The sequence below is a fragment of the Scyliorhinus torazame genome, chromosome 3 (genome assembly GCF_047496885.1).
Source record: "Scyliorhinus torazame isolate Kashiwa2021f chromosome 3, sScyTor2.1, whole genome shotgun sequence".
Classification (NCBI taxonomy): Eukaryota; Metazoa; Chordata; class Chondrichthyes; order Carcharhiniformes; family Scyliorhinidae; genus Scyliorhinus; species Scyliorhinus torazame.
The window spans coordinates 220,410,481-220,482,569 of record NC_092709.1 but is presented as its reverse complement, the minus strand read 5'-3'; positions in this window follow the sequence as shown (position 1 = coordinate 220,482,569).

The window sequence follows — 72,089 nt, the reverse complement described above, 5'->3', positions numbered from 1 at the left end:
GGTGGCACATTGTCGGTAGTGTCCAATTAAGTGGCTGCCTTTAAGCCACCATCCAGTTCAGGACAATGCTCTAGCCCCAAGAGCTGCCAGTCAGTCGGAGGGCTGGCAGCTCAGCATCCTCAGCAAATCCATTGCTTAGGCTGCAAAACTAGGGAGAGGGTGCCTCATTGGCTGGGCACCCTTGAAGATTGGTCATTGTGGTTCAGAGAAGCTCAGCGTCAGGCAGGCAGGGCCTCTCAAGTAGGGCTGGGTGGAGGTGAATGTGATTCATTGAGCATCAGCAGCACCGTTGCTGTGAGGGCGGCCATTACTGGTTGGGGACCTTCTCTCAGCCAAGGAGTGCCCATAGTGACACAACATGCAGGTAAACTGCCCAATGTAACTAGAAGTGGCCCTTAAATGGTCACTTTTAAATGGTTCAATCGCACGAAGGGTGACCAAACTGCCAACATCCCCCTGTTGGCAAGACGTCATGCCCCCCTCCTAATGCCTCCTGCCACCATTTTTCTAGTCCTCTCACCTCCCAGACGTCATCATTGGGTTGAAAAAGTTCAGTCCTATGAAGCTGATAATGAACGAGGATAATTTAAAATTCTATTAACATTGGAAAAGCATGTGTCACGTCATGTCACGTAATTTCAGAAATAACATAGCATCAATATTCCATTCACGCTCATGGTAAAATGAAACATCTTTCCCTTCACTGCTGGTAATGACATTGAGTAGTCCCCAGACAGCTATAATGGGCAAGTGGCAAATGAGTATTAACAGCCATGAGAAAAATATAATTTTATTGGAGTCTTCTCTATGAATGGAATTGATACCCAAGTCTCCAGAGATGCAGGGAGCAAACATGATTTCTTTACACAAATATGTTTGTATTTAATTATTTTTAGAATGAGCATCACATTTTGAACCTTTGTTGGAAATCCATCCTCAATGTTAATAGACTTCTAAATTATGAATTGCACTCATACATTCCTCACGTGCTTGACTTATTATTCATTGGAGTAACTTACACTTCACACACAAAACCTCAACAGTGGCCTTTTAAAAGCTCTTAGAAGTAGTTCACATATATATATATCCATATGTAAAGTCCAACATAATTTACTTCTCTGTGGTGCAATCATAATTAACATTTTGGAAAGAATATGATAGGGGCAGGAGTAAGCAATTCATTATGTCAGGCATGTTCTACCATTCATAAGATCATGGTTGACCTGTTTGTGGCCTTAATCTTAATTCCACCTTCCAGCCTGTCCCCCAAAGCCCTTGACACCTTTGTCAATCTCAAATCTGTCTAATTCAGCCTTGGATATGTTCAGTGTTCCAGCTACCACTGCTCACTGGGGAAGAGAATTCCAAACACAAATTACCTTCTGAGAGAAGCAATCTCCATCAGAAATGGGAGATTCCAGACTTTGAAACTGTGCCCCTTAGTTCTAGACTCTCCCACGAGGGGTAACATCCCCTCAGCATCTATCCTTAAGGCCCCTCAGAATCTTATCTGTTTCAGTAAGACCACCTCTCATACGGGTGGCACATTGGATAGCACTGCTGCCATACGGCGCCAAGAATCCGGCTTCGATTGAGACCCTGGGTCACTGTCCGTGTGGAGTATGCACATTCTCCCCGTGTCTGCATGGGTCTCACCCCCACAACCCAAAGATAAGCAGGGTCGGTGCTTTGGCCATGCTAAATTGTCCCTTAATTGGGAAAAAAATGTGGGTGCTCTAAATTTTTTAAAAAATCACCAGTGGGATTCTCCGTTGCGCCGGCAGCGCACCCACACCCGGGGATTTCCCGATGGTGTGGGGCTGCCCGCAATTGGAAATCCCATTGGCCGGCTGGCAAGATGGAACATCCCACCGCCAGCGGGGGCGTGCCACACCAGAAAACTGGTGCAGTGGGAGGGAGAATCCCTCCAGTGGAGAATCCAGCCCCACCTCTCATTCTTCTAAACTCCATAAGGCCAACCTGCTCAACCTTTCCTCAAAAAGCAAACCCCTTATCTCAGGAATCAGCCTTGTGAACCCTCTCTGAAATGCTTCCAATGCAAGGATGTCCCTCCTTAAGAAAGATAGCCAAAACTGCCAGCAGTACTCTAGGTGTGCACTTACTATTGCCCTGTACAGTTGCAGCAAGACTTCCTTACTTTTATGCTCCCTCGCCCTTGCGCAAAAGGCTAATATCCTATTTGCCTTGCTAATTACTTGCTGTGCCGGTATGCTGACTTTTTGAGATTGATGTACAAGAACACCCAGGTCTCTCTGTATTGCAGTATTCTGCAGTTTCCCGCTCCATTTAAGTGATATTCCTATTTTCTATTCTTCTTGCCAAAGTGGATAATCTCACACTTTCCCACATTATACTCCGTCTGCCAAATGTTGCTACTTAACCTATCCATGTTCCTTTGCAGGCTCTTTGCAATCTCCCCACACCTACCTTTGTAATATCAACAAATTTGGTTGCAATACAGTTGGTCCCTTCATCCAAGTCATTAATATGGATGGTAAATAGTCATGTAATTTCCATCACCTCACAAAAGGGCCAGAAAACCTCATCAATACTTCACTATAAACAGAAATTATGAATATTTATTCCCTACTTTGCTTCTTTCACGAGATTCCTCACTTTTTGATTTAAAAACACAAAGAGGAAATCAACTATTTAAAAACACAAACAATCGTAAGTGTTCAGAGTTTGTGCACTTTTATTTTACAGGGACAGTTTCTCTGTTGAAATGTCATAAAAATCCGCCTTTGTTATAATAATCTTTATTGTCACAAGTAGGCTTACATAACACTGCAATGAAGTTACTGTGAACATCCCTTAGTTGCCATATTCTGGTGCCTGTTCGGGTACACGGAAGGAGAATTCAGAATGTCCAAATTACCTAATGGCACGTCTTTCGGGACTTATGGGAGGAAACCAGAGCACCCGGAGGAAACCCAAGCAGAGACGGGGGCGAACTCGCAGACTCCGCACAGACAGTGACCCAAGCGGGAGTCAAACCTGGGACCCTTGCACTGTGAATCAACAGTGCTAACCACTGTGCTACCGTGCCGCCTACTCTGAGTCAAGTGTATTTCAAAATATTTAGACAAAACGTTCTGGCATTGTTAACTGCCACCTCAATAGATAAATAATAGAATACCCAGTGTCCTTTGCATCCCAACATCTACTTAACTGCTAATGATCTCCAATCTTAGTTTCTTACGTTTCCTGAAAGGAGTGAAGGTGTTAATAAACTTGGTGGCAAAACTTTCTTGTATTTGTGGCAGTAATAAGATGAAGGCATTTCATGCTACGATTGAGTGTAATGCTGTGACAGTAAGGCTTGCGGAGTTGCAATAGCCTCAGAATTCTGCTCGCCAAATACAGTAAGTTTCATCCTGTGTGAGGATTAGTTTAACTGATACCTTGGCAATGCTCTGAAGATAATGCTGCATATGATTGGTGTGATATTTGGGATGGCATTGGTCCAAATGTGCACACTGATGTTTAAAGCTTATTTTGCCAAAAAATAAACATGAGTAAGATTGAAAATGACAGCTGTAAATACGTGACTGATGTTGGAACATTAGTGACAGCTGTGAAGATGCAATTTTCATAACTATTTCTGAACCGCTGGAAACCATGCAATCGCCAAAGCTGTTCAAAACTACTCTTGTTATGAAAGTGATGATGGAATCCATGACCACTGGGACATTGGATAGTGCCCGAATCTTCCACTATTAACAGCTGGCAGTTTCAATCTTGAAAGATCTTTTGGCAAGACAATACAGCCTTTTTAAGGGATACCAGGGCTGTTGATCTATTTCATGCGATCACAACAAGTGAGGTTTTTTTAACAGCTGTCTGTGTTGCAGGTAACAGGTTGCCAATGAATAACAATACTAAAACGATTTATAAAACAAATTGACTTTAATTCGTGGTTTTCCAGAATTTGAACATCTGCAGAAAATGCAAAATAGATTTAATAGAATAATATCCAAATTGAGAGGTTAAACCTAGTCAGGATAATAGAACAGATTGGGATTATTTTCTTTAGAAAGAGAAGACTGAGGGCTGACCTTATAGAAGTCAAATTTATCAAAGTATTTGCTCGGGTAGATACAAAGATTTTTCACTTGCAGGTGAAATCAGGGTTGGGGGTGTAACTGCAGGTAATCATTTATAAATCCAACAGATACTTCAGCTCTTTACCCAGAGTGAGGTTGGAATGTGAAACTTGTTGCCACGAGAAGTAGTTAAGGCAAATCACATTGTGCAGTCACTGGCATGACGGCTGGGGGGGTGGGAGGGGGGGTGCGCCCAAACGGCCGGCGCCCCCTTGTAGAAGCAGAGACCGGGGTGGGCGGTCAGTGGGAGTGCAGCAAGATGGCGGTCAGTGCCTGTGCACCGCCCCAGTCCTGTGGGGGGGGGGGAACCCCGGCTGCTTGGCCCACCCTCCCCATCCACCCCGTTCGCCCATCCGTCCCCTGGCCCTGGCCGTCGGGAAATTGGCCCATTGGAAGCGGTGAATCGCGGGGGCACTGGATCACATGGTGTCAAACCCACTAATTAGTTACTGGGAACGACGCATTTACACCATTTTCGGGGTGCTGGAGCATCCCGATTTGCTGTCAAACCGCCGCCTTCCCTGATTTTGACGTCGGAAGCTATTCTCCGCCCAAGCGCGTTTCACGATGTCGGCGTCGGCAAACGGAGAGTCCCGCCCCAGGGCTCTACCACCAGTCCTACCTGAACCCCTGGATTTCAGTCTTGATAAGAAGGTTCCCAATCACAAGGCCTCGAGCATGTCAATCATAATTGTTTGTGAGTGACAACACACCAGAGAAAATTTGAATGAAATCAGCAGTTAAAGACTGCAGGGCATTCAGAAAACCTGGGGCCGGATTCTCTGGTCACCGACGCGATCATCCGGAGAATCCCTGTTCACGACCAAATCGGACCAAGTTCACCTGACCCGCAACTTTTAATAGATTTTGGTAAGAGGAGCACACGGCCCACTCTACAGGTGTGGTAGAGCAGAAATGGAAAAGCATTTTTAAAAACAAAATAATGTTTATTCTATGAACTCAAGTTAACCTTTTTAAAATATACAGTGACCATCTTAGCAACCATTAATTCAAATACAACCCCCAAAGTCTACAACACAAAGTAATCCTTTAAGCTTTCCTTTTGACATCTCTGACCCTTAAAGATTGACTAGCTCCCGTATCTCTTAAAATTGTGACTTCTTTACCTGCTCCTCCTGATACACATAAGTAAACTTTACCCACACAAGTAAATTCTTAAAAGAGATCTGGCACCTTCTTATCAATCACCTCTTGATCAGGCTGTACAGTCTTTTGCACTTCACTTGGGCTTTCCTTTACCACTTTAACAAACCCCACTGTCTTATCCTGTTTTTCCACATCAGCCTTCCCAGTGCATTTTTTTTAACCACCAACACTGTGACTTTACATGGCCTAGTTTATTACAGTGAAAACATTTGAAATTTTTCATTTATTTTCCACCCTTCTTGATTTCTTTTTTAATCTGAGGTACACTCTCCTTATTATCGCCCATCAGATCACCTTTACCTTTACCACTTGAGTATTTCTAATGTCCCCAGTTTCTATCCCTCACAGGCTGAAACTGATGTCGGAAACCAAGCTTTGACTTATGAACTAATTCATACTCATCTGCCATTTCTGCTGCGAATCTCGCAGTTTTAACCCTCTGCTCTTCCACATGAGTTCTCACTACATCAGGAATTGAATTTTTAAACTTCGCCAAAAGCATAATTTCTCTGAGAGCTTTTCCGTTTGGCCTATTTTCAAAGCCCTTATCCACCTATCAAATTACTCTGTTTGAGCCTTTTAAATTCCATGTATGTTTGACCAAATTCTTTCCTAAATTTCTAAACCTTTGTCTGTCGGCTTCAGGCACTAGTTCATATGGACCTAAGATGGATTTTTTTCACCTCCTCATACGTCCCACATACCTCCTCCAGTAGTAATGCAAACTCTTCACTAGCCCTACCTACCAACTTTGTTTGAATCAGTAATACCCACATAGCCTGTGGCCATTTCATTTGTTTAGCTACCTCCTCAAATGAAATGAAAAAGGCTTCCACCTCCTTTATTCAACCTTGGCAATGCTTGGACATATTTAAATAGATCCCCACTAAGCCTTCGACTATGACGCTCTTTCTCACTATCCTCATCACTATCCTCCAACTGTATGTTTCCCTTTACGTCTGCCAATTTCAACTGACTGTTATGTTTCATAGCCATTTTCTGAAGTTCAAACTCTCTCTCTTTTTCCCATTCCTCTCTATCTCTTTCCTTTTCCTCTCTATCTCTTTCTCTGTTTCTTTCTTCTCTCTCCTTTTCTTTTTTCCTGATCTGTATCTCCCTTTCTCTTTCTTTTTCTCTCATTGCATATTCAAGCTGCTTTAATTCTTTTTCATGTTCAAGTTGCTTAATCTGCAACTGGATCTTTGCTATTTTTAATGAGTCAAACTGTATCTCAGGCAACTTTAAATGCTTAGCCACCGCCATAATTACCTCATCTTTTCATATTTTGTCAGGTAATGTTAACTGCAATGTTTTTGCCAAATCTAACAGTCTGCTTTTAGTCTCTGTCCGTAAGGTACTGCGTGTGACCGTCTCCACCCCCATAAACTTCAGAGCCTCTGAAAAAGCCATTGTCCACAACACACACCCCACTTAAACTAGAATACCACACCTGATAAGCAACAACAATATGCTCACCCCTCACTGTCTTTAAGTTCACTAAGCCAATCCAATAGATAGACTTTTATCCCCCTCGAGCCCCCAATTTGTTATGGGCCAGGGTTTAGAGAACCCCAAAGTCTATCATGGAGTTCACCTGACCCACAACTTTTAATAGATTGTGGTATGGGGAGCACACGGCCCATTCTACAGGTGTGGTACAGCAGAAATGGAAAAGTATTTTTTAAAACAAAACAATGTCCATTCTATGAACTCAAGTTAACCTTTTTAAAATATACAGTGGACATCTTAGCAACCATTAATTCAAATACAACCCCCAAAGACTACAACACAAAGTAATCCTTTAAGCTTTCCTTTTGACATCCATACGACTTAAAAACAAAACCGTTAACAGAAGCACATCAGGTTAACGTCACCACTGAAAACATTTATAATTTTGAATTCACCAAATGATCAAGAGATAGTCTTTTCATGGCAGAGACAACAGCAGTACAGCTGCTCTGTCTGGCTTCAGCTCCAACACTGAAAACAAAACTAAAATACACCCTGCAGCAAACAGCCTAAAACGAAAGTAAAAAGCTGACAGACAGCCCAGCTCCACCCACTCTCTGACATCACTGCAGTAGTAAACACCCATTTCTTAAAGGTACTCTCACTACAGATATTTATATACACAACCATTTATAAATACCCATTTCTTAAAGGCAGACATAGACATAGACATAGAACATACAGTGCAGAAGGAGGCCATTCGGCCCATCAAGTCTGCACCGACCCACTTAAGCCCTCACTTCCACCCTATCCCCGTAACCCAATAACCCCTCCTAACCTTTTTGGACACTAAGGGCAATTTAGTATGGCCAATCCACCTAATCTGCACGTCTTTGGACTGTGGGAGGAAACCGGAGCACCCGAAGGAAACCCACGCACACACGGGGAGAACGTGCAAACTCCACACAGACAGTGACCCAGCGGGGAATCGAACCTGGAACCCTGGCGCTGTGAAGCAACTGTGCTAACCACTGTGCTACTGTACTCTCACATGTCAAGGGTCCCGTTGGCTGCTTGGGTGTGGGCGGAGTCCTAGGGTGATACAGCTGGCCCTGGAGGTGTGTAGAGTACCAGGGACCGCCGCTTCTATGTTGAACATCGCGGTTGTACAATAACTGAAAAGTGCCAACTGCATTTCCCATGACCCAGGTTGGCAGCAACAGTGGGTCTGTTCAATTGAGCAGAGGATGATGATGACATGCTCCGTGATGCACTCTGGTGCTCCGCAGCGTCTGACAATGTCTGACTCCCGCCCCGGTGTCACATTCCACTGCCCACCTGGATGATCCCTGTATGCATGGTAGCCATTCCATCACACAGTCTTCTGGAGTGGGGGTTGGTGAGTGGTGATCGGTCATGCACAGGCCTGTCCTACCACACGGCACCCCGCATCTCTGGCCCAGGTCCCTTTCACCTTCGAGGACAGCCACTGGGGGTAGCCCGACCACGTGGGATAATGGCCCAGGCCATCCTCCAACACCCACCATCACCGGCCTCCCACCCCCCATCACACAACCAACTCCCCCTCCCACCTCAAACCCACACCCAGCCCATCGTTCACACCTTGCGGACAGATAGGTGAAGCAGGTTGGAACGTTGGTGAACAGGTGTTTATTTGTGACAGTGCCATGTACAATAACTGTGCCCTAATCCTTAACGCTAACCTACAGGTTGCATACATGCCAACTTAACTGGTTTCTAACCTCAGGTGTTCTAAAGCTCCTTCTGGGGTGTCTCCCAGGCTTTACATCAGAAGGGGATGCAGCCTGCTGCGTAACCCGTCCTGTGACCTGGTTCCCCTTTGGCAGCTGTCCTCTGGAGCGACCAGGCCCGAATGGGCCTGGCAGTCTTTCGGGTGTCACAGGTGGCACCTGATCAACACCACGCCTCCTCTTGTAGGCGCTTAAGCTTTTACAACAGCATCTGAAGGTACTGGGTGGTTGCTGACAACCCTTCATGTAGTCCCAGGCTCTGCGCCTGCATCTCCAACATCGATGGGACTGCCCTTTTCATAAGCGCAAGACTTCTCTGAATGGCAGCTAGTCCCTGGAGTCGGGCTACCCTCTGACCGACCCCTCGGGGGATCTTTCCTCCATATGATATACCACGACATGTTTGTGGTGCGCATCAGATAGTGCCCCAGCAGCCTCTTCATTAAAATGCCCAGAGTGAGTCTGGGATGGTGGAGAGTGTCCCCCCAGGAGAAGGCCGGTGACAGCAGGAGCGCAAAGTCGGTGTCGTCCCAGGACATGTGCTCCAGGGTGTTGTGGGATTGTGACAGGGGACCCCGGACGGTTCCACATCATTACCAGGTGAACCGTTTGTTGCGGCTGGGGGTGGGGGACACCAGCCAGTTCCCTATCGTCTGGTAATGACCCTGCAAGACACAAGCCAAGACATTTGGTTAGGTTGCAGGTGGAAGTGATGTGGTGGGTAGGGGTGACATGTGCCACAGGGACATCATAACACATTGGGGGTTCACTTGGTTGTCCCAAGCCGACCTCCACCTCTGTAACTGACCGTTCTCCCAACCCGCCACCCAGGTAGAACGCCTCTGCCCCGCGATGAGGGGCCGCAGGTCCGATGGGCATCCTCTGGTCTTCTTTCTCCCTGCAGTTGTGGGCCTTCTCCTGGGGGGACAGATAATGCAGCGTGAGGCACTCGGACACAGGCAGCACAGAGGGTCCGCAGCTCGTGGCCTGTGTGTGCAGGGCACCCGGCAATGGCTGATGGTAAGGGTGCCGGGAGGGGTGCGAGGGGGCTACCAGTGAGTGGGATTCAGTCGCCCTCTTGGGGGGTGGGGGTGCGGGGGGCTGAGGGGTGTAGCGTTGAGGTGTGTGGGATGGGGGCGTTGCCAGCAGCAGGTAGTGAGTCACCTTGTCTGACCAGGGGCGTTGCCCATCCTAACCCAGCACTACCTACCAGTCCGCCTGGTGGGGGCCACATGAGGGTGGGGTGGCGTGGGGTGAGGATTGTGGTTGTATGAAATGGGGGACTCACCATGTCTGGCAAGGAGGGGTTGCCCATCCTCACCCCACGCTGCCTAAAGCTCCATCTTCTGGGGTTTACATGATGGTGGACGGGGGTGAGGGGTGAGGGATGCTGGATTGGGGTGTGTGGAACGGGGTTGGTGCCAGGGCACGGAGGTAGTGCCGCTCCATGTCTGGCCAAGGTGTTCCACACGGAAACACCGCTCCCCAATTCAGAATATGCCGCCGGTCGGCCCACGATGGCCGTTCCTGGGCTAAGTTGACGAGGGGTTCCTGCAATCGGCCCGTTGACATGAATGTACCTCTGGAATTGCCGGGGGTTGGGTGTTACCACCCATGTGAAGGTCACTGCATCAGGACTATCAGATTCCCCCGTGATCTCCACTGAATACCAGCTTCCCCAGTCACAAGGAGGTGAGCTTCCCCTTAACAGGTGATCACTATACTCTGTGAATGTGCACACATTCAATTTAACCCTGCCCTTATCTCTTTCTTGCCCTTTGGGAGGCGACCATTTCTTTGTTCACTGTCAAAACTTGAGCCAACCCCCCCATTTTCTTTCCCCTATTTCCCATCTTCTCTCTTTTGCCCTCACTGGTACTTCTAAGACTCAGCCCATTAGTCAACCCTCACTCCTGCCTTACAGGTTGCACTACCCTCAATAACGACGCAAGAGAGTAGAACGGTAAAGAAGGCTTTAATCAGCTGAGGACTAGCCTGATGCCGAGACAGGTGCTTACTGGGTGCTGCCTACAGGGCGGCCCCATATATACGACTCCCTGGTGGGCGGATCGGAGGCGGAGTCCCCCAGGGTTCCAAGCCTGGTCTTAAAGGGGACATGACCTTACATGATGATAAGGGTACAGTAACACAGTAACCATTCATCACATTCACCTCCTGTTTAAAAAAAACGGAATGTCCGGCGGGGGTGAAGTGGAATCACAAGTCTATTCGTTTCAGCGGCCTGATCGTCCTCGTTGACTTTCTCAGCTCGGGCGCTGGTGCGGCGGGCACTGACATCTCAGGTGAGGGTACATCCGGGAGCACGGTGGTCGGAGCTTTGGTCCGGGTCGGGGTAGGGGGTGGGGGCGCAGGGGAGATAACTGGGGCTGGGGGTAGCGGTGCCAGCACTGGCAGGGAGTGTGGACGGGGGGGGGCTAGGGGACACGCGCGGTCGGTGCCCACTGACGGAGAGGGGATCCGGGGGGGGGGGGCATCAGTGGGTGCCAGATCCCGCAGGGAAACCGTGAGAGGGGGGGTGTCTGTAGTGGGGGAACCAGCGGGTGCCAGATCCCGGAGGGAATCTGTGTCTTGCCTGCCATCGGGGTGCTCGACGTAGGCGTATCGGGGGTTGGCATGTAGCAGTCGGACCCTCTCGACCAGGGGGTCCGTTTTATGGCTCCTCGCGTGCCTCCGGAGAAGAACAGGTCCCGGAGTCGTCAGCCAAGGTGGAAGCGAGACCCCGGAGGTGGACTTCCTGGGGAAGACAAACAAGCAGTTGTGAGGGGTTTCATTCGTGGCCGTGCAGAGGAGCAACCTAATGGAGTGTAGGGCATCGGGTAGGACCTCCTGCCAGCGGGTGGTTGGGAGATTTCTCGACCGCAGGGCCAGAAGGACAGCCTTCCACATGGTCGCGTTCTCCCTCTCCACCTGCCCGTTTCCCCGCGGGTTATAACTGGTCGTTCTGCTTGAGGCGATGCCCTTGCTGAGCAGATACAGACGCAGCTCATCGTTCATGAACGATGTACCCCGGTTGCTGTGGATATAAGCGGGGAAACCAAACAGGGTGAAGATGCTGTGCAGTGCCTTAATCACAGTGGCCGAGTTCATGTCGGGACAGGGGGCGGCGAATGGGAAGCGGATGAACTCATCGATGATAGTTAGGAAGTAGGTATTGCGGTTGGTGGACGGGAGGGGACCTTGGAGGTACACGCTTAGTCGCTCAAAGGGCCCCGAGGCCTTTACGAGGTGAGCCTTGTCTGGCCAGTAGCAGTGCGGTTTGCACTCCGCGCAGATCTGGCAAGCCCTATGTCATAATATACATCTATGTACACAATGGAGTGCAGACAGGCAGTGATTGACACACAGGATGACCAGTAAGCACACAGAACAGAGCAGCCAATCACCAGACAGGACACGACCAGTATAAAGTTAGAGGGCACAAGTTTTCCTGCTCTCTCAGGACCCAGCCTCTGAGACAGTCAGAGCTCGTGAGCTAGCCAGTGCCTACACCATGTGGTAGCTAGGTTAGTCTGGTCAGGCTAGTGTCAGGTCTCCAGTCAAGTCAGCATAGTGTCAATCCACAGTTGAACATATATAATAGTTTGGATGTTGAATAAAATCGTGTTGCATTTTATCAAGTGTTGGAGGTCTGTCTCTCGCTACATTGCATCAAGTGCAGACCACATCGACCCAGCCTACCCAACACATCATGGTACCAGTGAGTGATACTGAAAATTGACGGACCTACCTTGAGTGAATCAGCGTTGACCAGCAAACAGACGGACCTACCTTGAGTGAATCAGCGTTGACCAGCAAACAGACGGACCTACCTTGAGTGAATCAGCGCTGACCAGCAAACAGCCATCCGGTGACATGGAAAACGTCCGTCCTCCTCCGCAGCTCCGCATCGCCGGCAACCTCGGTGCAAATTGGATCTTCAAACAAAAGTTCCAACTCTATCTCTAAGCCACCGATCTTGAGGCCGCATCAGACACCAGGAAAATCGCACTATTCCTCTCCACAGCCGGGGACCACGCCATCCACATCCACAACTCCCTTACATTCGCTGAAGGCGAAGACAAGACAAAATTTAAACAGTCCTACTGAAGGTCGACAGCCACTGCGACATTGAGGTGGATGAGAGCTTTGAACGGTACGTTTTCCAGCAGAGGCTTCAGGGTAAGGATGAATCTTTTCAATCCTTTCTGACCCATCTCCGCATCCTCGCGCAGTCATGTAACTATGATTCGACCACTGATTCCATGATCCGGGATCAGATCGTTTTCGGGGTCCACTCCCATTCCCTTCGCCATAATATACATCTATATATACAATGGAGTGCAGACAGGCAGTGTTTGACACACAGGATGACCAGTAAGCACACAGAACAGAGCAGCCAATCACCAGACAGGACACGACCACTATAAAGCCAGAGGGCACCAGTTTTCCCGCTCTCTCGGGACCCAGCCTCTGAGATTGTCAGAGCTTGTGAGTTAGCCAGTGCCTGCACCATGTGGTAGCTAGGTTAGTCTGGTCAGGCTAGTGTCAGGTCTCCAGTCAAGTCAGCATAGTGTCGACCCACAGTTGAACATGTATAATAGTTTGGATGTTGAATAAAATCGTGTTGCATTTTATCAAGTGTTGAAGGTCTGTCTCTCGCTACACTGCATCAAGTGCAGTTCACCTCGACCTAGCCTACCCAACACATCACCCCGGTCATGGCTTGACCTCCTTGGTGGAGTAAGGTAGGTTGCGGGACTTGATAAAGTGGGCGAGCCGGGAAACCCCCGGGTGACAGAGGTCATTGTGGATGGCCTGCAGGCGATCCCCCTGCGCATTGGCGCACGTGCCACGGGACAGGGCATCTGGGGGCTAGTTGAGCTCCCCTGGGCGATATTTGGTATCGTACGTGTAGGTGCAGAGTTCGATCCTCCACCTCAAGATTTTACGATTTTTAATTTTGCCCCGTTGTGCGTTATCAAACATGAAGACTACCGACCGTTGGTCGGTAACGAGGGTGAACCTCCTACCGGCTAGGTAGTGTCTCCAGTACCGCACGGCCTCAACAATGGCTTGTGCCTCCTTTTTGACTGCAGAGTGCCGAATCTCGGAGGCAGTGAGGGTCCGGGAGAAGAAAGCTACTGGTCTGCCTGCCTGGTTGAGGGTAGCAGCCAGGGCGATGTCTAACGCATCGCTCTCTACCTGGAAAGGGATGGTTTCGCCCACCGCGTGCATAGTGGCCTTGATGATGTTGGCCTTGATATGGCTGAAGGCCGACCTGGCCTCAGCTGTCAGGGGAAATGCCGTGGTCTTTATGAGTGGGCGGGCTTTGTCCGCATATCTGGGATCCACTGGGCGTAATAGGAGAAAAGCCCCAAGCACCGTTTGAGGGCCTTGAGGCTACGGGGGAGGGGAGGTTCCTTAAGGGGACGCATGCAGTCGGGGTCGGGACCTAGGACCAAGGATGGCTAGTCGGGTTGTGTGGAAAACGCATTATTCCTTGTTATAGGTTGGGTTGAGGGCTCGGGTGGTCTGGAGGAACTTTTCAAGGTTCGCGTCATGGTCCTGCTGATCATGGCTGCAGATGGTGACATTGTCCAAGTACGGGTATATAGCCCGCAAGCCGTACTGGTCCACCATTTGGTCCATCGCCCTCTGGAAGACTGAGACCCCATTTGTGACGCCGAAGGGGACCCTGAGGAAGTGAAAGAGCCGGCCGGCTGCTTCAAAAGCAGTATAGTGGCTGTCTTTCGGTCGGAGAGGGAGCTGGTGGTAGGCGGATTTGAGATCGGCAGTGGAAAATACCCGGTATTGAGCGATCCGATTGACCATTTCTGTTATGTGAGGAATGTGTGAAGCGGTTTATGGTCTGGCTATAGTCTACGACCATCCGTTTCTTTTCCCCGGACAGTACTACCACCACTTGTGCTCTCCAGGGGCTGTTGCTAGCCTCGATGACCCCCTCTCCCAGTAAACGCTGGACATCTGACTTGATAAAAGTCATGTCTTGGGCACTGTATCGCCGACTCCTGGTGGCGATGGGCTTACAGTCGGGAGTGAGGTTCGTGAATATTGAGGGGGGTGCAACTTTCAGTGTCGCAAGGTTACATACCCTGAGGGGGGCAAGGGCCCACCAAACTTCAGTGTCAGGCTTCGGTGGCTGCATTGGATATCCAGCTCGAGCAGCAGTGGGGTGCAGAGGTGAGGGAGGATATAAAGTTTGAAACAAGCGTATTCGCCGCCCTGGATGGAGAGGTCCGCACAACAATACCCCTTGATTTGGACCGAGTGGGACCCGGAGGTGAGGGCTATGGTTTGGGATGCGGGATGGGTGCGCAAGGAGCAGCGCCTTACCGTGTCTGGGTGGATAAAGCTCTCCGTGCTCCCAGAGTCGAAGAGGCAGGGAGTGTCGCGCCTGTTGACCTGGACCTGCATCATGGAATTCCGCAGGTGCTTTGGTTGCATTTGGTCGAGGGTGATCGCTCCCAGTTGCGGGTAGTCCGAGTCCTCAGCCGAGTCGGATTCACAAAATGGCCGCCGCCGTCGGTCGCACGTGTCGGGTCGAGAAGATGGCCGCCGCCAAGGTGGCCGCCCCCATGATTCGCATGAGGCAGATGACGCGTCAGAAGGGGACGTGTCCGGTCAGTGCGCAGCCGCGTTGCGAGAGCTACGGGCCTGTGAGCCTGATTTTCGGGCCTGATGACCTTTTTGTTGCTGGACCTTGGGCCTGGCGGGCAGACCCTCGTGAAATGCCCCTTCTTCCCGCAGTCGCTGCAGATGGCGGAGCCGGCTGGGCAGGGTGGACGTGGGTGCTGGCCCTGCCCACAGAAATAGCACGGTATGCCCCCGATCTGGGCGGCGCACGGCGCAGGCTCGTAGCGTGGCCGAGTCTGGGGAAGTCCGAGGGGGGCTAGCAGAGTCCGCAGGGTACGTGCCTAGATTGTGGCAGGCCACTTCCAGTGAGGAGGCGAGCGTTACCGTGTCCTGGAGGTCTTTTGCTCCATTTTCGAGGAATTGCTGCCGGATATAGGTCGAATGGATGCCGGACACGAAAGCGTCTCGGATGTGCAGGTTCATGTGGACTTCCCCCGTCACACCCTGATGATTGCAGTTCCTGGCGAGCGCGGTGAGTTTTTCCCCAAATTCGTCTAGTGTTTCCCCTGAGCGCTGCCGGCAGGTAGAGAGCAGAGGCCGGGCTTGTACCTCGTTTATGGGTTTGACGAACCGCTTGCGTAGGATCTCGACCGCCACGTCGTAAGTAGTCGCCTTCTCAATCGTGGCGGAGATTCTGTGGCTCACCCGGGCATGGAGTAGGCGCAGCTTGCGTGGCCCTAGGACGGGAGTCTCTGAGGAGTCTAGGTAGGCTCGAAGCAGCGGAGCCAGTACTTAAACATTTATTTTGCCTCCGGTGTCCGTGCTTCCAGGTTGAGCTTCTCTGGCTTGAGACCTGCGTCCATCCTAACATAGTTGAGCTTATTAAATTGTAATACCCTCAATAACGACGCAAGAGAGTAGAACAGTGAAGAAGTCTTTAATAAGCTGAGAACTAGCCTGATGCCGAGACGGGTGCTTACTGGGTGCCACCTACAGGGCGGTCCCTTATATACGATCCCTGGTGGGCGGAGCCGGAGTCAGAGTCCCGCAGGGTTCCAAGCCCGGTCTTAAAGGGGACATCACCTTACATGATGATAAGGGTACAGTAACACAGTAACCATTCATCACACAAGTTTAAATCCACCTCCACGACACTATTTACTCTCTCAGCCAGGAGATTAGTCCCATTTCGGTTCAGGTGAAGCCCATCTCTTCTGAACAGCTTTCTCCTTTCCCAAAAGTGACCCCAATGCCCCCAAATTTTAAACCCCTCCCTTCTACACCATCCCTCAAGCCACGCAGTAACCTCCCTGATCTGCCTTTGCCTAAATGGTGACGCTCAGGGCACAGGAAGTATTTCTGAGATTACTTCCCTGGAGACCCTGCATTTCAATCAACGCCCTAACTCCTGAACTGGTCCTGCAAGACCTCCAAGATGTCCCACCCTATGTTGTTGGTTCCCACATGGACCACACCTCTGGTTGTTCACCCTCCCTTTCCAGAAGTTTGAACAAAAAATTAATAATACATCCGTTGATTTAATACCCAGGTTTTTTTTTAAATCCCATTTCTGCTGTTACCACTATGTCAGGAGGGTGAAATGATTCCCGTATTGCACTGCTCCAGACTTGATTGTAATAAGGGGCGGGATTCTCCGAACCCCCGCCAGGTCGGAGAATTGCCAGGGGGCGGCGTGAATCCCGCCCCGCCGCCTCAACGCTGGCTGCCGAATTCTCCGACGCCGGAGTTCTGGCGGGGACGGGAATCGTGCCGCGCTGGTCGGCGGTCGCTGGCAGCGGCCCTCCCAGCGATTCTCCGGCCCGCGATGGGCCGAGCGGCTGCCGTTTTCGGCCGGTCCCGCCAGCGTAAATCAAACAAGGTTCGGACCGGTACCTGGCTCTATGGGTGGCCTGCGGAGTCCTCGGGGGGGGGGGGGGCACGGGGGGTTCTGGCCCCGTGGGGTGCCCCACGGTGGTCTGGCCCGGGATTGGGGCCCACCGATCCGCGGGCGGGCCTGTGCCATGGGGGCACTCTTTCCCAAATGATCTCGGTTTACAGTGGAGTTTTCTTCTTCGGATTTGCAAATCCAGTCACAATACTTCAGGGAGGGAGAGAGAGAAAGAGAGAGCAAACAACTTCAGTCGTCTCTTTCAGTACAGCAGGATCTTTATTTCTCTCTTGCTTGGTAAACTGTCCCTGAAAGTACTCAGCTGGCTGCATACACCAGAGAAATGCTAGTGGTTCATGTCTGCTGCTGTCATTATTTTCGAAGAACTGATTGCATTTTGTTGTCTCATTTCAGAGACATTTGAAATGTTTCATGGTAGTGTGAAGCCAGCAGGAGGTGGTGGCGGGCTTCTCCGTTTCTGAGATAAGTGTTGACGTCAACGCAAAATCCGTGCACTTTCACGACAGCAAGACCGCCGCCACACCTGGACCGATTCTGCTACTGTTGAGGTGTTAGCACCGGCGCCATGTGGAACACAATTGATTCCAATGAGAAACGGTGCTGGATTCACTGGTTTCGCGATTGACACTCAGGAGGCTGATAAGCTGCAGCCGCAGATACGCACTGCACTCCCCACACACACCATCCCAGCCACCAAGATGGCAGCGAGGAGGGCGGCTCCATGCTTCGCAGACGCCGAGCTGGAGACCCTCCTGGATGCCGTGGAGGAGAGGAGGGTGACCCTGTACCCTAGCCCAGGAAGGATGTTGCCAGCCACTGCCGTTCGTCATGCCTGGGCCCAGGTGGCAGAGGTGGTCAGCGCCGTGAGCAACATCGCCCGGACCGCCCAGCAGTGCAGAAAAAAAACGTGTAACCTCCTCAAGGTGGCCAGCGTGAGTAGGCAGCACTGTGCCCCTGGCACCAACTTCCGTCCCACACACCCATAACCCTACACCCCCCAATCCAGAGGGCAGCCGAACCCCCACCCTGCCCACATGCCTGCACCCATACCGGCCACCATGGCCAAGTGCCCTGGCCACTGAGGCCACCAGCTACCCACCCCCTGTGTCTTCTATCCACGCAGCAGCCCCCCCCCCTCCCCGCAAGGAGACTGGGAACGGGGGAAGAGTGGAAGGAGACCACTGAACTTGCGACCCCTGCCCATGGAAGAGCAGAGGGCCCTGGATGTGTATGCTGGCTCAGAGGGAAGGATGGTCGCTGGGCTGGAGTATGGTCATGGGCGAGGAAGTGAGACCCTGCTGAATTGCGGTTCCTCATGACACGTGTTCCAATTTCTCCCAACACCAGCCCCACGCCCACACCACCCTCACCCTACACAACCCTCACATACCCACACACCCAAGCCCCCCCCCCCAACCCATACCCACACACCACTCCCATTGCCCCACAGTCCACGGTCTAATCATATGTCTTGTCTTGTGTCTTGCAGGACCTGCTGGGTATGGGGCGGGTCCATCTGGTGTCCCCCACCCCCAGCCAGAGCCACAGCCGGAGCCCCCCATGAGCCGAGCAGTGATGGGAGCAGCTCGGACACCAGCCCTCCGCCCGAGACTCAGGAGACCCCGGAGCCCAGTTGGAGGATTACAATGATCTTCACTCACAGCGGTCTCCAACACCCTCCACCATCCCAGAGACCCTCACCTCGAGTGGACATGCTAGTGAAGAGGCTCCTGTGACACCAACTGCTGTTCATCACACAGCCGCTCCAGTGCAGCAGGTGGAGGTAGGAACTCATCCGAGGGTCAGACGGTCGGAAGGCGGACCGACCCCAGGGTCTAAGTGCCATAGAGGTGGGGTTCGGGCTTCTGGAATGGACAGTCCCATCCATAGTGGAGATGCAGTCGCAGAGCCAGGGACTACATGAGGGGTTGTCGGCGAGCATCCAGTTGGAGGGGTCCAACCACGTGCAGGAGCAGGAGGACGTGCCGACCATGCCAACAGCACACAGGTGGCATTCGCGGTGCAGGCATTGGGGGTGATGGTCGTGGCTATGGATCAGCATGTCCAAGGCCTGGGGCATTCTCTGCAGGTGCTGGCCGAGGCCCAGAGTAGGTTTGCCGTCTCACAGGCAACCATGTGCCAGAGCGACGTGGACATTGCAGCTGGACATTGCAGTGTGGCCCAGGACAGCAGGCCATGGCTGGGAACGTCAGTGGCATTGCCCAGGCACTGACCAACATGGCACAGACACAGAGGGAGATGACTCAGTCCCATAGGGAGATGGCGCAGTCACTGACTGATGTGACATTGGCCCAGAAGGTGGTGGCATAGGCAATGGGTGATGTGGCGTAGTTCTAGATGGAGATGGTCCACTCCCTGTGCTCCATGTCTAGCGTGCCAAGGTCGCGACCAGAGTGGTTCTTCCGGACTGGGAGCGCCAGATGCGGGGAAGCCTTAGTGGATGGCTCCGCTCGCATCCCCATCCCATGGAGGAGCCCGGGGGCCACCGGGCACCACGAGGGAGGAGGCGGTGATGGGACCCAGCCAGTGACTCCCACAGGGGAGGTGCTGAAATACCGCAGTACCTTGGACTCCCCCCCTCCTGTCCCTGGTGCATCTGGTGGACAGTGGGCGGAACAGGGTGGCAGCAAGCCAGTCAGGACATCCAGGCAACAGCCCGGCCCATCCAGGCCAGGTCGCCCCAGGAGACACCAGTCAACGGGGATCCAGGTCGCAGGGCAAGAATCACAGCAGGCCGTCTCCACTCCTGCTTTACCGTCTGGGGATCCACCTCGGCATGGCAATAGGGCCCGTAACGCAAGGAAGTTAAACACCAGTTGAGTTGACATGGGTGCAGGACACAGTTTAGTTATTGGGGCTAGGGCACAAATCTATATATACGTTGTTGTGGTAAACCACGTTATTGTGTTCATTGTATTATATTCACTGTGCTGTGTTGTACATGCCTGGGCTAGTCCAGGCTGCCTCCCCCTGTGGCTCCTCCCCTCGGGGCTTCTGTATAAAAGTGGCAAGTCTCCACCTCCAGACCCAGTTCAGGTCCAGAGGCAGGAGGCTTGATGTTTAGTGTATTAAAGCCTCAGTTACGTTCCTCACTCGTCGTCTATTATTGATGGTGTATCAATTTAATACACTAAACTTCTAAAGATGAACTCCTCACTCAAGCCTGATCCCTTGCACCTGGACTCACAAGCAGCTGACGCTACAGAGACTTTTGAACACTGGCTAAGCTGCTTCGAGGCCTACCTCGCATCTTTCAACAAAGACTTCACGGACCTCCAGAGGAAGCAGGTCCTCCATGCACGGGTGAGCCCAAGAGTCTTTAACCTCATCAGGGACGCCCACTTGTACGTGGAGGCGATAACGCTGCTAAAAGTACATTATGTGAAATCCGTCAACCAGGTGTATGCTAGGCACCTCCTCGCCACGAGACGCCAACGCCCTGGGGAATCACCCGCGGAATTCCTGTGCGCCTTGTGCATCCTCTGTCGGGCAATATCGGCTACCCAGCAAGCAGAGCTGCTGATCAAGGACGCCTATGTCGTGGGCATGCACTCGAACTATGTCCGCCAGCGTTTATTAGAAGTGGGGACACTCAGCCTCCCAAAGACTGTCCAGCTCTCCAACTCTCCAACACCCCCAGAACATGGGGGCCTACACCTCCAACCGCGCGGCGTCCCCCCAGGAAAAGGTGGCCCACAACCGCCGGGAGCGGGAGAAGGCCGTAGAGGGACCCATCAGTCCTGTGGGTTCTCACCATTACAGAGCAGAGGGCAATAGACCTGGGTCGGTGGGGTGGGAGAGTGGGCAGTTGTCGAGGGGCAGGTCGGCATTGGACAACCAAGTGAGCCCTCAATTAATTGCGATGTTCCTATGGAACGTGAGTCATCCCTGCCCCCGGCACCACACCTTTAGCGATCTCAACATGCGTCTTGTCTTTTGTCTTGCAGGGTCACCTTTCGATGAGACAGGACTGTCCGGGGTCCCTTGACCCCAGTTGCAACCCCACAATTCACCAGCCAACAACGGAACCGTCCGGGGTCCTTCACCCCCAGTCACAAACCCGCAACACCATGAAACACCGGTCCGGGGACGACACAGACTTCGTCACTGCTGTCACCTGCATCCTACACTATCACAGAGACTCTCACCTCAGTGGGTCATTCCTGGGGCACTCTCTAGTGCGCACCACACACATGCAGCGTGCGGTACATCAGGTGGAGGTAGGAACCCCTGAGGAGGCGGAAGGTCAGAGGGCGGCCCAATTCTAGGGACAAGCTTTTGTCCAGATGGGTATCGGGCTTGTGGAAAGGGTGGTACCATTAATGTAGGAGATGCAGGCACAGAACCGGGAACTACAGGAGGGGGTGTCAGCAACCATCCAGTGTCTGCAGGTGCAGGTCGAGGAGTTCAACCACCTGCAGGAGTAGGAGGCCGTGCTGACAATGTGTGCTACCCAGGCCAATAACCCTGGGTGGCGTCTGTGGTCAAAGCCTTGGGTATGAGGGTCACGGCCATGGATCAGGATGTCCAAGGCCTAGGGCACACTATACGGGTGGTGGCTGAGGCACAGGACAGGATGGCCATGCCACAGGCAGCCATGTACCCGGGCCACATGGACATTGCGCGGCACAATCACATTGGGCCGTGGCTGTGGGCATCAAGAGCATTGGCCTAGCGATGGCTGACTTGGGACACAGCAGGACCTGGCACAGTCCCAGAGGGGCATAGCACAATCTCAGATGGATGTGGCACAGTCCCAGAGGGATGTGGTTCAGTCCCTGTGCTCCACGTCCTTGAACATCATCTAGTCGAGACAAGAGTGGGCCTCCGGGACCAGCGACGTCAGGGGATGGCAGAGCCGCAGGGACCTCACTCCGGCTGCACCCCCACCCCAAGGAGGAATCCAGGGGCCATCGGGCCGAGGGAGGAGGAAGTGACAGGGCTTCTGCCAGTGGCACCCGCAGGGGAGGTGCTGGAAACCACAGCGCCTCTGAATCCCCCACCCCAACCCACCTGTCCCTGACACATCTGATGTGCAGCGGGCAAAGCAGGGTGGCACCATGCCACCTGTGACACCCAGAAGGCTGCCGGGTCCATCCAGGCCCGATTGCTCCAGAGGACAGTTCCCAAAGGGGAACCAAGTCACACGGCGGGATACGCAGCAAGCCGCCTCCCCTTCTGATGTATCGCCTGGGAGACACCCTAGAACAAGCATTAGAACACTTAAGGTTAGAAAGTTAGTCACCAGTTAAGTTGGCATGTGTGCAACCTGTAGGTTAGCGTTAAGGATTAGGGCACAGTTATTGTACATGGCACTGTCACAAATAAACACCTGTTCACCAACGTTCCAACCTGCTTCACCTATCTGTCCGCAAGGTGTGAACGATGGGCTGGGTGTGGGTTTGAGGTGGGAGGGGGAGTTGGTTGTGTGATGGGGGGTGGGAGGCCGGTGATGGTGGGTGTTGGAGGATGGCCTGGGCCATTATCCCACGTGGTCGGGCTACCCCCAGTGGCTGTCCTCGAAGGTGAAAGGGACCTGGGCCAGAGATGCGGGGTGCCGTGTGGTAGGACAGGCCTGTGCATGACTGATCACCACTCGCCAACCCCCACTCCAGAAGACTGTGTGATGGAATGGCTAACACGCATACAGGGATCACCCAGGTGGGCAGTGGAATGTGACACCGGGGCGGGAGTCAGACATTGTCAGACGTTGCGGAGCACCAGAGTGCATCACGGAGCGTGTCATCATCATCATCCTCTGCTCAATTGAACAGACCCACTGTTGCTGCCAACCTGGGTCATGGGAAACGCAGTTGGCACGGTTTCTTTTCAGTTATTGTACAACCGCGATGCTCAACATAGAAGCGGTGGTCCCCGGTACTCTACACACCTCCCAGGCTAGCTGTACCATCCCTAGAACTCCACCCACACTTCTGATACAATGCTTGGTGACCCACCTCAACAGATTAGAAAGGTGGACACCAGTTAAGTTGGCAGAGGTTAGGGGCTACGGCACAATTATTATACATAGCACTGTCTCAAATAAACACCTGTTCACCACCGTTCCAAACTGGGGGTGGGGTTGGGGGGGGGGGGGGCGGGTAGGGGACGCTGCAGGGGGGCGGTGTTGGGCTAATGGTGTTGTGGGGGCTAGTGGTGTGGGGTGTGGGAGTTGGGCGTTCTCCACATCAGTCTGGGCTGGTGATTAGCCACAACCGCAGCGGATAATCCCTGTCACCCAAGAGCCAACCCCTCACCCTAGGGGGGCCTCGAAGGTGTCAGGCACCGACGACTACGCCAGGATGAACACAGGTGCATACTGCCAAGGTATCGGGCGCAGCGATGCATGATGTGCAGTCGGAGGTCACAGACCAACTGCACATTGAGGGAGTAGATGCCCTTCCAGTTTATGAAGGGCCCCCACATCATGCGGCAGTGCCTGTAGGGGAATCTGTGGCCTGTTGATTACCCCTTGGACCTGGGGCATGCCTGTGATGGTGTCGAATCCCGCTGCCCAGGCGATCTGGTGGGCTCGGTCCACATTGAAGTTTAAATGGTCGCCTCCCTAGCGTATAAGGCATCCATGATGGTGCTGATGGACCTGTGTACAGAGCTCTAGGAGATCATGGACCGGTCCCTACTCGGCACTTGGAAGGACCCCGTGGCTTGGAGGTTCTGGGCGACCATCTACTTGGAGCAGGTGTCCACCCCATACCCCCACGGTTCCAGGCGCTCCATAATCTGGCAGAGATGTTGCATGGACTCCCTGTGCAGCCATAGACGTCGGTGACAGGCTCGGTCAGGCAGGCCCACGAATGACAGGCGCTGCCGATATACATGCTGCGGGATTCTCCCGCAATTGGAGGGATGGCCCGACGCCAGCGCCAAGAACGGCACGAACCACTCTGGCGTCGGGCCAACTAGGAAGTTGCGGAATCCTCTGCACTTCTGGGCTTGGCTGGCGCCGGAGGGGTTGGCGCTGCGCCAACCGGCGGCGAAGAGCTGGCGCAGGTTGGCACATGTGCAGAACCGCCGGCGTGTTTCTGCGCATGCACAGGGAGGTTCCTCTCTGCGCCAGCCATGGCGGAGCCCTGCAGAGGCCGGCGCAGAGGGAAGGAGTGCCCCCACGGCACAGGCCTACCCACAGGTTGGTGGACCAGGCCACCGTGGGGGCCCCCACCTAGTGCCGGATCCAGGACTCCACTAGACAGCCTACCAGCTAGGTCCTGCCATGTGGGACCATGTCCATTTCACGCCGGTGGGACTGGCCAGGAACTGACGGCCGCTCGGCCCATCGGGGCCCGGAGAATTGGCAGGGGGGCTGCTGCCAATGGCCCCTGACAGGCGTGGGGTAAACCCCGCCCCCGCCCGAAAACCGGTGCTGGAGAATACGGCAGCTGGCGCTGGAGCAGCGGGGCGGGGCGAGATTCACGCCGTCCCCCGGGATTCACCGACCCGGTGGGGGGTCGGAGAATCCCGCCCATTAGGTCTGATGCGGTGTCCCCTACTCACCACCTCCTCGGCCTGTTGGAAGGCTGGCTCTCGATGCTCATCAACTGGCCCCTGTTCTTCTGGGGCAGGCTCCTGTTCTGGATGGTCCTCCCCAAGCAGCTCCTATTCCTGCAGCCTCAGTGTGTCCACAAGGGCTGCTGCGGCCAGGCAGTAGGCAACCATTGCTGGCTGAACTCTGAACTCCATTGTCTGCAGGGGTTAAAGGGCAGACATATTACATGGTGGCCCGGGCTTGCGCTGCAGCCCCTGCCCCCACATGTCCCTTCCCCATCCCCCTCCCACCCCCGGCTGTTCCCCCTGCCACTTTGCCTTCCTTATGTACCACATGCCCCATCGGTGCCTGGCACCGGAGGGACCTCTAAACCCGCCACCCGTCCCTATCTGCAGGGGTACCGGTGGCTGGTGCTACGCATTCAAGCGATATGCTCTGTGGCCCCTATCCTTTGCTCCCCCCCCTCTCTGGGCTCTACTGCGGGTCTCCTCCTTGGATGGACCATGTGGTACCTCTCCTCTCCTCTTTTTCCCTTGGCAGCCACGGTCCCCGCTTTTCAATATCACAAGTGAACCGTGCTGGTGCCACTTCCGCCTGGCGGGGGCAGAGCATCGCGGCAGGCTGCATAGTACTGGGTCAAGTCTGCTAATGATTTGTTAACACAGGTTACTGTACGTCTTGCATGCCCACGCCGACGCAGGGTGTGGAGCATGTTCGTGCCACCAGCGAGGTACTGGCACCCGGTGCTGACCTCGATCTCCGCCCGATTGCGATTCGCTATTCCGGCGTGGCTGAACGGAGAATCCCCCTCGCCCCACACCCAGGGCGAAATTCTCCTACCCGCCCCGCCACATTTCTGCCCCGACCGGCCGGCGGGAGTCTCCGTCACACCGGCCGGTCAATGGGGTTTCCCATTGTGGGGCAGCCCCACGCCGTCGGGAAACCCCCGGGCGCCGGCAAAACGGAGACTCCCGCCGGCGGAGAATGACGCCCCATGTGTCTTTAAACAAAAAGCACATAAAGTAACAATCCATTCAAAATATCCCTTTATTCTGCGATTCGAGGAAATATCAGATTCAGTGTGTACCCAAAGCCAGAAATCTCAGTGTTTAATTAAACCTCAGCCTCTGAGACAATCACATTCCCAGATGAATCCATTTGTACCAGATATTACATATATCTCTTTCAAAGATCCTTATTTTTTTTGTATAAAAATCCATAGTATCCATGGTAATACTTGCTAACTGATTGCCCTTTACAGATTTTTAAAGCAAACATTATTGAAGATATTTTCCATTGAATATGCTGCCTTAATGCCAGTTACAATCAAAAAGACGAGGGACGGATTTCTCCGTTAACTGATGCCAAAATTGTTAAATGCAATTGGGTGGAGAATAGGTTCCGATGCTAAAATCGTGGCGAGCGCCGATTTGACACCAAATTGACATTCTCCTTCACCTTGACAGCGGCACCAATGCTGTCCGGAATGCAGGTGCAGAAAACACCGTTTGGATGTCATTAGTGGGCCTGACCTGGTATTCTCCAGGGCCTCGGTGATTCTCTGCCCCCCGATGGACCGAGTTCCCGACGGCACGGTTCACTTGTGCTTTCACAAACCGTGAAACCGGCGTCATGCCTGCTGGGGGAGAGAGAGGGGGTACGGAAAGTGTCCAACATCGTCATAGTTTGCTGAACATCGTGTCGCTGGGCAGGGGGCTTCTGCCAATGCTGAGGGGAGTAGCGGGGGGGGGGGGGGGCAGCAGGTGGGCTGTAGGGGCCGGGGTGGACGGGCATGGAACATCATTGCTGCAGCCGGGAAGGCAGCCATGCAGCTGCGCACACCACTAACAGCCCTCTGTGAACTTAGGGCCACTGATCGTATAGTTCCCCCCCCGGGACAACCCCGAGGTGCCCTCTGGCCCCAGCCGGCCCATCAGCTGTATGGACGCGCTCCAGCACAATCAGTGCCATTTTGTTGGCTGTGATGAGTGTGTGGGGATTGTAATGTGTTGATGTAGCTGCAGCTTGCCAGCCTCCCGAGTGTCAATCACGGACCAGGTGAATCCGGCACCATTTTTCATTGGAATCGATTGTGTTCCACGTGGTGCCGATGCTAGCCCCTCAATAGTAGTGGAATCAGTCCAGGTTCGGCTCCAGTTTTGCTCTCGTGAACGTCCACGAATTCTTCCTTGACGTCAACACTTAAATGGAGAATCCCACCTGAGAAGTTCTCTGATCTGTCCAAGGGAATTCTCCCCTCACCAGGACTCCTGGGCGTCATTCTCCGACCCCCCAGAGGGTCGGAGAATGGCCGTTGGCCGCCGTGAATCCCGCCCCCGCCGGTTGCCGAAGTCTCCGAAGGGAGAAAAGTCGGCGGGGCGTTAATGTCGCCGCTGTCGCGGAGAATGTCATGGGTCTGCGCAAGGCAGCCGATTTTCGGCCTGCCGATATTCTCCCTTCCGGATGGGCCGAAGTCCCGTCGACGTGATGACCGTTCACGTCGACGTAAATTAAACCTCCTTTTCATCGGCGTGACCCGGTGCTCCAGGCTCAAGCCGAACAGTGAGGAGGTGAGTGACGGCCTGGGGGGTTGGCTCTGGGCAGGCAATGGCGTGGCCGCAGTCTGAATGCGTGAGGAGAGGTGTGTCTCGGCTTGTGTGTGTGCGGCGGGGGGGGGGGGGGGGGGGGCGGGGGGGGGGGTGGTTAGAGTAGGCTGGGCTCCGGGGGAGTGCCGGGAGGGGGTCCGTGCCGGGGAGGTGGATGGGGGGTCCGTGCCGGGGTGGAGGTTGGGGGGGGGGGTCCGTGCCGGGGCGGAGGTTGGGGGGGGGTCCGTGCCGGAGTGGAGGTAGGGGGGGGTCCGTGCTGGGGTGGAGGTTGAGGGGGGGGGGGTCCGTGCCGGGGTGGAGGTTGGGGGGGGGGTCCGTGCCGTGCCGGGGTGGAGGTTGGGGGGGGGTCCGTGCTGGGGTGGAGGTTGGGGGGGGTCCGTGCCGGGGTGGAGGTTGTGGGGGGGGGTCCGTGCCGGGGTGGAGGTTGGGGGGGGGTCCGTGCCGGAGTGGAGGTAGGGGGGGTCCGTGCTGGGGTGGAGGTTGAGGGGGGGGGGGTCCGTGCCGGGGTGGAGGTTGGGGGGGGGTCCGTGCCGTGCCGGGGTGGAGGTTGGGGGGGGGTCCGTGCCGTGCCCGGGTGGAGGTTGGGGGGGGGTCCGTGCTGGGGTGGAGGTTGGGGGGGGGGTCCGTGCCGGGGTGGAGGTTGGGGGGGGTCCGTGCCGTGCCGGGGTGGAGGTTGGGGGGGGGTCCGTGCTGGGGTGGAGGTTGGGGGGGTCCGTGCCGGGGTGGAGGTTGTGGGGGGGGGTCCGTGCCGGGGTGGAGGTTGGGGGGGGGTCCGTGCCGGGGTGAGGTTGGGGGAGGTCCGTGCCGGGGTGGATGTTGGGGGGGGGGTCCGTGCCGGGGTGGAGGTTGGGGGGGGGACCCGTGCCGGGGTGAGGTTGGGGGGGGGTCCGTGCCGGGGTGGAGGTTGGGGGGGGGGTCCGTGCCGAGGAGGGGGATGGGAGGGCAAGTGAGTTGGTCCACCTGGCCAGGTGCCAGCCTCCAACAGTTGGACCCATGCGGTCCATGCCACCTGGCTGGGGGGAGGAGGGGATATGGGCAATTATGACATGTCGTCGTTCCCCTCCCCCCCACCAGGCCGTCATGTTTTCAGATCATCCAGCGATGTTGGCCGCCTTGGTGGCAGCCGCTCATGTCTATGTTGCCCTGGATGAGGAGGAGGAGGAGGAGGAGAAGCGTGCCAGAGAGGCGGCGCAGGCTGCCGCAGAGGGGCAGGCGGCAGCCGCCCAGGCTGGAGGGACACCTGACCGACAGGACGAGGAGGGGGAGGAGGACGTCGCGGCCCCACGGCAACGGAGGCACCCGAGAGCGCCCCGTGTGTACCGGCCCCGGCAGTCATACCAGGACCTCACGGACCGGGAATGCAGGAGGAGACTCCGGATGAGCCGGGAAACCGTGGCACACATCTGCCACCTACTGGCACACCTGTCACCACGTGGCACTGGCGGGGGACACCCTCTCCCCGTGTCCGTCAAGGTTACGGTGGCCCTGAACTTTTATGCAACGGGGTCATTCCAGGCACCGAGTGGGGACCTGTCCGGCATATCACAGACATCGGTGCACCGGTGCATCCGGGCAGTGACAGATGCCCTATATGCCATGGCGCACCGCTACATCCGCTTCCCCGTAGACCGGGCCAGCCAAGATGCCCGGGCCGTGGGCTTCTCTGCCGTGGCCGGGTTCCCCATGGTCCAGGGCGCGATCGATGGGATGCATGTCGCCGTGCGGCCACCTGCAGATAACAGGGCCGTGTTCACTAATAGGAAGGGGACCTATTCGATGAACGTACAGGTGGTCTGCGACCACCGCATGATGATCCTGCACGACTGCGCCCGTCACCCAGGCAGTGTACACGACTCATTCGTGTTGTCGCGGTCATCCATCCCCGGCATGTACGAGGGACGCCATCCCCGGCTGAGGGGCTGGTTGCTGGGCGACAGGGGCTACCCATTGCGATCGTGGCTGATGACGCCTATATGGAGGCCACGCAATGAGGCGGAGAACCGCTACAATGATGCCCATGTAGCGACAAGGGGAGTGATCGAGAGGTGCTTTGGCGTGCTGAAGATGCGTTTCAGGTGCCTGGACCTCTCTGGGGGCGCCCTCCAGTATCGGTCAGATAGGGTCGGCCGCATCATTGTGGTGTGCTGCGTCCTGCACAACATAGCCCAGCAGAGGGGCGATGTGCCGCAGGCAGAGGAGGGCGGAGTGGAGGAGCAGCAGGAAGAGGCCCAGTCCTCCCCAGATGAGGGGGACGGGGGCAATGGTCAGGGCAGACGGGGTAGACACAGGCAGGTGGCTGTCCACCGTTACCGGCTGGCCCAGTGGGCACGGGACAGACTGATAGACGCCCTCTTCACTGACTAGATGGGCGTGGGAATCGGGTAGTATGGCCACAGACCGCACACCATGGCAACAGCCGACCACCCACACCCCCCACCCATCCACCCACCCAGCACCCTCACCCCCTTCCCCAACCCCACCCACCCCACCCGCATGCACACCACCCCCCCCCCCCCCATTGCCGATCCACCTGCGGCACAACGGGCCGGGCTCACACAGTTGCGGGTGGACGCGTGTCTATCGCAGGCCATGGAGGATGATGACAACCCGCCCTGCGATGAGCTCCTGGCTCTACATCGTTGGACTATGTCTGACCCATGGCCACTGTACCACCATCCACCCGGACCATCCCTGCATGCGGCTGTGACACTGCAGCGCACGGTCCCGTCCTCTGCCCGGGGGATGTTGATGGCGGCCCAGGGGGAAGGGGGCAGTCTCACCTGGGGCTGAGGTAAGACCACCCCTCACACACACACTTGCGCTCAACGTACATGACACCCCCGCACGCTTTTGACAGAGCACAAAGGCAGCTTCGGTAGGTGTAACATTGACTTTAATAACCAAAGGAGTTCATGCACGTGCCCTAGCCCTAAAACTCATCTGTGCCCTGCACCCGTGCCAACTTACTCAGTGTCTAATTGTTTGGCCTTACGGGCCCTTTGACTACGTCTCCGTGGTTCCCCAGACGGTACAGCAGAACTGGAGGTGGACTCCTGTGATTCCTGCCCTCTGACACTGGATCCCTTTGGCGGCCGTTTCCTGGGACGTCCTGGCCTAGATGGGCCAGGCTGCGGCCCGGGCGACTGGGATGGCGAGCTGCCAGCCTGTCCTGCCCGTTGCCCACCCGATGCACCTGGGACGGAAGGGGGGGAGTCCGAGGTGTCGCGGTGTACCGGGACGTCCCCTACAGAGGGAGCCGGGACGGACCACACCACCTCCTCCTCCCTCGGGGTGCCCGATGGCCCCCAGGCCTCTACATGGGTGGGGGATGCGAACGGACTGGCCATCCGACGCCCCCCCGACATCTGGTGCTGCCAGTCCTGGAGGCCCGTGCTGGTATCGACAGGGGTCTGCAGGTTTGCAGCCATGGAGCCCAGGGGGTTGGCAAACCCTGTCTGTGACAGTGCGACGCCGGCTCGCACATGGCCACTGGCGCCGATGCCCTCAGCGATGGCCTGCAGGGACTGGGCCATGGCCTGCTGAGACTGGGCCATGGCCTGCAGAGACTGGGCTATGGCGTTGAGCGCCTCTGCCATCTGCCGCAGTCACTGGCTCATGGCCTCCTGTGAGAGGGCAGCCATTTCCTGGGCCACAGACGCCGCCTGCACGGAAGGCCCCAGGCCTCGCAAACCGTTCCCCATGTCTGACACCATCGCACCCATTGCCTCCACCGCGGACGCCACCCGTGCGGTGTCGGCCTGGGTGGCACGCATGATCGGCACCACTCCCAGCTCCTGGACGCGGGTGGACTCCTCCACCTGCGACCGCAGCCGCCGCAAGCCGCCCGTCACCCTCTTCGCTCGTCTCCGGGTCGGTGGTTGCATCGGATCTATGTGTGGGTGTGGTAACTGCAGGAACCCGGGATCCATCTGGGCGGCAGATGCTCGCTTGGGCTGGGCTGCCCTCCGACCGCCCGGTCCCTCTGCTGCTCCTACCTCCACCTGCTGTACCGGGACGGCTGTGTTGTGCGCACCAGTGTGTGTACCAGACGCCTCATCACTAAAGTGCCCAACCGTGGTGAGTGTTTCTGCGATGGTGGAGGGTGTTGGTGACAGCAGTGGCGTTGTGTCGTGCTCTTCGTCCCACTTTGAGTCCATGGCACTTTGGGGTGGGGGTTCGTCTCCACCCATCCACTCTGAGTCACTGTCCGGTATTTCGTCTTCCTGGGTAGTGCTGTCCCGGGTAGGGGTGTCCTGGGTAGTGGTGTCCTGGGTAGTGGTGTCCTGGGTAGTGGTGTCCTGGGTAGTGGTGTCCTGGGTAGTGGTGTCCTGGCTCGGATGTGACGGGGGCCTGTGGCTGCCCCCCTCGTCGCTGGGTGGTCGCTCCCGCACGTGACGGGGGTGTCGTCTCCCTGTTGCTCCAGGTCTCTCCGTCTCCCTTGGTGTGCGAGGGGCATCCTGCGGGCGTCGCATGCTGGAGGGTCCGGGACTCTCCGTCTCCCGTGGTCTCCGAGGGGCATCCTGCGGGCGGTCTGCATCTGCGGGGATGGGTGCCTGGACGTTTGGTCCTGCGATACACAATGAAGCATGCATGGTTAGACATCAGGCAGTGATCAGGTGATACGGGGGAGGGGGATATAGGGGAGGGGGGATATGGGGACGGGCTGTCGGTGGCTCACTCGCTAGTACGCCCCCGACCTCTGCATCAGCAACCTCCCGGTCCTCAGGTCCGCCAGCCAGTTCCAGGGCCCTTTCCTCGTGTTCGGTCAGTGGCCTCTCATCAGCGGGTCACATGCTCCCTATTGTTGTGTGCGCGCTTCTCCTGTGGGGCGGGGGGGGGGGCAGGGGTAAAAGGCAACAGTGTTAGGCAGGTATATGAATGCACGCCATCGGTTGTGCGTGCATTGCAGAGGTTAAGGTTAGGGCTGGATTCACTTGGGGATATGGGGGAGGGGGGGATATGGGGGAGGGGAGGATATGGGGAGGGGGGATATGGGGAGGGGGGATATGGGGGATATGGGGGAGGGGGGATATGGGGGAGGGGGATATGGGGGATATGGGGAGGGGGGATATGGGGAGGGGGATATGGGGGATATGGGGGAGGGGGGATATGGGGGAGGGGGGATATGGGGGAGGGGGATATGGGGGATATAGGGAGGGGGGATATGGAGGAGTGGGGATATGGGGGAGGGGGGATATGGGGGATATGGGGGAGGGGGGATATGGGGAGGGGGGATATGGGGGAGGGGGGATATGGGGGAGGGGGGATATGGGGGAGGGGGATATGGGGGATATGGGGGAGGGGGGATATGGGGGATATGGGGGAGGGGGATATGGGGGATATGGGGGAGGGGGGATATGGGGGAGAGGTATATGGGCGAGGGGGGATATGGGGGAGGGGGGATATGGGGGATATGGGGGAGGGGGGATATGGGGGAGGGGGGATATGGGGATATGGGGGAGGGGGGATAAAGGGGATATGGGGGAGGGGGGATATGGGGGAGGGGGGATATGGGGGAGGGGGGGATATGGGGGATATGGGGGAGGGGGGATATGGGGGATATGGGGGAGGGGGGGATATGGGGAGGGGGGGATATGGGGGAGGCTCACCCTGCCTGCTCTGACGAGGTCGTTCACCTTCTTGTGGCACTGGGTGCCTGTCCGTGGTGTCAGGGCCACAGCGGTGACGGCCTCTGCCACTTCCATCCACAGACGCCGGCTGTGGCGTGGGGCAACTCTGCGGCCGTGCCCGGGATACAGGGCGTCCCTCCTCTGCTCCACCGCGTCCAGGAGCACCTCCACATCGCGTGACTCGAACCTCGGGGCTGAGCGACGGCCAGCCATCCAGTCGGGTGTTGTGGTCGGGTGTTCCGGTCGGGTGGGGGGGAGCAGCGCGGCCTTATGAGCCGTCACGCCGTGCAGCGCGTATGACGCTGCATGGCGTGAACCACTGCGCAAGCGCGGATCCCGTTACGTCGCTGCTAGCCCATTTCGGGCCGGAGACTATCAACCCATTTTTCCGACATGTCGCAAGTCGGATTTGCGCCGTTTTTTGCGCCGATCGGCGGACGTTCCGCCGATAATGGAGAATTTTGCCCCTTGTTGGAGACATGTCGCATCAGATTTCAAAGGGAGGAGAGAGTGATTCAGTTGACATGTGAGTTGTCGGTAGCTCTCATTATCACAGCACGGATTGGCATAAGGAGCTGCAGTAATGAACCAGCACTCAGCTTATCACTTTTTGACAGAATGTTATTTGACAAGAGCATGTATCCTCTTTCTAAATTGCTCCCCTCATTAGCTTAACTAAATCCTTCCCCCAGTCCCTGAATCCCATACTTTTTTGCATGATACCGTCTTGCTGTCAATGCTGAACCAAGTCAATATGAATAGCAGATTTTGAAACCATTGTAACGATCGAACAGATGATGCTATTTTTGTCCAAGATGTTAAATGACTGCATTGCCTATTTTCTTTACTATTGGCTAAATGCTTATTGATTATGTTTTGTGGAAAACTCCAATTGGTTGACCCAAGAGCATTCAAACAAAGCATTTTTTGGCATAGCATATTCTGCATTTGTCTGATATAATTGGGTGGACCCGATGTGTGACAAGAGATGAGCAGCGAAGTTTTGGATAAATGAAAGTTTTCCAGGGGAAGCAGAATGATAAGCCACCCAAGAGAGCACAGGAATATTTGAGTTTTGAGGTGGTAAATGCATGCGTGGATGAGGTTTTCAGTGACAGATGATCTAAATACATACTTTGGTTCTGTCTTCACAAATGAGGACACAAATCAGACCCCAGAAATGCTGGAGAATGAAAGGTTTAGTGAGAGGGAAGAACTGAGGGAGATCAACATTAGTAGAGAAATGGTGCTGGGAAAACTGATGGGATTGAAGGCGGATAAATCCCCAGGGCCTGATAATCTGCATTCCAGAGTGCTTAAGGAGGTGGCTCTGGAAATAGTGGACGTATTGGTGGTCATCTTCCAGGATTCTATAGACTCTGGAATTGTCCCTGCAGATTGGAGGGTAGCTCACGTCACTCTGATATTCAAAAAGGGAGGTAGAGAGAAAGCAGGGAATTATAGACCAGTAAGCCTAACATCGGCAGTGGGGAAAATGCTTGAATCCATTATCAAGTACTTTATAGCAGAAGCAGTGGCAGGATCAGTTAGAGTCAGCATGGATTTATGAAGGGAAAATCATGCTTGGCAAATCTGTTGGAATTCTTTGAAGAGGTAACTCGTACAGTCAACAAGGGGGAGCCAGTCGATGTTGTATATTTGGAATTTCAGAAGGCGTTTGACAAAGAGATAAGAGATTATTGTGCATAATTGAAGCTCATGGGATTGGGGGAAATGTATTGAGGTGGACGGAAAACTGGTTGGCAGAGAGGAAACAAAGAGTAGGGATTAATGGGTCCTTTTCAAATTGGCAGGCAGTAACTAGTGGGGTACCACAGGGATCGGTGCTGGGACCCCAGCTATTCACAATATATATTAATGATTTGGATGAGGGAACAAAATGTAACATCTCAAAGTTTGCAGATGATACCAAATTAGGTGGGAAGGTGAATTATAACGAGGATGCAGGGATTCTACAGCATAATCTGGACAGGTTGGGTGAGTGGGCAAATCAATGGCAGATGCAGTATAATTTGGATAAGTGTGAGGTTATTCACTTTGGAAGCAAAAACAGGAAGGCAGATTACTACCTGAATGGTTGTAAATTGGGAGAGGGGAGTGTGCAGCGGGACCTGGGTGTCCTGGTGCACCAGTCGCTGAAGGTAAGCATGCAGGTGCAGCAGGCGGTAAAGAAGGCTAATGGTATGTTGGCCTTCATTGCAAGAGGTTTTGAGTATAGAAGCAGGGATGTGTTGCTGCAATTGTACAGGGTCTTGGTGAGGCCACACCTGGAGTATTGTGTGCAGTTTTGACTCCTTCTCTGAGGAACGATGTTCTTGCTCTCGAGGGAGTGCAGCGAAGGTTTACCAGACTGATTCCAGGGATGGCGGGTCTGTCATATGAGGAGAGATTGACTAGGTTGGGATTGTCCTCGCTGGAGTTTAGAAGAATGAGGGGGGATCTCATAGAGACTTATAAAATTCTAACAGGACTAGACAGGGTAGATGCAAGGAAGATGTTACCAATGATGGGTGTCCAGAACCTGGGATTACAGTCTGAAGATTCAGTGTAAACCATTTCGGACAGAGATAAGGAGACATTTCTTCACCCAAAGAGTGGTGAGCCTGTGGGATTCATTGCCACAGGATGTAGTTGATGCTAAAACTTTGAATATATTCAAGAAGCGGCTAGATTTAGCACTTGGGGAGAATGGGATCAAAGGCTATGGGGAGAAAGCAGCATCAGGCTATTGAGTTGCATGATCAGCCATCATCGTGATGAATGGCGGAGCAGGCTCGAAGGGCCAAAGGCCTCCTCCTGCTCCTATCTTCTACCTATGTATGTATCTATGTATATAAGGCAGGGCGATTTTACCTTGACAATATAATTTCCCGTATTTGCACTCTGAGTAGCAGTACACTCTTGAGGTTAACCTTGTTGAAGTGCCCGGCCACGATGAACAAGGCCTCCGGGTGTTCTGTGGTCGCAGTTGTTTATAACTGTGTACAGTTCGTTCAGCGCCTTCTTCACTTCTGCCTGGGGTCGGATGTAGACCACTGTGATAATGGCTGAAGTGAACTCAAATGGAAGATAGTAGGGGCGGCATTTCACAGTCAGGTATTCCAGGTCCGGGGAGCAGTAGGTCGCCAGGGTCGCCACATCCAAGCACCAGGAGGAGTTGATGAGGAGGCAAACTGCTCCACCCTTCGCTTTGTCTGATGACACGGTGCGGTTCGCCCGATGAATTGAGAAGCCTTCAGGTTGTATGGTACAGTCCGGTGAAGCTGGCATGAGTCATGTCTCTGTGAAACAGAGCACACAGCAGTCTCTTACTTCCCTCTGAGAGGTAAGTCTAACGTTAAGTTCATCCAGCTTGTTTTCAATCGCTTGTACGTTTGCCAGGAGTATGCTGGGGAGAGAAGTCTTGAAACTGCGTTGCTTCAGTCTCACCTGCAGACCGCCGCATTTCCCTTGCTTCCTCGGTCGGGGGCTGCGGCTGGATGGTCCCGGGATCCGATGGGAGAAGTCAGCCCTTATGGTAGGTAGGTGATTGCATCTGGTCGGGATCGGGGCGCTGGCGGGGACCAGGGCGCTGGTTACGTTTCCAGGGTCGCATCTGGCAGGGTACCGGGCGCTGTTTGAGGTAGTAGGGTTGCTGGGGGGGGCACGTTTATGATCCGGTCGGGTCCCGGCGTTCCGTGAGCACGGGAATACCTTGCGGCACTTTCAGGTCCTCGCGCGGGGTCTCCGCCGTTTTGGGGGTCCTGGGTCACCGGCAGTGGCTTCCTGAGGCAGGTTGGGCTGGGTCGGGTGTTCTGCTCCCTCCTTGGGTGCTCCTGGGGTCAGGTGTTGGAGTAGGCCCGGTCGGTCCTGCACGTGGATTTTTCTTTCCTCCATCTCCAGGTAGGTCAGGTAGCTGGACGGGACTCTCCGTGTCGGGACGCTGGGCGGGCCTCTCCGGGTCGAGTCGGGCCGGGTCTCATGGTCGGGGGCCGGGTCGGGAGCTCCGATGACTGGGCTGGGCGGTCTGGGGGCTGGTGTCGGTACTTAAGCCAGGTCAGGCACTCCGAGGTCTAGGTCAGGTCCAAATCGAGGTCGGGGACGCACTTCGGTTTGGGCCTCATCTGCTTCCAGGTCGGGTGGGGTCATCTGGAGTGTAGCCAGTTCAGGTCGAGTCGGGTCAAAAGCTCCCCACAGGCCTTGACAATGTTCAAACCTGAACTTCCGGGTGCGGCGATGACCAGCTAAGTTGCACGTTTCGGCAACTCCCGATGGAACGGACTTTTGGGCTCTTAATAGGAGCCCCAACGGCAATTTTAACGGCTAAAAACACTGTGCGGTAAACCAGAAGGGAATCCCCCCTGGACACGGATGGAAAAAGGAGAGGAAAGTGGCCAGATTGCGGTGGATCCTCTAGATCAGCGGCCAGGAAGGCAAGCACAAAGCAAGATGGCGTCGGAAGGTGGCAGTTTAATATGGGGCCCTGACCAACAAGAGTTCCTGCGGCGCTGCGTGGAAGGACTTAAAAAGGAGATGAAGAAGGAGCTGTTGGCCCCGATATTACAGGCGATTGAAGGGCTAAAGGAGGAGCAAAAGACCCAGGAGCAGAAGCTTCGGGTCGTGAAGGCAAAGGCTGCTGAGAATGAGGACGAAATACAGGGCCTGGTGGTGAAGACAGAGATGCACGAGGCACAACACAAAAGGTGTGTGGAAAGGCTGGAGGTGCTGGAGAATAAAGTGAGGAGGAAGAATTTAAGGATTCTTGGTCTTCCCGAAGGTGCAGAAGGGGCGGACGTCGGGGCATATGTGAGCACGATGCTTCACTCGTTAATGGGATCGGAGGCCCCGATGGGCCCGTTGGAGGTGGAGGGAGCTTATCGAGTTATGGCGCGAAGACCGAGGGCTGGAGAAATTCCTCGAGCCATAGTGGTGAGATTTCTCCGATATAAGGACAGAGAGATGGTCCTCAGATGGGCAAAGAAAACCCGGAGCAGTAGGTGGGAGAACGCGGTGATCCGCGTATATCAAGATTGGAGTGCGGAGGTGGCGAGAAGGAGGGCAAGCTTTAATCGGGCCAAGGCAGTGCTGCACAAAAGGAAGGTTAAATTTGGAATGCTGCAGCCGGCAAGACTGTGGGTCACACACAAAGGGAAGCACCACTACTTTGAAACGGCAGAAGAGGCATGGACATTTATTGTCGAGGAGAAACTGGAATAAGCGGGCTAGAAAAAGAACGTTTGGGACAAAGTGGTGGGGTGATTACGTGGGGTGAAGGGGGGGGGGAAAGGGGGAAGAGATGACTTCCCAAGTTGTTAATCCTGCGACCCTGTAACTTTTCTCTCTTCCCCATGTCGTGGGGGAGGGCGGGAGGGAGGATGAGGAGCTGGGGGTGCCGGCCATTGTGGGCGAGGCCAAATGGGAAGCGCGGGCTTTGTTCCCGCGCTATGATAATCATGGCGGGAACAGGGAAGCAGGAAGGAGGGGGCCTCGCACAGTGGGGGCCGAGGTCACGGGGGGAAGCCGAGGTCGGCCAGAGTTTGCTGACTTCTGGGAGCAACATGGGGGGTGCAATTACGCTAGAAAGGGATCTAGCGGGGTGGGGGGGGTTAACTGGGTTGCTGCTGCTGGGGAGAAGGGGGAGCTGGTATGGGGTGGGGTGGTCGGGGCGGGAGGGCGCCGCTGGGGGGAGATACGGCTTCGTGGGAACCGGGTGAGGAGTTGAATTGAAAAAGGAGATGGCTAGTTGACAAGGGGGGGGGGGGTAAAGAGCCCCCCAACCCGGCTGATCATGTGGAATGTGAGAGGGCTGAACGGGCCGATTAAGAGGGCACGGGTACTCGCACACCTTAAGAAACTTAAGGCAGATGTGGTTATGCTGCAGGAGACGCATCTGAAACTGATAGACCAGGTCATACTACGCAAAGGATGGGTGGGGCAGGTGTTTCATTCGGGGCTAGACGCAAAAAACAGGGGGGTGGCTATATTAGTGGGGAAGCGGGTAATGTTTGAGGCAAAGACCATAGTGGCGGATAGTGGGGGCAGATACGTGATGGTGAGTGGCAGATTGCAAGGGGAGGCGGTGGTTTTAGTGAACGTATATGCCCCGAACTGGGATGATGCCAATTTTATGAGGCGTATGTTGGGACGCATCCCGGACCTAAAGGCGGGAAAGTTGGTAATGGGTGGAGATTTTAATACGGTGCTGGACCCAGGGCTGGACAGATCGAGTTCCAGGACCGGAAGGAGGCCGGCTGCAGCTAGGGTGCTTAAGGACTTTATGGAGCAGATGGGAGGAGTAGACCCCTGGAGATTTAGTCGACCTAGGAGTAAGGAGTTTTCGTTTTTCTCCGATGTCCACAAAGTTTATTCACGGATAGACTTTTTTGTTTTGGGAAGGGCACTAATCCCGAAGGTGATGGGGACGGAGTACACGGCTATAGCTATTTCGGACCACGCTCCACATTGGGTGGACCTGGAGATAGGGGAGGAAAAAGAATAGCACCCACCCTGGAGAATGGACATGGGATTATTGGCAGATGAGGGGGTGTGTTTAAGGGTGAGGGGGTGTATTGAAAGGTACTTGGAACTCAATGACAATGGGGAGGTTTAGGTGGGAGTGGTCTGGGAGGCGTTGAAGGCAGTGGTTAGAGGGGAGCTGATATCTATCAGGGCACATAAAGGAAAGCAGGAGGGTAGGGAAAGGGAGCGGTTGTTGAAAGAACTTTTGAGGGTGGACAGACAATATGCGGAGGCACCGGAGGAGGGACTGTACAGGGAAAGGCAAAGGCTACATGTAGAATTTGACTTGTTGACTACGGGTAATGCAGAGGCACAATGGAGGAAGGCACAGGGTGTACAGTACGAATATGGGGAGAAGGCGAGCAGGTTGCTGGCCCACCAACTGAGGAAAAGGGGAGCAGCGAGGGAGATAGGGGGGGTGAGAGATGAGGAGGGAGAGATGGAGCGAGGAGCAGAGAGAGTGAATGGAGTGTTCAAGGCATTTTATGAAAGATTATATGAAGCTCAGCCCCCGGAAGGGAAGGAGAGAATGATGTGCTTTCTGGATCAGCTGGAATTTCCTAAGGTGGAGGAGCAGGAGAGGGCGGGACTGGGAGCACAGATTGAGACGGAGGAAGTAGTGAAAGGGATTGGGAGCATGCAGGCGGGGAAGGCCCCGGGACCAGACGGATTCCCAGTGGAATTCTATAGGAAATATATGGACTTGCTGGCCCCGCTACTGATGAGAACCTTTAATGAGGCTAGGGAAAGGGGGCAGCTGCCCCCGACTATGTCAGAGGCAACGATATCGTGCCTCCTAAAGAAAGAAAAAGACCCGCTGCAATGCGGGTCCTATAGGCCCATTTCCCTCCTGAATGTGGATGCTAAGATTCTGGCCAAGGTAATGGCAACGAGGATAGAGGATTGTGTCCCGGGGGTGGTTCATGAGGACCAAACTGGGTTTGTGAAGGGGAGACAGCTGAACACAAATATACGGAGGCTGCTAGGGGTAATGATGATGCCCCCACCAGAGGGGGAAGCGGAGATAGTGGTGGCGATGGATGCCGAGAAAGCATTTGATAGAGTGGAGTGGGATTATTTGTGGGAGGTGCTGAGGAGATTTGGCTTTGGAGATGGGTATATCAGATGGGTACAGTTGCTGTATAGGGCCCCGATGGCGAGCGTGGTCACGAATGGACGGGGGTCTGATTATTTTCGGCTCCATAGAGGGACGAGGCAGGGATGTCCTCTGTCCCCGTTATTGTTTGCACTGGCGATTGAGCCCCTGGCCATAGCATTGAGGGGTTCCAGGAAGTGGAGGGGAGTACTCAGGGGAGGAGAAGAACACCGGGTATCTCTGTATGCGGATGATTTGTTGTTGTATGTGGCGGACCCGGCGGAGGGGATGCCAGAGATAATGCGGATACTTGGGGAGTTTGGGGATTTTTCAGGGTATAAATTGAACATGGGGAAAAGTGAGTTGTTCATGGTGCATCCAGGGGAGCAGAGCAGGGAAATAGAGGATTTACCGTTGAGGAAGGTAACAAGGGACTTCCGGTACTTAGGGATCCAGATAGCCAAGAATTGGGGTACATTACACAGGCTTAATTTAACGCGGTTGGTGGAACAGATGGAGGAGGACTTTAAGAGATGGGACATGGTGTCCCTGTCACTGGCAGGTAGGGTGCAGGCGGTTAAAATGGTGGTCCTCCCGAGATTCCTTTTTGTGTTTCAGTGCCTCCCGGTGGTGGTCATGAAGGCTTTTTTCAAGAGAATCGAGAAGAGTATTATGAGTTTTGTGTGGGCCGGGAAGACCCCGAGAGTGAGGAGGGGATTTTTGCAGCATAGTAGGGACGGGGGGGTGGACGGGGGTTGGCACTACCGAGCCTAAACGACTATTACTGGGCCGCCAATGTTTCAATGGTGTGTAAGTGGATGGGAGAAGGGGAGGGAGCGGCGTGGAAGAGATTGGAGAGGGCGCCCTGCAGGGGGGCTAGCCTACAAGCAATGGTGACGGCACCGTTGCCGTTCTCACTGAAGAAATACACCACAAGCCCGGTGGTGGTGGCTACATTGAAAATTTGGGGGCAGTGGAGACGGCATAGGGGAAAGACGGGAGCCTCGGTGCGGACCCCGATAAGAAATAACCATAGGTTTGTTCCGGGGAGAATGGATTGGGGATTTGGAGCATGGCAAAGAGCTGGGGTAGTACAATTGAGAGATCTGTTCGTAGATGGGACGTTTGCGAGTCTGGGTGCGCTGACGGAAAAATATGGGTTGCCCCAAGGGAATGCATTTCGGTATATATGCAACTGAGGGCTTTCGCGAGGCAACAGGTGAGGGAATTCCCGCAGCTCCCGACGCAGGAGGTGCAGGATAGAGTGATCTCAGAGACATGGGTGGGGGATGGTAAGGTGTCGGACATATATAGGGAAATGAGGGACGAGGGGGAGATCATGGTAGATGAGCTGAAAGGGAAATGGGAAGAAGAGCTGGGGAGAAGATTGAGGAGGGGCTGTGGGCTGACGCCCTACGTAGGGTAAACTCATCGTCCTCGTGTGCCAGGCTAAGCCTGATACAATTTAAGGTGTTACACAGGGCGCATATGACTGGAGCACGGCTCAGTAAATTTTTTGGGGTAGAGGATAGGTGTGGGAGATGCTCGAGAAGCCCAGCGAATCACACCCACATGTTCTGGTCATGTCCGGCACTACAGGGGTTCTGGGTGGGGGTGGCAAAGGTGCTCTCGAAGGTGGTGGGGGTCCGGGTCGAACCAAGCTGGGGGTTGGCTATATTCGGGGTTGCAGAAGAGCCGGGAGTACAGGAGGCGAGAGAGGCTGATGTTTTGGCCTTTGCGTCCCTAGTAGCCCGGCGCAGGATATTGCTTATGTGGAAGGAAGCCAAGCCCCCGGGTGTGGAGACCTGGATAAACGACATGGCAGGGTTTATAAAGTTAGAACGGATCAAGTTCGTATTAAGGGGTTCGGCTCAAGGGTTCACCAGGCGGTGGCAACCGGTCGTCGACTACCTCACAGAAAGATAGAGGGAATGGAAAAGAAGAAGACAACAGCAGCAACCCAGGGGGGAGAGGGGGGTGGGGGGGGGGGAAACCGGACGGACTCTCAGGGATGTCATTGTATATGTATAGACACTTGTTATAGGTAATGTATATTGGATTGTTGGATTGTATCTTTGGAGAGTAACTATTTTTGACAAGGCAGTTGCCACTTAGTTTTGTTTTTGTTTTTGTTTATATATTATTTATTTATTTGTTTAAAATTGGCCACGGTTATTTATATTGCTTTGTTGTTGTTCAAAAGAAAAACTATGTACTGTTATGTTTGGCCACAAAATTTTGAATAAAAATATATATTTTTTAAAAGACAATGTTCAACCCTGCAAGGTAAGATAAAAAAGGAAGGTTAGTAATAATGCTAGTATTAGAATTAAATTTTAGAAGATTAGAACGATTGTAAGATAAGTATAAAGAGGATCTGTTAGGGAGAGCTCACAGAGAGTCGCCACGCTCCAGCACCATCTTGCTGACAATTCTACAGAAAAGAACATTACAGGCTGTGGAAAGAGACTTTAACTTGCAATCTGTTTATGAAGAAAGGTGTGCGAAAAAACAGCTTCTGAAACAAAGACTCTTGTTTCCTTTTTGCTAATTATTTTTACCCCATTCCACCCTTCTGTGGTTGTCTGTCTTGTGTGTGGGTGGGGGCAAGTTAAAGTGGGGAGTTAGGAATTAGTCAATTTATCAGTTGTATTTGCTGAATTGTTCATTATGGTTCTTGTGTTTGAACTTACAAACCTGGTAACTGTAACTTCTGGACAGCCCAAGGATTTGGGGTGTCTTTATAAAAATTAGTGGTTAATTCACTTGTGTGTGACTCCAGGACAAGCGGGGCTGGAATTGACCGCACACTTTCCAGGGTGTCATAACAAGTTGAAGGCATGGCCACCAATAATGGAGCAAAGTAAATGGGGATGCGCGAATGATTAGAAATGGGCAGATTTCATAGAATTTACAGTGCAGAAGGAGGCTACCAGCTCTTGGAAAGAGCACCCTACCCAAAGTCAACACCTCCACCCTATCCCCACAACCCAGCCCAACACTAAGGCCAATTTTGGACATTAAGGGCAATTTATCATGGTCAATCCACCTAACCTGCACATCTTTGGACTGTGGGAGGAAACCGGAGCACCCGGAGGAAACCCACGCACACACGGGGAGGATGTGCAGACTCCGCACAGACAGTGACCCAAGCCAGAATCAAACCTGGGACCCTGGAGCTGTGAAGCAATTGTGCTATCCACAATGCTACCGTGCTGCCCTAATGTAGAGGAATTGGATGGGCATTGGAGGAGATTAATGAAACAGGAGGGATGAGCCCCAGAGAGATTTAAAAACAAGAATGAGAATTTCCAGTCTCCCTTTTTTTGTGTGTTGCCAGAACAGGAGCCAATTTAGGTCAGAGAGCATAGGATGATGGAATTTAGTACGAGTTAGGAGACAGAAAGCAGAGTATTGGACAAGCTCAAATTTACAGAGGGTGCAAGGTGTGTGGTTGGCCAGAGGAACATTGGAATAATTGAGTCCAGAGGTAACAAAAGAATATGGATGAGGGTTTCAGTAGAGATGAGCAAAAGTAGAAGTAAAGATGCACAATATTACAGAAATGGAAGTAGGTGGTCTTAGTAATGGAATGGATTTGGATTTGTTTATTGTCATGTGTACCGAGGTACAGTGAAAAGTATTGTTCTACTTGCAGCTCAGACTGATCATTCTGTATATGAAAAGAAAATACATAATAGGGCAAACATAAAATACACAATGTAAATACATAAACATCGGCATCGGGTGAAGCATACAGGAATGTAGTATTAATCAGATCAGTCCATAAGAGGGTCGTTTAGGAGTCTGGTAACAGCGGGGAAGAAGCTGTTTTTGAGCCTGTTCATGCGTGTTCTCAGACTTCTGTATCTCCTGCCCGATGGAAGAAGTTGGAAGAGTGAGTAAGCCGGGTGGGAGGGGTCTTTGATTATACTGCCCGCTTTCCGAAGGCAGCGGGAGGTGTGGCCAGAGTCAATGGATGAGAGGCAAGTTTGTGTGATGGACTGGGGGGTGTTCACGGCTCTCTGTAGTTACTTACTGTCTTGGGCCGAGTAGTTGCCATACCAATGATGGTGCCACTGACAGGCTGTGATGCAGCCAGATAGGATGCTTTCTATGGTGCATCTGTAAAACTTGGTAAGAGTCAATGTGGATATTGGATTGCAGCTCCTCTCACATTCAATCAGGATGCCAATGTTGTGAACAGCCTTGTTCAACCTCAAACAGTGACCATGGAGTGCGGGTAGGATTTAATTATAATGGCACAAATCCCTACAGCTGACTCGGAGGCAGAACTTCCAACGATGATGGGAACGGTTGGTCAGATGTGATTGCGTGGCAGCCTGCTGATAAAACATACAGAGGCAAGGGGGCAGCCAACTACATGGCGAGGTGGCAGGCAGGGAATTGCCGCATCAGCCATCAGCTGACAGGGTCAGAGGTGCAGGCGCCGCTTTTAAGCAGATCTGGACAATACTCAGTGCTTAGAGCTGGTCTAGGAGTGACTGAAAGAGAACTCGGCCACAGAACCTCAACTTCAGCCTTCGTCTGTGAACAAATATCTCAGTGCAGGCAAAGTGTGGCCCAATGGGTCACTGATAACTTCCACAGCTTCTCCTCAAGGCTGTCCAGGAATGGCAGGAGGTGCTGTTCCCCACCAATGGGATCAGGAAACCCTCCCACCTGAAGAAGGATGCCTGGATGGAGATTGTGGTGAAGATTAGTAATCATGGGGGCCACAGGGACACCTGGATGCAATGTAAGTATGTATCATACGAATATATGTTCAAGGAGCAGGAGTAGGCCATTCAGCCCCTCAAACCGGCTCATTTAATAAGATCATGGCTGATCTGATAGTAAAGTCAAATCTGCATCCCACCTTACCCCCGATAACCTATCACCCCCCCTTTGATTACCAAGATTCTATCTAGCTCTGCTTTAAAGATCATTCAAAGACTGTGGATGTGATCGCGGGGCCCCGCTAGCCACGGAGACAAATCCTGTAATGGCCACCAAATTTTGCGACCGGCCAAAAACGGGATTTTGCCAGCGAGATCTCAGTTTGAGATCTCCCCCCCCCGGTGACATATTCTTATTGGCCATGACGCCATAACATCCGCCCACACCTTATCCTTCCACCAACCCGGCCTGACGCCACGCTTACATGAATCATGATTGGTTTTCAAAACCAAAAGCCATTCATGATGACCAAGCTGGAGGGGTGCAGGAAGGTATAGCACCTGGCTGGTGTAGGACATGGCCCCATGGCACCCTTGCACTGCCAATCAGACAATGGAGCTGCTTTAGCACAGTGGGCTAAACAGCTGGCTTGTAATGGAGAACAAGACCAGCAGCGGGGGTTCAATTCCCGTACCGGCCTCCCAGTACAGGCGCCGGAATGTGGCGACTAGGGGCTTTTCACAGTAACTTCATTGAAACCTACTTGTAACAATAAGCGATTATTATTATGATGTCAACTTGCAAGTGCCAACCTGGCAGTGCCAGGATGGTAGTGCCAGGGGTGGCCACTCTGCAGAGCCCCATTGGAGGGTGTCCCCTTTATTTGGGAGGAGAGGGGTGTTGATGCTTCTGAGGAGGGGGTGTGGTGCCTGCATAGAGGTGAGGGTGCCCTGTGTCTGTAAAGAGGGAGCAGCATCCCGAACCTGGGGGGGTTCCCTGATGCGTGCAGGGTGCGTGTCAGGTGTGAAGGGGAGTGGGGACAATGCCATTGACATTGAAGGGGAGGTCGCAGTGATGCATGTGAAGTAGGAAGAGTTGATGCCTGTCACGGTGGAGGGTGCCCCAATGTTTTCATGGAGTGGAATGCCCCGATCCAAGCATTGTGGTGAGTGGGGCAGGGGGGGTTGGGAGGGGGCGTTGCCACAATCGTAGCGTTGTGATGTGCGGGGGAGTGTCTTATTGCTTGTGGAGGTCCCAACATCCGTTGGGGTGACAGGGGAGCATAAATTTAACTTTGAGATCGGGTTGCTTTACTAATGTCATCCCGATCTCAGATTCCTGGCCTTGTTAGGCCCCGCCTTTCCAGTTGGTTGTGTGATCCTTTCCAGCCCTTTTTTTGCAGGGTGTCATTTATTGAGGCACAGCTTGGGATGGATTCTCCGTTCTGGAGGCTAAGTCCCCACACCAGCGTGAAAACTGTGGTGTTTTACGCCAGGAAAACTGGCGCAAAATGGGCACTGATTCCCTGTTCCGGGGGGGGCTAGCAGGCAGGCAGCGTAGAGCTCCCAGCTCTAGCTGCCGATATGGCCCGGAGAATTGCCGGGTCCGTGGCCGCGCATGCTCACGGCGGCGACCTGCAGCGGCCACGCCGTGCTTCATGGTAGACGCAGCCCGCTGACCCGGCCCGTAAAAATAGTCCCCCCCTTCGGCCGGCTTGTGGGCCCTGGACCGTCCCACAACAGTGCCCCCAGCCTCGAATAATGCCCCCCCTGCCCGCGGATCGGCCCTCTCCCGACTGTGGCAGCGCTGGACTGAGTCCACAGCCGCCACGCTGAGTTCTCGATGGGTGAGACCATGAGAGACCCATGCCCTTGGGAATTCGGTCGGTCGGGGACGGAGCATCGCAGGGCGGGCCTCAGCCAACATTTGGAGGCCGTGCACCTTCAGAGGGTGCACCTTCACATTGTTCCCCTGCCCTCCAGCAGTACAGATATAGTCAACAGGTAGAGAGGGTATGTATGAACAAAGAACAAAGAAAAGTACAGCACAGGAACAGGCCCTTCGGCCCTCCAAGCCCGTGCCGACCATGCTGCCCGACTAAACTACAATCTTCTACACTTCCTGGGTCCGTATCCCTCTATTCCCATCCTATTCATGTATTTGTCAACATGCCCCTTAAATGTCACTATCGTCCCTGCTTCCACCACCTCCTCCGGTAGCGAGTTCCAGGCACCCACTACCCTCTGCGTTAAAAACTTGCCTCGTATATCTACTCTAAACCTTGCCCCTCTCACCTTAAATCTATGCCCCCTAGTAATTGACCCCTCTACCCTGGGGAAAGGCCTCTGACTATCCACTCTGTCTATGCCCCTCATAATTTTGTAGACCTCTATCAGGTCGCCCCTCAACCTCCTTCGTTCCAGTGAGAACAAACCGAGTTTATTCAACCGCTCCTCATAGCTAATGCCCTCCATACCAAGCAACGTTCTGGTAAATCTCTTCTGCACCCTCTCTAAATCCTCCACATCCTTCTGGTAGTGTGGCGACCAGAATTGAACACTATACTCCAAGTGTGGCCTAACTAAGGTTCGTATGTGTTTATGGCCGCTCTTGAGCTGCACTGTGAAGCTTCTCAGCCTCCTCTCCCCTATTCCAGCAAACTTTCCCCATGAACAAAATTACCAATTCACCCTAATTCCACTTCCAAGACTGCCTCTCTTCCTCTACATCAGCTTTATCCGGTCATGAAAGTGAAGGCCTGTGTTTCTGTGCGCATCCAAATTAATCGCAAAGCTAGCATTTAACCTCAAAAGCTTGTGCTTTACTCAGTATTCACTATATGCTGATGTATTCCAATAACGTTCGCACCATGTGCCATCGCCACTTACCGTCCAATCTCCAATCCCCTGTGGAAACAATGTGGCGAGTTTTTCCCAATGTTGAGTAGGCTCAAAGGAAGTGCTGCAAGGACACTCTGAAGGCTTCACTTAAGAGTTTAGATATAGACTTCAGGCTGGATTCTCCTTTTTCCAGACTAAGTGCTGATGCCAGCGTGGGAACAGTAGCGTTTTACGTCAGAAAAAACGGCACAACAGCTGCACCGATCCTCTATCTGCTGGGGGGCTAGTAGCCGCGCAGCGTAAAGCCCCCGGCTTTACCTGCGGATACGGCCGGCTCATTGCTGGGGCCGTGGCCGCGCATGCACAAGGCGCTGGTCTGCAGTGACCGCACTGTGCTAGATGGCGCCGGCCGTGCGCGGACCTGGCCTGCCAAATAATGGCCCCCAGTAACCCCCTAGTCACTCCTGGACCACCCCCCACCAGTCACCCCAGCCTTTGCCGAAGCCCCCCTGGCCAGCTGCGCATCTTCTCCTCGACTGTGGCTGCTTTGGACACGGTCTGCAGCCATCACGCGGGGTCCAGGGAAAAAATACCATCAGTGTTCCGCGCCTTCGGAAACTCGCCCCTTCGGGGGCGCAGCATCGGGAGAGAGCCTCAGGTGATGTCCTGAGGCCGTCCATACGCTATGCGGCATTCTCCCCGAATATGCCGCTTTTGAGGGGGTGGAGCATCGCAAAAGCGACGCTGCCCCTGATTTCGGCACAAACGGGGATACTTCGGCCGATCTCCGAACGCGGTTTCGGCGTCGGCGACCGGAGAATCGCGCCCTTCATGTCCTGCGAGAATCTCACCCAGGATTGCTGCACTTGGCCCAACAAATTAAAACCAATGTGGCCTCCTTCCAAAGGAAGTGCACATCAGGGGCAGAGAGAAAATGCAGGGAGAGGAAATCCTGAACCAGCAACTCATTCAAAACTCAATCGTCTGCTGCAGCCTGTTCTATATGCCCAAGAAATTCTCAGATTGGCCTCAGCAGTCATCCACATGCCAACGAAAACCCCAGACGATGATCATTGTCATCTTCACCTCAAAGGATGAGCAAGTCGATGAACACCAATTGGCTGCCGCATTTTCTAAATTACAGCATTGACGACACCTCAAAAGTACTTCATTAGTTTTAAAGTGCTTTGGAATGCTGTAAGGTTGAGACAGGCTATTTTTTTTTCAAGCTTCTATTCAGATTCTTTTTAGTGCCTTTCAAATGCCTTTGAGTCCTGAGTAGCAAATGCAATTTGATACTGGACTCTAACATGTACGTGGTAGAACTTTCAACTTGAAGGCAATAATCATGGAAAAACAATCCAAAATAACTTTCGAGATCCGCTTGTGAGTTTTAAAAATCAATAATAAGCAGAGAACAGCTAAGTTAAATAGAAGAGTGAAAAGAAAATGTGAATCTCCGACAGCTTTCCAGTCGAGAGTTTGATAAAATATTGAAAATAAATCAAAGTGTGATGTCTGAGTATTTTTCTTTTTTTCTTTCCAAAGTAAGATATTAAGAGAATTAATAGTAAGTGTATAAGTACAGAGCAGCTTCATCAGAGTACAAGAGAATTTGTCGAGTGTGGGACACAAATTTGATCCACAGCAACTACATCGGCGGTGACTGCAGCTCAAAGAATTTTGGTTCAGAGTTGGTGAGTCTGACCTTCAGACACTACGGTGCACCACGGAGGGGGGATTTACCTGGAGACTTTGTTCCAGGAGGCAGACACGTGCCCTAAGTTAAATATTTCAGATTTGGCTGGTGATCAGGAACAGGAGGGTGTGACTATGAGTGGGGCAAGTATGGGAACCAGAAGGTAGCACTGGCAGAGCCTTAGGCCTCACACTTGTTCAACAAGTACAACCTCGCAGCCTATGTGGACAAGAGAAGGGACTGCAGGGACAATGAGAAAACTGACAACAGTACCGAGGCACTGGGGAGCTATTCAAATTGGGGGAGCAAAATGAAATGTATTTGTAGGAGCAGACAGTATAGTTATGCATTTCGGAAAATAATTTTGCCATTGAAGAAAACAAGGAAAAAGGTTGGTTGACATGTCTGGGCTAGATAGAGCGCAGCCTTGCTCATTGCAACCGAACGCAAACGATGCCTCAGCATAACTTGAATCAAATCTGAACCAACACAGCACAAAGGAATAAAAACAAAATACTGTGGATCCTGGAAATCTGAAAGAAAAACAAGGGGCTGGATTCTCCGATTGTGAGACTATGTCACAATGCTGGCGTTTTACGGCCGGAAATTCGGCACAAAACCGTCACCGATCCTCCGTTTGGCTGGGGGCTAGCTTGCCAGCATGTAGAGCACCCGGCTCTAGCTGCCAATACGGCCCGTGTAACATGGCACCGGCTGTGTGCGGACCTGGCCTGCGAAATAGTGTCCCCCATTTGGCCGGCTCGCGACCCCTAGACCACCCCCAACAGTGCCCCCAGCTCCTGCCCGCTCGGCCCTCAGATCAGCCCTCTCCCAATTGTCGCGGCGCTGGACTAAGTCCGCAGCCGCCACGCTGAGTTCCTGATCACACGCGACTGAAGCCGTAAGGAACTTGGCCGGTCGGGGGTGGAGCATTGGGGATTGTGCCTCAGGCAATGTTCTGAGGCTGTCAATATGGCGCTTTGGAGGGGGCAGAGTATCGCGAAAGCAGCGCCGCCCCCATTTCATCGGAAACAGGTATTCTCCGGCCAATCGCCGAATACGACTTTGGCGTCGGCGATTGGAAAATCCCTCCCAAGAAATTCTGAAGAAACGCAGCAGATCTGGCAGCATCTTTGGAAAGCGAAACAGAGTTAACGTTTTCAAATCCTTATGACTCTTCTTCAGCTCTGAGGAAACGTCATACGGACTCAAAATGTTAAGAGCACACAGTAAGCTGTTGGAAACAATCTTTATATGGGCCAGAACACGCTTGCAAGACCAGAAATGGTTGTAGCAGCAGAAGGTGGCGGGCAGACAGTTGGTATTTGATCTGGGAACACATTTTCAAGTCATGGAAGTGGGTTAACATCTGGTTGATGTACTTGGGGACCGGATGGCAGACACCGACCTTGGGCTGAGCAGAATCCCTGAGTATCTACATCAAGCCGGCCTGACCGGTTGCCCACCAATCGTCACCGTCACCACCCACATCCACTTCAACCACTCTGGCAGCCTGTACCACCTCAGTGGCTGGACAAATGCACTGCATTGAAGCTGAGGTCCTGACCTAGGTGGATAATCTGGAGGTGCTAACCTGCTGTCTGAGCAGTAGGTCAACAGGAGATTGGCGCCCAGCAGGAAGGCCAGTCAATAGCGGGTGAAGAATGTGTGGTGTATGCAACCAGCGACTGGAGAACATAGATATCAACAGCCTGGGGAACCGACATCTCACAGGGCACAGTAGAGTATTTTATTAAAATTCAGGTAGTTATGAACTGTGAAACTGAATCAAAATGTTATTTCTTAACATCTGCAGGGTAATAAATTGGCAATCCAGGGCAGCACGGTGGCGCAGTGGGTTAGCCCTGCTGTCTCACGGCGCCGAGGTCCCAGGTTCGATCTCGCCTCTGGGTCACTGTCTGTGTGGAGTTTGCACATTCTCCCAATGTTTGCGTGGGTTTCGCCCCCACAACCCAAAGATGTGCAGGTTAGGTGGTTTGGCCACGCTAAATTGCCCCTTAATTGGAAAAAAATGAATTGGGTACTCTAAATTAATTTTTTTTGAATTTAAAAAAATAATAAATTGGCAATCGCGTTAAGTTGAATGCTTGGGAATCATGCTTTTTGGGGAAGTTCACTATTTTAAAAACTGTTCTAACCATACAGGCATCGGAGCTGCATGTCACCCGCAGCCCCCCAACCCTGCAAGAGGCTGGAGGGCACACCCCCACACCAAACAAGCATCAGGCCCCTCCAGGCACCCGGCTACAGGCATCAGGATACACACCCCAATAAAGCATCAGGCCCCCCCCCCCCACGCCAACAAGCATCAGGGCACCTCCCTCCCCAAAACAAGCACCTGGGTACACAACCCCTACGCTGCCAACAAGCATCAGGACACGGCCGCCCCCACCCCAACAAGCATCAGGACTATCCCCACCCCAACAAACAACAGGAATCTCCCCCACCCCAACAAGCATCAGGATACTCCCCATCCCAACAGGCATCAGGATACTCCCCATCCCAACAGGCATCAGGATACTCCCCATCCCAACAGGCATCAGGATACTCCCCACCCCAACAGGCATCAGGATACTCCCCACCCCAACAAGCACCAGGATACTCCCCATTCCAACAGGCATCAGGATACTCCCCCATCCCAACAAGCGTCAGGATACTCCCCCACCCCAACAAGCATCAGGACGCTCCCCCACCCCAACAAGCATCAGGATACTCCCCACCCCATCGCAATAAGCATCAGGACTCTCCCCTACCCCAACAAGCATCAGAATACTCCCCACCCCAACAAGCGTCAGGATACTCCCTCACCCCAACAAACACCAGGATACTCCCTCACCCCAACAAACATCAGGATACTCCCCACCCCATCGCAACAAGCAGCAAGCCTCTCCCCACGCCAACAAGCATCAGAATACTCCCCACCCCAACAAGCATCAGGACGCTACCCCACCCCAACAGGCATCAGGATACTCCCCATCCCAAAAGGCACCAGGATACTCCCCCATCCCAACAAGCGTCAGGATACTCCCCCACCCCAACAAGCATCAGGACGCTCCCCCACCCAAACAAGCATCAGGTTACTCCCCACCCCATCGCAACAAGCATCAGGACTCTCCCCCACAACAACAAGTATCAGGATACTCCCCACCCCATCGCAACAAGCATCAGGACTCTCCCCCACCCCAACAAGCATCAGGATACTCCCCACCCCATCGCTACAAGCAGCAAGACACTCCCCCACGCCAACAAGTATCAGGATACTCCCCAGCCCAACAAGTGTCAGGATACTCCCCACCCCAACAAGCATAAGGATACTCCCCACCCCATCGCAACAAGCAGCAAGACTCTCCCACACGCCAACAAGTATCAGGATACTCCCCATCACAACCAGCGTCAGGATACTCCCCACCCCAACAAGCATCAGGATACTCCCCCACGCCAACAAGCATCAGAATACTCCCCACCCCAACAAGCATCAGGATACTCCCCCACCCAAACAAGCGTCAGGATACCCCCACCCCAACAAACATCAGGATACTCCCCACCCCAACAAGCATCAGGATGCTACCCTACCCCAACAAACATCAGGATACTCCCCACCCCAACAAGCGTCAGGATACTCCCCACCCCAACAAACATCAGGATACTCCCCCACCCCAACATGCATCAGGACGCTACCACAACCCAACAAGCATCAGGACGCTCCTCCACCCCAACAAACATCAGGATACTCCCCCACCCCAACAAACATCAGGATACTCTCCCACCCCAACAAGCATCAGGACGCTACCCCACCCTAACAAGCATCAGATCGCTACCCAACCCCAACAAGCATTAGGATACTCCCCCACCCCAACAAGCATCAGGATACTCACCCACCCCAACAAGCATCAGGACACTACCCCTCCCCAACAAGCATCAGGACGCTACCCCACCCCAACAAGCATCAAGACTCTCCCCCACGCCAACAAGCATCAGGATACTCCCCCACCCCAACAAGCATCAGGATACTCCCCACCCCAACAAGCATCAGGAAACTCCCCCACCCTAACAAACATCAGGATACTCCCCCACCCCAACAAGCATCAGGACGCTACCACACCCCAACAAGCAGCAAGACTCTCCCCCACCCCAACAAGCATCAGGAAACTCCCCATCCCAACAAGCATCAGGGTACTCCCCACCCCAACAAGCATCAGGATTCTCCCCCACCCCAACAAGCATCAGGATACTCCCCATCCCAACAGGCATCAGGATACTCTCCCACCCCAACAAGCATCAAGACTCTCCCCCACTCCAACAAGCATCAGGATACTCCCCACCCCAACAAGCATCAGGACGCTACCTCACCCCAACAGGCATCAGGATACTCCCCATCCCAACAGGCATCAGGATACTCCCCCATCCCAACAAGCGTCAGGGTACTCCCCCACCCCAACAAGCATCAGGACGCTCCCCCACCTAAACAAGCATCAGGATACTCCCCACCCCATCGCAACAAGCATCAGGACTCTCCCCCACCCCAACAAGCATCAGGATACTCCCCACCCCATCGCAACAAGCATCAGGACTCTCCCCCACCCCAACAAGCATCAGGACGCTACCCCACCCTAACAAGCATCAGATCGCTACCCAACCCCAACAAGCATTAGGATACTCCCCCACCCCAACAAGCATCAGGATACTCCCCCACCCCAACAAGCATCAGGACACTACCCCTCCCCAACAAGCATCAGGACGCTACCCCACCCCAACAAGCATCAAGACTCTCCCCCACGCCAACAAGCATCAGGATACTCCCCCACCCCAACAAGCATCAGGATACTCCCCACCCCAACAAGCATCAGGAAACTCCCCCACCCAAACAAACATCAGGATACTCCCCCACCCCAACAAGCATCAGGACGCTACCACACCCCAACAAGCAGCAAGACTCTCCCCCACCCCAACAAGCATCAGGAAACTCCCCATCCCAACAAGCATCAGGATTCTCCCCCACCCCAACAAGCATCAGGACCCTCCCCCATCCCAACAAGCATCAGGATACTCCCCACTCCAACAAGCATCAAGACTCTCCCCATCCCAACAAGCATCAGGATACTCCCCACTCCAACAAGCATCAGGACTCTCCCCACCACAACAAGCATCAGGACTCTCCCCAACCCCAACAAGCATCAGGATACTCCCCCACCCCAACAAGCATCAGAACAACTCCTCACCCCAAGAAGCATCAGGATACTTCCCATCCCAACAAGCATCAGAATAACTCCCCACCCCAACAAGCATCAGGATTCTCCCCCACCCCAACAAGCATCAGGACTCTCCCCCATCCCAACAAGCATCAGGATACTCCCCACCCCAATAAGCATCAGGATACTCCCCATCCCAAAAAGCATCAGGATACTCCCCATCCCAACAAGCATCAGGACGCTTCCCACCCCAACAAGCATCAGGATACTCCCCATCCCAACAAGCACCTGGACTCTCCCCCATCCCAACAAGTATCAGGATACTCCCCATCGCAACAAGTATCAGGATACTCCCCATCCCAACAAGCATCAGGATTCTGCCCCACCCCAACAAGCATCAGGACTCTCCCCCATCCCAACAAGTATCTGGATACTCCCCATCCCAACAAGCATCAGGATACTCCACACCCCAACAAGCATCAGGATACTCCCCCACCCAACAAGCATCAGGACGCTACCCCACCCCAACAAGCATCAGAATACTCCCCACCCCAACAAGCGTCAGTATACTCCCCCACCCCAACAAACATCAGGATACTCCCCACCCCATCGCAACAAGCAGCAAGCCTCTCCCCACGCCAACAAGCATCAGGATAGTCCCCATCCCAACAAGCGTCAGGATACTCCCCACGTCAACAAACATCAGGATACTCCCCCACGCCAACAAGCATCAAGACTCTCCCCCACCCCAACAAGCATCAGGATACTCCCCACCCCAACAAGCATCAGGACGCTACCCCACCCCAACAGGCATCAGGATACTCCCCATCCCAACAGGCATCAGGATACTCCCCCATCCCAACAAGCGTCAGGATACTCCCCCACCCCAACAAGCATCAGGACGCTCCCCCACCCCAACAAGCATCAGGATACTCCCCACCCCATCGCAACAAGCATCAGGACTCTCCCCCACCCCAACAAGCATCAGGATACTCCCCACCCCATCGCAACAAGCATCAGGACTCTCCCCCACCCCAACGAGCATCAGAATACTCGCCACCCAACAAACATCAGGATACTCCCACACCCCAACAAGCATCAGGATACTCCCCACCCCATCGCAACAAGCAGCAAGGTTCTCCCACACGCCAACAAGTATCAGGATACTCCCCATCCCAACAAGCGTCAGGATACTCCCCACCCCAACAAACATCAGGATACTCCCCCACGCCAACAAGCATCAGAATACCTCCCATCCCAACAGGCATCAGGATACTCCCCCATCACAACAAGCATCAGGATATTCCCCCACCGCAACAAGCATCAGGGCGCTACCCCACCCCAACAGGCATCAGGATACTCCCCATCCCAACAGGCATCAGGATACTCCCCCATCCCAACAAGCGTCAGGATACTCCCCCACCCCAACAAGCATCAGGACACTCCCCCACCCCAACAAGCATCAGGATACTCCCCACCCCATCGCAACAAGCATCAGGACTCTCCCCCACCCCAACTAGCATCGGAATGCTCGCCACTCCAACAAACATCAGGATACTCCCTCACCCCAGCAAACATCAGGATACTCCCCACCCCATCGCAACAAGCAGGAAGACTCTCCCCCACGCCATCAAGTATCAGGATACTCCCCATCCCAACAAGCGTCAGGATACTCCCCACCCCAACAAACATCAGGATCCTTCCCCACCCCAACAAGCATCAGGATACTCCCCCACGCCAACAAGCATCAGAATACCTCCCATCCCAACAGGCATCAGGATACTCCCCCATCACAACAAGCATCAGGATATTCCCCCACCGCAACAAGCATCAGGGCGCTACCCCACCCCAACAGGCATCAGGATACTCCCCATCCCAACAGGCATCAGGATACTCCCCCATCCCAACAAGCGTCAGGATACTCCCCCACCCCAACAAGCATCAGGACACTCCCCCACCCCAACAAGCATCAGGATACTCCCCACCCCATCGCAACAAGCATCAGGACTCTCCCCCACCCCAACTAGCATCGGAATGCTCGCCACTCCAACAAACATCAGGATACTCCCTCACCCCAACAAACATCAGGATACTCCCCACCCCATCGCAACAAGCAGGAAGACTCTCCCCCACGCCATCAAGTATCAGGATACTCCCCATCCCAACAAGCGTCAGGATACTCCCCACCCCAACAAACATCAGGATCCTTCCCCACCCCAACAAGCATCAGGATACTCCACACGCCAACAAGCATCAGGACGCTACCCTACCCCAACAAGCATCAGGATACTCCCCACCCCAACAAGCATCAGGACTATCCCCACCCCAACAAACATCAGGATACTCCCTCACCCCAACAAGCATCAGGATACTCCCCACCCCATCGCAACAAGCAGCAAGACTCTCCCCCACGCCAACAAGCATCAGGATACTCCCCATCCCAACTTTCGTCTGGATACTCCCCACCCCAACAAACATCAGGATACTCCCCCCCCCAACAAGCATCAAGGCTCTCCCCCACCCCAACAAGCATCAGGATACTCCCCACCCCAACAAGCATCAGGACGCTACCCCACCCGAACAAGCATCAGGATACTCCCCAATCCATCGCAACAAGCAGCAAGACTCTCCCCCACGCCAACAAGCATCAGGATACTCCCCATCCCTACAAGCGTCAGGATACTCCCCACCCCAACAAACAACTGGATACTCCCCCACGCCAACAAGCATCAGGATACTCCCCACCCCAACAAGCATCAGGATACTCCCCCACCCCAACAAGCGTCAGGATACCCCCACCCCAACAAACATCAGGATACTCCCCACCCCAACAAGCATCAGGATGCTACCCTACCCCAACAAACATCAGGATACTCCCCACCCCAACAAGCGTCAGGATACTCCCCACCCCAACAAACATCAGGATACTCCCCCACCCCAACATGCATCAGGACGCTACCACAACCCAACAAGCATCAGGACGCTCCTCCACCCCAACAAACATCAGGATACTCCCCCACCCCAACAAACATCAGGATACTCCCCCACCCCAACAAGCATCAGGACGCTACCCCACCCTAACAAGCATCAGATCGCTACCCAACCCCAACAAGCATTAGGATACTCCCCCACCCCAACAAGCATCAGGATACTCCCCCACCCCAACAAGCATCAGGACACTACCCCTCCCCAACAAGCATCAGGACGCTACCACACCCCAACAAGCAGCAAGACTCTCCCCCACCCCAACAAGCATCAGGAAACTCCCCATCCCAACAAGCATCAGGGTACTCCCCACCCCAACAAGCATCAGGATTCTCCCCCACCCCAACAAGCATCAGGACCCTCCCCCATCCCAACAAGCATCAGGGTACTCCCCACTCCAACAAGCATCAAGACTCTCCCCATCCCAACAAGCATCAGGATACTCCCCACTCCAACAAGCATCAGGACTCTCCCCATCCCAACAAGCATCAGGATACTCCCCACCACAACAAGCATCAGGACTCTCCCCAACCCCAACAAGCATCAGGATACTCCCCCACCCCAACAAGCATCAGAACAACTCCTCACCCCAAGAAGCATCAGGATACTCCCCATCCCAACAAGCATCAGAATAACTCCCCACCCCAACAAGCATCAGGATTCTACCCCACCCCAACAAGCATCAGGACTCTCCCCCATCCCAACAAGCATCAGGATACTCCCCACCCCAACAAGCATCAGGATACTCCCCATCCCAAAAAGCATCAGGATACTCCCCATCCCAACAAGCATCAGGATGCTCCCCACCCCAACAAGCATCAGGATACTCCCCATCCCAACAAGCACCTGGACTCTCCCCCATCCCAACAAGTATCAGGATACTCCCCATCCCAACAAGCATCAGGATTCTGCCCCACCCCAACAAGCATCAGGACTCTCCCCCATCACAACAAGTATCAGGATACTCCCCATCCCAACAAGCATCAGGATACTCCCCACCCCAACAAGCATCAGGATACTCCCCCACCCAACAAGCATCAGGACGCTACCCCACACCAACAAGCATCAGAATACTCCCCACCCCAACAAGCGTCAGTATACTCCCCCACCCCAACAAACATCAGGATACTCCCCACCCCATCGCAACAAGCAGCAAGCCTCTCCCCACGCCAACAAGCATCAGGATAGTCCCCATCCCAACAAGCGTCAGGATACTCCCCACCCCAACAAATATCAGGATACGCCCCCACGCCAACAAGCATCAGAATACTCCCCACCCCAACAAGCATCAGGATACTCCCCCACCCCAACAAGCGTCAGGATACCCCCACCCCAACAAACATCAGGATACTCCCCACCCCAACAAGCATCAGGATGCTACCCCACCCCAACAAACATCAGGATACTCCCCACCCCAACAAGCGTCAGGATACTCCCCACCCCAACAAACATCAGGATACTCCCCCACCCCAGCATGCATCAGGACGCTACCACAACCCAACAAGCATCAGGACGCTACCCAACCCCAACAAGCATTAGGATACTCCCCCACCCCAACAAGCATCAGGATACTCCCCCACCCCAACAAGCATCAGGACACTACCCCTCCCCAACAAGCATCAGGACGCTACCCCACCCCAACAAGCATCAAGACTCTCCCCCACACCAACAAGCATCAGGATACTCCCCCACCCCAACAAGCATCAGGATACTCCCCACCCCAACAAGCATCAGGAAACTCCCCCACCCAAACAAACATCAGGATACTCCCCCACCCCAACAAGCATCAGGACGCTACCACACCCCAACAAGCAGCAAGACTCTCCCCCACCCCAACAAGCATCAGGAAACTCCCCATCCCAACAAGCATCAGGATACTCCCCACCCCAACAAGCATCAGGATTCTCCCCCACCCCAACATGCATCAGGACCCTCCCCCATCCCAACAAGCATCAGGATACTCCCCACTCCAACAAGCATCAAGACTCTCCCCATCCCAACAAGCATCAGGATACTCCCCACTCCAACAAGCATCAGGACTCTCCCCACCACAACAAGCATCAGGACTCTCCCCAACCCCAACAAGCATTAGGATACTCCCCCACCCCAACAAGCATCAGAACAACTCCTCACCCCAAGAAGCATCAGGATACTCCCCATCCCAACAAGCATCAGAATAACTCCCCACCCCAACAAGCATCAGGATTCTCCCCCACCCCAACAAGCATCAGGACTCTCCCCCATCCCAACAAGCATCAGGATACTCCCCACCCCAACAAGCATCAGGATACTCCCCATCCCAAAAAGCATCAGGATACTCCCCATCCCAACAAGCATCAGGACGCTCCCCACCCCAACAAGCATCAGGATACTCCCCATCCCAACAAGCACCTGGACTCTCCCCCATCCCAACAAGTATCAGGATACTCCCCATCGCAACAAGTATCAGGATACTCCCCATCCCAACAAGCATCAGGATTCTGCCCCACCCCAACAAGCATCAGGACTCTCCCCCATCCCAACAAGTATCAGGATACTCCCCATCCCAACAAGCATCAGGATACTCCCCACCCCAACAAGCATCAGGATACTCCCCCACCCAACAAGCATCAGGACGCTACCCCACCCCAACAAGCATCAGAATACTCCCCACCTCAACAAGCGTCAGTATACTCCCCCTCCCCAACAAACATCAGGATACTCCCCACCCCATCGCAACAAGCAGCAAGCCTCTCCCCACGCCAACAAGCATCAGGATAGTCCCCATCCCAACAAGCGTCAGGATACTCCCCACGTCAACAAACATCAGGATACTCCCCCACGCCAACAAGCATCAAGACTCTCCCCCACCCCAACAAGCATCAGGATACTCCCCACCCCAACAAGCATCAGGACGCTACCCCACCCCAACAGGCATCAGGATACTCCCCATCCCAACAGGCATCAGGATACTCCCCCATCCCAACAAGCGTCAGGATACTCCCCCACCCCAACAAGCATCAGGACGCTCCCCCACCCCAACAAGCATCAGGATACTCCCCACCCCATCACAACAAGCATCAGGACTCTCCCCCACCCCAACAAGCATCAGGATACTCCCCACCCCATCGCAACAAGCATCAGGACTCTCCCCCACTCCAACGAGCATCAGAATACTCGCCACCCCAACAAACATCAGGATACTCCCACACCCCAACAAGCATCAGGATACTCCCCACCCCATCGCAACAAGCAGCAAGGCTCTCCCACACGCCAACAAGTATCAGGATACTCCCCATCCCAACAAGCGTCAGGATACTCCCCACCCCAACAACCATCAGGAAACTTCCCCACCCCAACAAGCATCAGGATACTCCCCACCCCAACAAGCATCAGGACGCTACCCTACCCCAACAAGCATCAGGATACTCCCCACCCCATCGCAACAAGCATCAAGACTCTCCCCCACACCAACAAGCATCAGGATACTCCCCATCCCAACAAGCGTCAGGATACTCCCCACCCCAACAAACATCAGGATACTCCCCCACGCCAACAAGTATCAGGATACTCCACAATCAACAAGCGTCAGGATACTCCCAACCCCAACAAACATCAGGATACTCCCCCACGCCAACAAGCATCAGAATACCTCCCATCCCAACAGGCATCAGGATACTCCCCCATCACAACAAGCATCAGGATATTCCCCCACCGCAACAAGCATCAGGACGCTACCCCACCCCAACAGGCATCAGGATACTCCCCATCCCAACAGGCATCAGGATACTCCCCCATCCCAACAAGCGTCAGGATACTCCCCCACCCCAACAAGCATCAGGACGCTCCCCCACCCCAACAAGCATCAGGATACTCCCCACCCCATCGCAACAAGCATCAGGACTCTCCCCCACCCCAACAAGCATCGGAATGCTCGCCACTCCAACAAACATCAGGATACTCCCTCACCCCAACAAGCATCAGGATACTCCCCATCCCAACAAGCGTCAGGATACTCCCCACCCAACAAACATCAGGATCCTTCCCCACCCCAACAAGCATCAGGATACTCCCCACCCCAACAAGCATCAGGACTATCCCCACCCCAACAAACATCAGGATACTCCCTCACCCCAACAAGCATCAGGATACTCCCCACCCCATCGCAACAAGCAGCAAGACTCTCCCCCACGCCAACAAGCATCAGGATACTCCCCATCCCAACAAGCGTCTGGATACTCCCCACCCCAACAAATATCAGGATACTCCCCCCCCCAACAAGCATCAAGGCTCTCCCCCACCCCAACAAGCATCAGGATACTCCCCACCCCAACAAGCATCAGGACGCTACCCCACCCGAACAAGCATCAGGATACTCCCCAATCCATCGCAACAAGCAGCAAGACTCTCCCCCACGCCAACAAGCATCAGGATACTCCCCATCCCTACAAGCGTCAGGATACTCCCCACCCCAACAAACAACTGGATACTCCCCCACGCCAACAAGCATCAGGATACTCCCCACCCCAACAAGCATCAGGATACTCCCCCACCCCAACAAGCATCAGGATACTCCCCACCCCATCGCAACAAGCATCAAGACTCTCCCCCACGCCAACAAGCATCAGGACTCTCCCCATGACAACAACCATCAGGATACTTCCCTATCGCAACAAACAACAGTATACTCCCCACCTTAACAAACATCAGGACTCTCCCCCATCCCAACTAGCATCAGGACTATTCCACAGCCCAACAAGCATCAGGATACTCCCTCATCCCAACAAGCATCAGGACTCTCCACCACCCCAACAAACATCAGGACTCGCTCCCACCCCAACAAGCATCAGGATACTCCCCCAACCCAACATGCATCAGGATACTCCCCACCCCAACAAGCATCAGGATACTCCCCCATCCCAACAAGCATCAGGATACTCCCCACCCCAACAAGCATCAGGATACTCCCCCATCCCAACAAGCATCAGGATACTCCCCACCCCAACAAGCATCAGGACTCTCCCCCACCCCAACAAGCATCAGGATACTCCCCATCCCAACAACTGTCAGGATACTCCCCGACCCCAACAAGCATCAATATACTCCCCATCCCAACAAGCGTCTGGATACTCCCCACCCCAACAAATATCAGGATACTCCCCCCCCCAACAAGCATCAAGGCTCTCCCCCACCCCAACAAGCATCAGGATACTCCCCACCCCAACAAGCATCAGGATACTCCCCACCCCAACAAGCATCAGGATTCTCCCCCACCCCAACAAGCATCAGGACTCTCCCCCATCCCAACAAGCATCAGGATACTCCCCATTCCAACAAGCACCAGGACTCTCCCCATCCCAACAAGCATCAGGATACTCCCCACTCCAACAAGCATCAGGACTCTCCCCATCCCTACAAGCATCAGGATACACCCCACCACAACAAGCATCAGGACTCTCCCCGACCCCAACAAGCTTCAGGATACTCCCCCACCCCAACAAGCAGCAGAATAACTCCTCACCCCAACAAACATCAGGATACTCCCCCACGCCAACAAGCATCAGAATACTCCCCACCCCAACAAGCGTCAGGATATCCCCCACGCCAACAAACATCAGGATACTCCCCCGCCTCAACAAGCATCAGGACGCTAGCCCACCCCAACAAACATCAGGATACTCCCGACCCCAACAAGCGTCAGGATACTCCCCACCCCAACAAGCATCTGGAAACTACCCCACCCCAACAAGCATCAGGACGCTACCCCACCCCAACAAGCATCAAGACTCTCCCACACCACAACAAGCATCAGGATACTCCCCCACCCCAACAAGCATCAGGATACTCCCCACCCCAACAAGCATCAGGAAGCTCCCCCACTCCAACAAGCATCAGGATACTCCACCACCCCAACAAGCATCAGGACGCTACCCCACCCCAACAAGCATCAGGAGGCTACCACATCCCAACAAGCATCAAGACTCTCCCCCACCCCAACAAGCATCAGGAAACTCCCCATCCCAACAAGCAACAGGATACTCCCCACCCCAACAAGCATCAGGATACTCCCCACCCCAATAAGCATCAGGATTCTCCCCCACCCCAACAAGCATCAGGACTCTCCCCCATCCCAACAAGCATCAGGATACTCCCCATTCCAACAAGCATCAGGACTCTCCCCATCCCAACAAGCATTAGTATACTCCCCACTCCAACAAGCAACAGGACTCTCCCCATCCCTACAAGCATCAGGATACACCCAACCACAACAAGCATCAGGATACTCCCCCACCTCAACAAGCATCAGAATAACTCCTCAGAAAAACAAGCATCAGGATACTCCCCATCCCAACAAGCATCAGAATAACTCCCCACCCCAACAAGCATCAGGACTCTCCCGCATCCCAACAAGTATCAGGATACTCCCCATCCCAACAAGCATCAGGATACTCCACATCCCAACAAGCATCAGGATACTCCCCATCCAGAACAAGCATCAGGACGCTCCCCACCCCAACAAGCACCTGGACTCTCCCCCATCCCAACAAGTATCAGGATACTCCCCATCCCAACAAGCATCAGGATACTCCCCATCCCAACAAGCATCAGGATTCTCCCCTACCCCAACAAGCATCAGGACTCTCCCCCATCCCAACAAGTATCAGGATACACCCCATCCCAACAAGCATCAGGATACTCCCCACCCCAACAAGCATCTGGATACTCCCCCACCCAAAAATGATCAGGATACTCCCCATCCCAACAAGCCCCAGGATAATCCCCACCCCAACAAGCATCAGGACTCTCCCCCATCCCAACAAGCATCAGGACTCTCCCCCACGCCAACAAGCATCAGGATACTCCCCATCCCTACAAGCGTCAGGATACTCCCCACCCCAACAAACAACTGGATACTCCCCCACGCCAACAAGCATCAGGATACTCCCCACCCCAACAAGCATCAGGATACTCCCCCACCCCAACAAGCATCAGGATACTCCCCACCCCATCGCAACAAGCATCAAGACTCTCCCCCACGCCAACAAGCATCAGGACTCTCCCCATGACAACAACCATCAGGATACTTCCCTATCGCAACAAACAACAGTATACTCCCCACCTTAACAAACATCAGGACTCTCTCCCATCCCAACTAGCATCAGGACTATTCCACAGCCCAACAAGCATCAGGATACTCCCTCATCCCAACAAGCATCAGGACTCTCCACCACCCCAACAAACATCAGGACTCGCTCCCACCCCAACAAGCATCAGGATACTCCCCCAACCCAACATGCATCAGGATACTCCCCACCCCAACAAGCATCAGGATACTCCCCCATCCCAACAAGCATCAGGATACTCCCCACCCCAACAAGCATCAGGATACTCCCCCATCCCAACAAGCATCAGGATACTCCCCACCCCAACAAGCATCAGGACTCTCCCCCACCCCAACAAGCATCAGGATACTCCCCATCCCAACAACTGTCAGGATACTCCCCCACCCCAACAAGCATCAATATACTCCCCATCCCAACAAGCGTCTGGATACTCCCCACCCCAACAAATATCAGGATACTCCCCCCCCCAACAAGCATCAAGGCTCTCCCCCACCCCAACAAGCATCAGGATACTCCCCACCCCAACAAGCATCAGGATACTCCCCACCCCAACAAGCATCAGGATTCTCCCCCACCCCAACAAGCATCAGGACTCTCCCCCATCCCAACAAGCATCAGGATACTCCCCATTCCAACAAGCACCAGGACTCTCCCCATCCCAACAAGCATCAGGATACTCCCCACTCCAACAAGCATCAGGACTCTCCCCATCCCTACAAGCATCAGGATACACCCCACCACAACAAGCATCAGGACTCTCCCCGACCCCAACAAGCTTCAGGATACTCCCCCACCCCAACAAGCAGCAGAATAACTCCTCACCCCAACAAACATCAGGATACTCCCCCACGCCAACAAGCATCAGAATACTCCCCACCCCAACAAGCGTCAGGATATCCCACACGCCAACAAACATCAGGATACTCCCCCGCCCCAACAAGCATCAGGACGCTAGCCCACACCAACAAACATCAGGATACTCCCGACCCCAACAAGCGTCAGGATACTCCCCACCCCAACAAGCATCTGGAAACTACCCCACCCCAACAAGCATCAGGACGCTACCCCACCCCAACAAGCATCAAGACTCTCCCACACCACAACAAGCATCAGGATACTCCCCCACCCCAACAAGCATCAGGATACTCCCCACCCCAACAAGCATCAGGAAGCTCCCCCACTCCAACAAGCATCAGGATACTCCACCACCCCAACAAGCATCAGGACGCTACCCCACCCCAACAAGCATCAGGAGGCTACCACATCCCAACAAGCATCAAGACTCTCCCCCACCCCAACAAGCATCAGGAAACTCCCCATCCCAACAAGCAACAGGATACTCCCCACCCCAACAAGCATCAGGATACTCCCCACCCCAATAAGCATCAGGATTCTCCCCCACCCCAACAAGCATCAGGACTCTCCCCCATCCCAATAAGCATCAGGATACTCCCCATTCCAACAAGCATCAGGACTCTCCCCATCCCAACAAGCATTAGTATACTCCCCACTCCAACAAGCATCAGGACTCTCCCCCATCCCAACAAGCATCAGGATACTCCCCATTCCAGCAAGCACCAGGACTCTCCCCATCCCAACAAGCATCAGGATACTCCCCACTCCAACAAGCATCAGGACTCTCCCCATCCCTACAAGCATCAGGATACACCCCACCACAACAAGCATCAGGACTCTCCCCGACCCCAACAAGCTTCAGGATACTCCCCCACCCCAACAAGCAGCAGAATAACTCCTCACCCCAACAAACATCAGGATACTCCCCCACGCCAACAAGCATCAGAATACTCCCCACCCCAACAAGCGTCAGGATATCCCCCACGCTAACAAACATCAGGATACTCCCCCGCCCCAACAAGCATCAGGACGCTAGCCCACCCCAACAAACATCAGGATACTCCCGACCCCAACAAGCGTCAGGATACTCCCCACCCCAACAAGCATCTGGAAACTACCCCACCCCAACAAGCATCAGGACGCTACCCCACCCCAACAAGCATCAAGACTCTCCCACACCACAACAAGCATCAGGATACTCCCCCACCCCAACAAGCATCAGGATACTCCCCACCCCAACAAGCATCAGGAAGCTCCCCCACTCCAACAAGCATCAGGATACTCCACCACCCCAACAAGCATCAGGACGCTACCCCACCCCAACAAGCATCAGGAGGCTACCACATCCCAACAAGCATCAAGACTCTCCCCCACCCCAACAAGCATCAGGAAACTCCCCATCCCAACAAGCAACAGGATACTCCCCACCCCAACAAGCATCAGGATACTCCCCACCCCAATAAGCATCAGGATTCTCCCCCACCCCAACAAGCATCAGGACTCTCCCCCATCCCAATAAGCATCAGGATACTCCCCATTCCAACAAGCATCAGGACTCTCCCCATCCCAACAAGCATTAGTATACTCCCCACTCCAACAAGCATCAGGACTCTCCCCATCCCTACAAGCATCAGGATACACCCAACCACAACAAGCATCAGGATACTCCCCCACCTCAACAAGCATCAGAATAACTCCTCAGAAAAACAAGCATCAGGATACTCCCCATCCCAACAAGCATCAGAATAACTCCCCACCCCAACAAGCATCAGGACTCTCCCGCATCCCAACAAGTATCAGGATACTCCCCATCCCAACAAGCATCAGGATACTCCACATCCCAACAAGCATCAGGATACTCCCCATCCAGAACAAGCATCAGGACGCTCCCCACCCCAACAAGCACCTGGACTCTCCCCCATCCCAACAAGTATCAGGATACTCCCCATCCCAACAAGCATCAAGATACTCCCCATCCCAACAAGCATCAGGATTCTCCCCTACCCCAACAAGCATCAGGACTCTCCCCCATCCCAACAAGTATCAGGATACACCCCATCCCAACAAGCATCAGGATACTCCCCACCCCAACAAGCATCTGGATACTCCCCCACCCAAAAATGATCAGGATACTCCCCATCCCAACAAGCCCCAGGATAATCCCCACCCCAACAAGCATCAGGACTCTCCCCCATCCCAACAAGCATCAGGACTCTCCCCCATCCCAACAAGCATCAGGATACTCCCCATTCCAACAAGCACCAGGACTCTCCCCATCCCAACAAGCATCAGGATACTCCCCACTCCAACAAGCATCAGGACTCACCCCATCCCGACAAGCATCAGGATACTCCCCACCACAACAATCATCAGGACTCTCCCCCACCCCAACAAGCATCAGGATACTCCCCCACCCCAACAAGCAGCAGAATAACTCCTCACCCCAACTAACATCAGGATACTTCCCCACGCCAACAAGCATCAGAATACTCCCCAACCCAACAAGCGTCAGGATATCCCCCACGCCAACAAACATCAGGATACTCCCCACCCCAACAAGCATCAGGACGCTACCCCACCCCAACAAACATCAGGATACTCCCCACCCCAACAAGCATCAGGACGTTACCCCACCCCAACAAGCATTAGGATACTCCCCCACCCCAACAAGCATCAGGATACTGCCCCACCCCAACAAGCATCAGGATACTCCCCACCCCAACAAGCATCTGGACACTACCCCACCCCAACAAGCATCAGGACGCTACCCCACCCCAACAAGCATCAAGACTCTCCCACACCACAACAAGCATCAGAATACTCCCCCACCCCAACAAGCATCAGGATACTCCCCACCCCAACAAGCACCAGGACTCTCCCCATCCCAACAAGCATCAGGATACTCCCCACTCCAACAAGCATCAGGATTCTCCCCATCCCTACAAGCATCAGGATACTCCCCACCACAACAAGCATCAGGACTCTCCCCCACCCCAACAAGCATCAGGATACTCCCCCACCCCAACAAGCAGCAGAATAACTCCTCACCCCAACAAACATCAGGATACTTCCCCACGCCATCAAGCATCAGGATACTCCCCACCCCAACAAGCGTCAGGATACTCCCCACCCCAACAAACATCAGGACACTACCCCACCCCAACAAGCATCAGGACGCTACCCCACCCCAACAAGCATTAGGATACTCCCCCACCCCAACAAGCATCAAGATACTGCCCCACCCCAACAAGCATCTGGATACTCCCCCACCCCAACAAGCATCTGGACACTACCCCACCCCAACAAGCATCAGGACGCTACCCCACCCCAACAAGCGTCAGGCCTCTCCCCAACCCAACAAGCATTAGTATACTCCCCACCCCAACAAGCATCAGGACTCTCCCCATCCCTACAAGCATCAGGATACACCCCACCACAACAAGCATCAGGATACTCCTCCACCCCAACAAGCATCAGAATAACTCCTCACCAAAACAAGCATCACGATACTCCCCATCCCAACAAGCATCAGAATAACTCCCCACCCCAAAAAGCATCAGGACTCTCCCGCATCCCAACAAGTATCAGGATACTCCCCATCCCAACAAGCATCAGGATACTCCCCATCCCAACAAGCATTAGGATACTCCCCATCTCAACAAGCATCAGGACGCTCCCCACCTCAACAAGCATCAGGATACTCCCCATCCCAACAAGCACCTGAACTCTCCCCCATCCCAACAAGTATCAGGATACTCCCCATCCCAACAAGCATCAGGATACTCCCCATCACAACAAGCATCAGGATTCTCCCCTACCCCAACAAGCATCAGGACTCTCCCCCATCCCAACAAGTATCAGGATACTCCCCATCCCAACAAGCATCAGGATACTCCCCCACCCAACAAGCATCAGGATACTCCCCATCCCAACAAGCATCAGGATAATCCCCACCCCAACTAGCATCAGGACTCTCCCCCATCCCAACAAGCATCAGGATACTCCCCATTCCAACAAGCATCAGGACTCTTCCCATCCCAACAAGCATCAGGATACTCCCTATTCCAACAAGCATCAGGACTCTCCCCATCCCAACAAGTATTAGTATACTCCCCACTCCAACAAGCATCAGGACTCTCCCCATCCCTACAAGCATCAGGATACACCCCACCACAACAAGCATCAGGATACTCCCCCACCTCAACAAGCATCAGAATAACTCCTCAGAAAAATAAGCATCAGGATACTCCCCATCCCAACAAGCATCAGAATAACTCCCCACCCCAACAAGCATCAGGACTCTCCCGCATCCCAGCAAGTATCAGGATACTCCCCATCCCAACAAGCATCAGGATACTCCATATCCCAACAAGCATCAGGATACTCCCCATCCAGAACAAGCATCAGGACGCTCCCCACCCCAACAAGCACCTGGACTCTCCCCCATCCCAACAAGTATCAGGATACTCCCCATCCCAACAAGCATCAGGATACTCCCCATCCCAACATGCATCAGGATTCTCCCCTACCCCAACAAGCATCAGGACTCTCCCCCATCCCAACAAGTATCAGGATACTCCCCATCCCAACAAGCATCAGGAAACTCCCCACCCCAACAAGCATCTGGATACTCCCCCACCCAAAAAGCATCAGGATACTCCCCATCCCAACAAGCACCAGGATAATCCCCACCCCAACAAGCATCAGGACTCTCCCCCATCCCAACAAGCATCAGGACTCTCCCTCATCCCAACAAGCATCAGGATACTCCCCATTCCAACAAGCACCAGGACTCTCCCCATCCCAACAAGCATCAGGATACTCCCCACTCCAACAAGCATCAGGACTCACCCCATCCCGACAAGCATCAGGATACTCCCCACCACAACAAGCATCAGGACTCTCCCCCACCCCAACAAGCATCAGGATACTCCCCCACCCCAACAAGCAGCAGAATAACTCCTCACCCCAACTGACATCAGGATACTTCCCCACGCCAACAAGCATCAGAATACTCCCCAACCCAACCAGCGTCAGGATACTCCCCACCCCAACAAGCATCAGGACACTACCCCACCCCAACAAGCATCAGGACGCTACCCCACCCCAACAAGCATTAGGATACTCCCCCACCCCAACATGCATCAGGATACTGCCCCACCCCAACAAGCATCAGGATACTCCCCACCCCAACAAGCATCTGGACACTACCCCACCCCAACAAGCATCAGGACGCTACCCCACCCCAACAAGCATCAAGACTCTCCCACACCACATCAAGCATCAGAATACTCCCCACCCCAACAAGCGTCACGATACTCCCCACCCCAACAAACATCAGGACACTACCCCACCCCAACAAGCATCAGGACGCTACCCCACCCCAACAAGCATTAGGATACTCCCCCACCCCAACAAGCATCAAGATACTGCCCCACCCCAACAAGCATCTGGATACTCCCCCACCCCAACAAGCATCTGGACACTACCCCACCCCAACAAGCATCAGGACGCTACCCCACCCCAACAAGCGTCAGGCCTCTCCCCAACCCAACAAGCATTAGTATACTCCCCACCCCAACAAGCATCAGGACTCTCCCCATCCCTACAAGCATCAGGATACACCCCACCACAACAAGCATCAGGATACTCCCCCACCCCAACAAGCATCAGAATAACTCCTCACCAAAACAAGCATCACGATACTCCCCATCCCAACAAGCATCAGAATAACTCCCCACCCCAAAAAGCATCAGGACTCTCCCGCATCCCAACAAGTATCAGGATACTCCCCATCCCAACAAGCATCAGGATACTCCCCATCCCAACAAGCATTAGGATACTCCCCATCTCAACAAGCATCAGGACGCTCCCCACCTCAACAAGCATCAGGATACTCCCCATCCCAACAAGCACCTGAACTCTCCCCCATCCCAACAAGTATCAGGATACTCCCCATCCCAACAAGCATCAGGATACTCCCCATCACAACAAGCATCAGGATTCTCCCCTACCCCAACAAGCATCAGGACTCTCCCCCATCCCAACAAGTATCAGGATACTCCCCATCCCAACAAGCATCAGGATACTCCCCCACCCAACAAGCATCAGGATACTCCCCATCCCAACAAGCATCAGGATAATCCCCACCCCAACTAGCATCAGGACTCTCCCCCATCCCAACAAGCATCAGGATACTCCCCATTCCAACAAGCATCAGGACTCTTCCCATCCCAACAAGCATCAGGATACTCCCTATTCCAACAAGCATCAGGACTCTCCCCATCCCAACAAGTATTAGTATACTCCCCACTCCAACAAGC